This window comes from Mercenaria mercenaria, chromosome 3 (assembly GCF_021730395.1).
Source record: "Mercenaria mercenaria strain notata chromosome 3, MADL_Memer_1, whole genome shotgun sequence".
NCBI lineage: Eukaryota > Metazoa > Mollusca > Bivalvia > Venerida > Veneridae > Mercenaria > Mercenaria mercenaria.
Genome location: NC_069363.1, coordinates 41144919 through 41217007, shown reverse-complemented (window position 1 = coordinate 41217007; position 72089 = coordinate 41144919). Strand labels below are relative to the sequence as shown.

At 34.3% G+C, this 72089-nt stretch overlaps 5 protein-coding genes across 7 annotated transcripts; 2 read left to right on the top strand and 3 right to left on the bottom strand.

Annotated features, from left to right (window-relative positions):
* Positions 1-4521: 4521 nt before the first annotated feature.
* On the bottom strand, positions 4522-12599 carry LOC128555572 (PAT complex subunit Asterix-like). The gene is made up of 4 exons (XM_053538282.1): positions 12453-12599; positions 9039-9138; positions 8614-8711; positions 4522-5673 (listed from the first exon to the last, which is right to left on the bottom strand). The coding sequence occupies exons 1-4, from the start codon at positions 12500-12502 to the stop codon at positions 5604-5606; spliced, it is 318 nt and encodes a 105-aa protein (XP_053394257.1). The 5' UTR covers positions 12503-12599; the 3' UTR covers positions 4522-5603.
* Positions 12600-28899: 16300 nt separating this feature from the next.
* On the top strand, positions 28900-35387 carry LOC123523547 (serum paraoxonase/arylesterase 2-like). The gene is made up of 9 exons (XM_045301210.2): positions 28900-29024; positions 29331-29401; positions 30749-30804; positions 31906-32053; positions 33012-33135; positions 33464-33670; positions 34146-34227; positions 34573-34707; positions 35099-35387. The coding sequence occupies exons 1-9, from the start codon at positions 28960-28962 to the stop codon at positions 35318-35320; spliced, it is 1110 nt and encodes a 369-aa protein (XP_045157145.2). The 5' UTR covers positions 28900-28959; the 3' UTR covers positions 35321-35387.
* Positions 35388-37131: 1744 nt separating this feature from the next.
* LOC123524989 (serum paraoxonase/arylesterase 1-like) lies at positions 37132-51218 on the bottom strand. 3 transcript variants are annotated; one of them, XM_045303651.2, is made up of 10 exons: positions 51097-51218; positions 42709-42849; positions 41799-41869; positions 40740-40795; positions 40244-40397; positions 39590-39710; positions 39102-39302; positions 38274-38355; positions 37796-37924; positions 37132-37505 (listed from the first exon to the last, which is right to left on the bottom strand). In XM_045303651.2, exons 2-10 carry the CDS (start codon positions 42771-42773, stop codon positions 37329-37331), a joined length of 1056 nt encoding a protein of 351 aa, XP_045159586.2. In that variant the 5' UTR covers positions 42774-42849; positions 51097-51218; the 3' UTR covers positions 37132-37328. The 3 variants fall into 3 exon arrangements, with proteins under 3 accessions (XP_045159586.2, XP_053394250.1, XP_045159587.2); XM_053538275.1 differs by having other exon boundaries at positions 51188-51218; XM_045303652.2 differs by lacking the exons at positions 42709-42849; positions 51097-51218 and having other exon boundaries at positions 41788-41869.
* On the top strand, positions 47283-50173 carry LOC128555571 (uncharacterized). Its single transcript, XM_053538281.1, has 2 exons — positions 47283-47586; positions 47915-50173. The coding sequence occupies exons 1-2, from the start codon at positions 47524-47526 to the stop codon at positions 48230-48232; spliced, it is 381 nt and encodes a 126-aa protein (XP_053394256.1). The 5' UTR covers positions 47283-47523; the 3' UTR covers positions 48233-50173.
* A 3111-nt stretch (positions 51219-54329) lies between the features above and the next one.
* LOC123524988 (serum paraoxonase/arylesterase 2-like) lies at positions 54330-62152 on the bottom strand. Its single transcript, XM_045303649.2, has 9 exons — positions 61831-62152; positions 61437-61507; positions 60777-60832; positions 60360-60513; positions 59705-59825; positions 58667-58867; positions 57100-57181; positions 55695-55823; positions 54330-55337 (listed from the first exon to the last, which is right to left on the bottom strand). Exons 1-9 carry the CDS (start codon positions 61896-61898, stop codon positions 55161-55163), a joined length of 1059 nt encoding a protein of 352 aa, XP_045159584.1. The 5' UTR covers positions 61899-62152; the 3' UTR covers positions 54330-55160.
* Positions 62153-72089: the final 9937 nt, after the last annotated feature.

Genomic DNA, 72089 nt, shown 5'->3' with positions numbered 1-72089 from the left:
ATGGGTCACCAGGCTTGTTTTTGTGACAAATTGTTTTGAACACACCCACTGTTGCTGAAACTGCCAGCGATTTTTCAACATTTTCATAATTTTCTGTTGTTTTTTTTTATAAATACCAACCAAAATATACATCAAGCCAGCACAATAAGGTTTTTTTCTTTTTACAGATTTTATTATATATTTATTTGATATCATAGTCATATTTGTAATACTTTATCCTTACAATAATGGGTACAAATGAAAAAAAAAATTGTTTCATATTCACTTTTGTGAACTTTTTTCAATGAAAAATACCCGTAGTGAAGAATATTTTTTTTAAATTTTGAAAAAACTCTTACATAGAATTTTTTTCCTGTTTTTCTTGTGTATAGATAATTGTATTGTGAGCATAAAAATGGCTAAAAATGTATGGGTCACCAGGCTAATTTTTATGTTAAGACCACTAGAAAACAACACCTGTTCGGACGGAAAATGGCACGAACCTGGCCAAATTGATTACATGTATGTCTGCTAGAAGTTAAAAAAAAAGTTTTAAAAATTCTTAATTCTTTCTGTAATTGAATACTAAATAATCTGAAAGGTGATACTGTCTTATCAGTACTTAGTCAATTATCTTACATTATATGAACAACACTGTCTTTGTACTAAAATGCGATGTGAAAACACAACCACAACAAGAGGACCATGATGGTCCTGAATCGCTCACCTCTTCCCACATGACCCAGTTTTGAGTATGACGTCATTTTTTCTATTATTTGACATAGTGACCTAGTTTTTGAGCTCATGTGACCCAGTTTTGAACTTGACCTAGATATTATCAAGATAAAAATTCTGACCAATTTTCATGAAGATCCATTGAAAAATATGGTCTCTTGAGAGGTCGTAAGGTTTTTCTATTATTTGACCTATTGACCTAGTTTTCGGAGGTATGTGACCCTGTTTTGATCTTTAACTAGATATCATCAAGGTGAACATTCTCACTAATTTTCATGAAGATCTCATGAAAAATATGGCCTCCAGAGGGGTCACAAGGTTTTTCTATTTTTATACCTACTGGCCTAGTTTTTGACTGCACGTGACCCAGTTTCGAACTTGACTTAGATATCATCCAGGTGAACATTCAGATCAATTTTCATGAAGATCCATTGAAAAATATGGCCTCTAGAGAGGTCAAAAGATTTTAATAATTTTAGACCTACTGACCTAGTTTTTGAACCCAGTTGACCCAGTTTCAAAATTGACCTAGATATCATCAAGATGAACATTCAGACCAACTTTCATACAGATCCCATGAAAAGTATGGCCTCTAGAGAGGTCACAAGGTTTTTTTATTATTTGGCCTTCTGACCTAGTTTTTGAAGGCACGTGACCCAGTTTCAAATTTGGCCTAGATATCATCAAGGGGAACATTCTGACCAATTTTTATGGAGATCCATTCACAAGTATGGCCTCTAGAGAGGTCACAAGGTTTTTCTATTTTTAGACCTACTGACCTAGTTTTTGATGGCACGTGACCCAGTTTCGAACTTGACCTAGATATCATCAAGGCGAACATTCTGACCAATTTTCATGAAGATCTTGTGAAATATATGGCCTCTAGAGGTTTTTCTACTTTTAGACCTACTGACCTAGTTTTTGATGGCACGTGATCCTGTTTCAAACTTGACCTAGATATCATCAAGATGAACATTCAGACCAATTTTCATACAGATCCCATGAAAAATATGGCCTTTAGAGAGGCTACAAGGTTTTTCTATTATTTGACCTACTGACCTAGTTTTAAAGGCACGTGACCCAGTTTCAAGCTTGACCTAGATATCATCAAGGTGAACGTTCTGACCAATTTTCATGAAGATCTTGTGAAATATATGGCCTCTAGAGAGGTCACAAGGTTTTTCTATTTTTAGACCTACTGACCTAGTTTTTGATGGCACGTGACCCAGTTTTGAACTTGACCTAGATATGATCAAGGCGAACATTCTGACCAATTTTCATGAAGATCTTGTGAAATATATGGCCTCTAGAGAGGTCACAAGGTTTTTCTATTTTTAGACCTACTGACCTTGTTTTTGATGGCACGTGACCCAGTTTCAAAATTGACCTAGATATCGTCAAGATGAACATTCTGACCAACTTTCATAAAGATCCCATGAAAAATGTGACCTCTAGAGTGGTCACAAGCAAAAGTTTACGGAAGCACGCATGGATGAACGAGGTACACCGCGCGATCACAAAAGCTCACCTTGTCACTTTGTGACACATGAGCTAAAAATAGCAAGATACCTGTCAGGCATGATACTTGTCTATACAACATAAACCAGTATCAACATTTGATTACTGATAAAACTTATCCAAAATGTAATTTCATTCAAGATTCCTTATATTTAAGATTGTCTGTCACATGTTTCAACAAATGTTGACTTCTATTCAGTTTTCCATAGAAAGTGTCGGCTGCACAGAGATGCGCATAAAAAACTACAGGAATTCCCTTTAAACTGCTCATCAAATGTTCATCATTTTTTTTCAAGAATTTTTCTTGAATTCTGTAGGTATATTGACATTTATGAAAAAATTTGATTCATTCTTAAACTAGTTCATGAATATTTCAAGGATTTTATGAATCTGTCAATAATGCTTGATATCTTCATGAAGTAGATCAAACGACACTTCATGCATAAAACTCCATGAAGTTAGATTAAGAAGTAATCCAGAACATTTCATGAATAATTCATAATGGTGATGAAAAATTCATGATTTCATGAATTCCATTTCACCGGGGTTTTTAAATTAAAAATAATAAACAGATCCTGCCTTCCTCCATGACATGTTTTTTTTGAAATTATTTCAAAATCTTAGAAAAAATTTGATCTAAATCTAAAAATCAGTGATTAAGCAGATCATGCCATTTCAAGATATTATTAGCTCTAGTGGCCATGTTTTTTGATGAAATGTGAAAAAATTGAATTACTTGCAGAGGGTCCTACAAGGTTCATTTCTGTGAAATTATTTAAAAACTGGACCAGATTAAAGAAGCTCTAATGGCCATACTTCTTGATGAATCAGATCAATATGAACAATGCTGGTAAACATATCCAAATAATTTGAACACTCTTTGCAGAGTGTTACCAAAAAAAAAACAATTATTTCAAAAGCATGCAATCCGTTTCTGAAGACAATCTTAAAGCTTCCACTTAATCCATAGCCACAAGGGTATGAGAGACGAGGCCCGTTTCCCTTTTAATGCCGAGCCCCAAGCAAGGGAGCTACTGGTACCATTTTTCACATCTTTGGTATGATGGGACCGGGGATCGAACCCACAACCTCCCGCACTCGCAGACACTCTACAAGTAGACTATCGAGGCGGTTATAAAATCAGATTACCAGTTCCTTTAAAGTAGAGGGTCTCCTGAGAGGCATTTCATAGAAATTTTAAGTTCAATACAGTGCTCCAGAATGTTTTCTGTATAAACATGGAAAGAAACTAACCTGCCCCCAAACCTGTCAATCATGTTTCTAGACAAATCAAAATAATTTCAAGGAATTTACGAGTCATTCACAGAACACTGCTGTGAAATTATATTAAAATCGGACAAGTGGTTTCCAAGGAAAGATTTTAAAGCTTTTCGTTTATGTTGCCACAACAACCAGAATTCTGTAGGATGATATAGAACTGAAGGAATCTGAAAGGGAATCACCCCAGGAACATTCAAGAGCAGTTTACAGTACATTTGCTTAGTAGTTTACAAAATATTCTTCAAAGAAACTGCAGATGACTGATGGACAGATATCCATTGATCCCAAAAGCTCATTTTGAGCATGTGCTCATGTGAGCTAAAAAATACAAGCTACCAGCAGACCAAAATTTCATTTCAATATATCAATCCAACAAGAGCACCGCAATGTGGAGCAATATACACCCGAAAGTATGACCTTTGACCCCTAAGTGTGACCTTGACCTTGAAGCAAGCCATCCAAAACATGCGCTCTGCACGTCATCTCGATGTGGTGAACATTTGTGCCAAGTTTCTTTAAAAGCCTTCAAGCAGTTCAAGAGTTACAGAACAGACATGAAACATAGTCGTATGACATTTGAACCCCAAGTGTGACCTTGACCTTGAAGCGAGCCATTCAGAACATGCGCTCTGCACATTGTCTCAATGTGGTGAACATTTGTGTCAAGTTTCTTCGAAATCCTTCAAGGGGTTCAGGAATGAGCTTTGACCCCTAAGTGTGACCTTGATCTTGAAGCCAGCCATCCTAAACATGTGCTCTGCATGTCGTCTTAAATCTCTTGATGTAGTGAACATTTGTGCCAAGTTACTTTAAAATCCTTCTAGCAGTTCAAGAGTTACAGAGTGGACACGAAATTGCTAATGGACAGACACCGGTGTAATAACATAATACGTCCCTTTGGGCATATAAAAACTAGGAAAAGATGAGTAAGTCCATCCATTACCAAGTGACATTCACGTTTGAAATTCCGATTAAAGCATGTTTTTGATTCAGATATACTGACAACACTTCAACTGTGTAGATCTTTATTTTCACAATTTCATTTTTTTACATTTTTCTGACATTGCACTGGAAATATTCAATACAACAGCTTACAAATTAGTATATATTATTTATCTGGTTGCATTTCATAAAATTAACTACAAAAAAAACATGGATGAACACTGAGTTATGTGAATTTGTATAAAAGTATACAAAAAGAAAAATGTTTTGCAAACACAAAATTAAAACCATGTTAAGATTTAAAAGCTAATTAAAGTAATGTACCTATTAATGAATATTTGCAATTTCAATGCAATAACTTTTTCTCTGTATGTGATTTTAGCATTTTCCAGCTCGTTGTTCGTATAAACTACATTAGCAGCAGCAAGAGAATGCCAAAACAGCATGATGAGACTCTCATGTACATTGCAGATTACCATTACAGGTCCATTACCTTAATAAATATATAATACATAATTATTCTAAAAGTAACAAACAAATATACTAAATACTCAATTTTTTAAGGGCTATGTTATAATACCTGCCTAACTTGAAATAATCAATTTCAATAAAATGCCAAAATTTTGAAAATACATCTTCTACTTTAATCTAAGGGAAGTAACTATCTTCATTTAGAAAACACCTCTCTAATTCAGTTGAGCGTGAATCCGTCTCCTGTCATTTTCTCAAACTGATTGGCTATACCAATAAAAAATTGCATTTCTAAAATGAAAACCAGTCTTGTCTTGAACAATTATACATTTCTTCACTTCAGACTGACAAATTGAATGAACACTAAAACATACAAACACTAGCAACATCTTCATCTTCCATCTATTCAAGTTCACCTTCAACGCAGAACAGTCAAAATCACAAAGAAATATCAATCTGAATGTTAAGTAATTTTTACAGGCATGTAAAACAGGAAACAATATTGATCGGTTTGTAAAACTGATATATTAAAAAATTTTCAAGCTTGTTGGGAAACAAACATTTTCTCATTAAGTCTCTGTCTTTTAGAACTTTTTCCTACATCTCCATTTGCTTTAATCCTGGTTATAATACTGGTTACAATGAGTTACAATGGAATGGTAAAACTAAGGTGAAGGTCATTGCCATGGCGGGGTCATTGGCTGTGGATTCTGTAGATATGACATCACTACTGCTGATATTGACAACCTGAAACAGAAAAATATAGTGAACATTTATTATGGTACAAGAAATTTTATAGATGCTCAATTTTCAACAAAAATAACACTTAACTTTATACAGAAGTATGCTTAAAAACGTCATAGTTAGCTAAAAAGCCCATTCAGAACTTAAGTTAAGACATACATTTCTTATGTTGTCTGTATATGTCTGCTTTTATTTTTACAGTCTGACAACACTGTTCTAAGCAGCCAATCAAGGGAAGGCGCAAAAGTGGCACTTTAAGACAGAGTTTTGCTTAATAGAGGTAAGTTTGATATGAATAAAGGAAATGTGGCTGCTTTAGGAAAGTGGTTAATAGTGCTGACTGCTTCTACAGGTTTGACTGTATCACAGAGAAATATACAAGTTTAATAAATTTTCATTGACTGTTATCTTTTAAGATTCACAACAACAATATCAAATAAACTGTGCATAATAGCTACAAAGGCCATTTATCATACTGTACGATATATTTCACATTTAGAATTTGCTACAAGTGCCCAGAGAGGGAAAATGTGCTGGTCAATGGAACTAGATATGTGTCCATGGGACACTGGTGATCCCATTTCCTGTCAGTATATGGTTATATGTTACTTGTAAACAGTGAAAGACTAAAACTTTCTTATTTCTTTGTGTTAGGGATTTGAGTCCCAGGTGGTGAAGTGGTGAAGGGGGCTGTATGCTGGAGGTATCGGAACTACAAAATAAAATTAAAAAAAAACACAATATTAAGAAACTATGAGTATTTTTCCAAGGGGTGGTCATTGAAACCCCAGATGCACAACTTCACATGCTGAGCAACATTCTGATAAAGTTATATTACTCCATAACTCTGGTCTTGCAGAGTGAAATTCCAATCAAAACCCCAAGTACACAACTTCAAACGCTAATGATATTCCTATATAATTTCATGACACTAGGTCATACAACTTTTGCATTACATGAAATACAAACTTAAAAATTATTTTTGCATATTTTTAACCAAGTCAAGGGCCTTAACTCTGGTTTGTTTGGCTGAGTAAAATCTCAACATTACACCATGTGCACAACTTCACATATAGAACCAACATCCTTTAATGTTCCATGATTATAGGTCAAAACCTATTTGAGATACATATGATACACACTGTAAGGCCCTTACAGAATAGTTCTGACAAAATCAAGGGCCATAACTCTGGTTTGTTTGGCTGAGTAAAATCTCAACATTACACCATGTGCACAACTTCACATGTAGAACCAACATCCTTTAATGTTCCATGATTATAGGTCAAAACCTATTTGAGATACATATGATACACACTTTAAGGCCCTTAGAGAATAGTTCTGACAAAATCAAGGGCCTTAACTCTGGTTTGTTTGGCTGAGTAAAATCTCAACATTACACCATGTGCACAACTTCACATATAGAACCAACATCCTTTAATGTTCCATTATTATAGGTCAAAGCCTATTTGAGATACATATGATACACACTTTAAGGCCCTTAGAGAATAGTTCTGACAAAATCAAGGGCCTTAACTCTGGTTTGTTTGGCTGAGTAAAATCTCAACATTACACCATGTGCACAACTTCACATATAGAACCAACATCCTTTAATGTTCCATGATTATAGGTCAAAACCTATTTGAGATACATATGATACACACTTTAAGGCCCTTAGAGAATAGTTCTGACAAAATCAAGGGCCTTAACTCTGGTTTGTTTGGCTGAGTAAAATCTCAACATTACACCATGTGCACAACTTCACATATAGAACCAACATTCTTTAATGTTCCATTATTATAGGTCAAAGCCTATTTGAGATACATATGATACACACTTTAAGGCCCTTAGAGAATAGTTCTGACAAAATCAAGGGCCTTAACTCTGGTTTGTTTGGCTGAGTAAAATCTCAACATTACACCATGTGCACAACTTCACATATAGAACCAACATCCTTTAATGTTCCATGATTATAGGTCAAAACCTATTTGAGATACATATGATACACACTGTAAGGCCCTTACAGAATAGTTCTGACAAAATCAAGGGCCATAACTCTGGTCTGGCAGCAAAATCCCAGGTGTACAACTTCACATGATGAACAACAACCCTAAAACCTTTAATGACTCTATGTCAAATACTATCTGAGATATGTGCCACACACACTTTTAGGCCCTTTATGCATATTTTAATGTCAATGGCCAGAACTTTATTTTCTTACTGTTTGAAATCCCAAACGAAACACCACAACTGTGCACAACTTCACAAGCTATTAAAATAACAATCCTATGAAGTTTCATGACTTTAGTCAAATACTTGTTTAAGATATACCATAACACAGTATTCTCTCAAATAAAATCAGACAGGTCTGAGCTATACAGAAATTTAAATGTAAAATTAAAGATCATCTTAAATTATTATTGCATAATTTTTCACTTGATACTACTGGCCAAGTCTGGTGCAATTCTGACAAGCAGTTTTAAAAGAAGAGATGTTAACGACAATTGGGAAAATACCTCTGTAATCTGACTTAATTGGGAATAATGGAAACTTAATGAAATGTAAGTAATTTCTTTTTGAATAACATTTTTTAAAATGTGATGGCATATTGATAACTGTTTACTAAATTTAAAGAGTTTACAGAAGAGCAAAAATATTTTTGAAAAGCAAAAAATCCTAGGCAGTAACAATAGTTTGGGAATTTTAAGTTCAGCATTGGGGGAAAAAACCATACTTTTTGCATTGGGATTGCCTCCTTTTACATGTGGTAGCTTTTTAGGGAGAAAAAAACTCTGACCTATGATATAATAATAGCTTACCCAAAACAAAGCTCAAGTGAGCTAAGAAGAGCATACAAGTATACTCTTGTAAAGAAGAAACAATATAAATAATAATATTGAAGGAACTACCAATACAAAGAGTACATTCTGCAATTATGTGACTTACATAAAACTGCTCAATGTTTGTTTGGTATCTTCTGAAGCTCTTGAGTTTGCAAAGCTGATGAAAGAACAATACACTGCACACCAGGCACACCACTTCAGCTGAAATAGATGAAGATTTGTTTAAGTTTTCCTAGGTTCAAACTTCATGTTATACTAACAGTTAAGGAAAGCCCAAATATTTTAACAAATTTTTGAAAACTTGTAATAACTGTTTCAAATATTTTGACCTGTATTAGGTATATTGCTTTAAGGTGAGCTGTTACCCTGCTGTAACATAACAAATGTTATCACTTTATTGCCAGACAGTGCTGAAATGACAACTGCCAATGGCAATGGCTGACAAACCAGTCACTCAATGTCCATTTTTCTTCTTCTAAGGAATTACTACTTTTCAAACATATATGAAATACAGAACACTGTGCATACCTTCATCATGAGACCACACATACTAAATATCATGCCAAGAAGATTCATGTAGTCTGGTGTAGGATCATCTCCGGGTCCACTGCTACTTGGAGGCTTGTATCTAAATGGAAGACATATACATAAGTTAAAACTACACAGCTCACATTGACCCAAAAAGCTATAAAAATAAACAGATCAGCTACTTGAAAGGCATATAGAGCAAATCTCACCAACATCGCATGGGAATTGAATGAGATTTCATTGTACCAGTGTATGAAACATACAGCAGAAGGATAAAAATTTATTGCCACTGTATTACTTTAATAAGCGTCTGTTGATTTGATCACAAGTGATCAAGTCAGCAAACGCTTCAATAAGATAACGCGCCGACACGAACTCAGCGAGATTATCTCCTGTTGCCATTCTGTGTATTTTATACATCTCAAAAGTGTATCCTCTAACTCCATAAAAAGAAGCAGCCAGTGACTGAATTTAAAATGCTGATTTTTTGGGTGCATTTTTTAGACATATGAAATTGAATATTTGCTGTTGCATAAATGTGATGATTTCCTATCATTTCTAGATGTGCCTGATAAGTTTCATAATCCCAGGTAATGTTCACTGTTGTATAGTCCAGGATTACAGTAATCAGCATTTTTTTCCCCTTATGCTGTAAATCACTTTAATATATTCCTGTGATCTTGAATTCACGAATTCCTGCACCCTGAATTATTTCACGGATTTATGAATTTGCGACGGGACAGTCAGAAATTTAACTTCGCGAAGGTTCTTATATTATATTAGCGGAATTCCAATTCTGGAAGTCATGATTACATAAATGCCAATTCTTCCGTACTGTACCAAATTTATGCTCGCCAAAGAATCGTTAAATACATGGTCCATAAATTATGGTTATTTTGTATTGGTAATCGGTTACTTTATTCACACAAATTGCTTTTGTTCAACTGAACTTGATTGAAAAGAGCATTTTAATCCTTTAATCAATTTACGGGCGATTATTCTTCTTACATTTAATAGCTGATAAAATGTTCAAAGTTTGTTACAGTCATTTCATAAAAAATTGTAACGTACAAGAATACAATACAATGGTGTGATAAATTGTCCGCTAATTCCTATTAATATCCAAATAAAATGTGTAAAAAAAATTCAGGTTTATTGAGAAGATAAATGATGATATGGATCATCCCCTCAGGCAACACGAGCTCTGTATGTTTGACACATACAATTTACAAAAGTGCATCAAGGAGATGCTCTCATAACCTGTTAAACAAGAGCTGTCGGAGGACAGCAACGCTCGACTATTCAACAGCCTTGTCAACTGAATGAATACAAAAGTCGAAAATGGGCATAATTTTGTAAAAAAGGGTTATGGAACCTTCACAGTGCTTATCAGCTCATAAAGTGAACAAGTGCGTGAAGTTTCAATCCTTTCCCATAAGTGGATAATGAAATACCAGCTTACATACAAAAACTTAACCAAAAACTGCTAAGTCTAAAAAGGGGCATAATTTTGAAAAAATTGCAAAGTAGAGTTATGGACCTATACAGTGCATGTCAGATCATGACAGTGAACCAGTGTGTGAAGTTTCAATCCATTCCCATTAGTGTGTACTGAGATACCAGCTTACATACAAAACCTTAACCAACAATTTCTAAGTCGAAAAGGGGGCATAATTTCATTAAAAAGCAAAACAGAGTTATGGAACCTGTGTAATGTAGGTCAGTTTATCACAGTGAATAAGTGTGTGAAGTTTCAATCCATTCCCACAAGTCGTTACTGAGATACCAGCTTACATACAAAACCTTAACCAAGAATTTCTAAGTCGAAAAGGGGACATAATTTTGTAAAAAAGCAAAATAGAGTTATGGAACCTGTGCAATGTAGGTCAGTTTATCACAGTGAATAAGTGTGTGATGTTTCAATCCATTCCTACAAGTGGTTACTGAGATACCAGCTTACATACAAAACCTTAACCAAGAATTTCTAAGTCGAAAAAGGGGCATAATTTTGTAAAAAAGCAACATAGAGTTATGGAACCTTTGCAATGTAGGTCAGTTTATCACAGTGAATAAGTGTGTGAAGTTTCAATCCATTCCCACAAGTGGTTACTGAGATACCAGCTTACATACAAAACCTTAACCAAAAATTTGTAAGTCAAACAAGGGGCATAATTTTGTAAAAAAGCAAAATAGAGTTATGGGACCTGTGCAGTGTAAGTCAGTTTATCACAGTGAATAAGTGTGTGAAGTTTCAATCCATTCCCACATGTGGTTGCTGAGATACCAGCTTACATACAAAACTTAACCAAATCGGGACGCGGACGCGGACGCCGACGCATGGGCGAGTCCAATAGCTCTACTATTCTATGAATAGTCGAGCTAAAAACCAACATTATTATGTTATATACATCCCTGCCAGCTGCCTGTAAATCCAAGTTTTATTACACTTATTCATGATATATTGAAATAAATTGAAGTTCATTCAACAAACATCATGTACAGGCGGCATCGCCAAACTTGACCGTGTTTCAGAATTTTTTCGGTTGTCTGTATGTTATGGAAGGAAATTTACACAGATTTATGAATTCGCAATGCACACGATTCGTGGAATTTGAAAATAGCAAAAACTAAAACACTGTGAATAATACAGGATTTACAGTATATGTGGTACGGACTATCGGACCCGTTTGCAAAAATTTTGCAAACAGTCTTTCACAATTTTCAAATTGGGTCCGCTGGACCTATTCACAATTGGTGTGAAAATCTATAAAAATAGTAGGAAAACGTAAAAAAAAGCATCAAGTTTTTTATCAAATTTTGGGAGGAAATGCGTCTGATTGATTTGTTAACTTCGTCCTATATTATCGACCCTTGAAAGTGAATTCATAGTGCAATTAGGTACGAATCTGGTACAAATCATTTAAATAGTTTCATTCCACAGACTCAATTCACTTCCATTGGTTGAAAAAATGGCGTCAAGTCTATCTTGTCTTTTTTTTATATCATCTGCAAATTATGAATATTTTAAAGAAGCATTTAATTCGAAAATTGTGGGGTATTTGCTAAGGAAGTGGCTATTCCTACGGTCCCGTAAGAATAGCCTCACAGGCTATTCCTACGGCTCTCCCGTAAGAAATTATAGTGAAACAGCCTACAGGGACATTTTTCCATTCATATGATTCAAGTAGGCACATTGTAGTATTACAAAAAGTGTTTCTGGTATGATTAGACTTTGTTCCCGCAGAACTCGATAGACTGAAAACACGTCTTACTCTAAACAACAAAGCTGACAATGTTTATCGCCATCCGAATTTATATTTCGCCCGAATATGTACCAGTTACTTCGAGGCTAAAACTGCCAAAAATCACATATATATGGATTGAAGTCTAAATACAGTTAACAAACAATATTACCTTGTTATTTTATTGGGTCTTCTGGGGTCATTTACACTGTTGGTAGACATATTTCTGGGAAAAAATGTGGTTCAAACTAAGCTGTGAACAGCCGGAAGTCAGTGTCACTCTGGGCACAAACTAAACTGCTGACGACTTAGCTGACGATATAGAATATATAGGAAACTGCTGACCACAAAGGTAAAGAAGGGTATCGGAAACTGCTGACCATATAGACAAAGAAGGATAATAAAATCGATATTGTCGCCTAGTCTAATTATACAGGTGTTTAAACTGATGTTATTGTGAGCGCAGAATAGTTATTTTGTATAAATATTTTAAATAAAATAGATCTTAACCATGATTTTTTACCGAGCTGTAATTCATATTCTTATATAATGCGAAAAAAAAATCATTTATATTATTAACGTATTGTAGTGTGTGATCCAATTGTATATGATTAAAGAAAATTAAGTTTGGTCAATGCGTGTAAATAATTAATTATTCTTAACTAATTTTGAAGTGAAAATAAATGCAATCACTTTATTATTTGAAGTAAGCGGCAAATTGGCCAAACTGCAAACAATGTCACACATGTTTTATTTGTGCTTATTTAATGTTTTTAGTCTTTGAACTATTTAATTATATGCAAACTGCAAACATTGAAAATACGTATGTATCTAAGATATTTTGTCGGCGGAATATTTAAGTTACACTTTTAATCTATTTCTAATTGTTATTAAATTGGCCTTTGATCGTATACTTTTTGTTTCACCACCTCGGACAAGCTGATACTTTTGAGTAGAAATGGTAAGTATATAAGTCATAGAAAATTAATGTTTGTATATTATATGTTCAATTCATATGAATATTTGACTGGAATACTATTACTGATTTGTGATATTATTTTCTAATTGTGTGAATTTGTGCTTTGTTGAAAAATCCATAATGGCTATGATAGTTGGACATTCTCAGACAAAATACTTGGACAATTTGCTCGTTGTCCAGTTTTTTCTTACTCAGAATTTACTGTGCGTGATTTCATGGAAGATACACTTGAATTCTATGAAATGGTACCATCGAAATCGGTAAGTCAGATTACATAATATATGTATCATGCATGTCACGTCAGCTATATTTATTTTGCCAACATGAATACGACAGTTGCCGCTTTGATGTATGCCAGCCGTCTAGAAATTATAAGTATTTTTATAAGAGATATCTAAGTATATAACATATGCCTTCATACTGCTCGCATTTTGAAAAGTATAAAATTTGAATAAGATTGAATTGTAATATTGACTCTCATAAATTAGAAATTGAAGTAGGAAGATATACTGGTGTAGATAGAAATGAAAGAGTATGCAAATTATGTACCCAAAATGTAACCGAATCGGAGTATCATTTTCTATTGTGTTGTGACAAATATAGAGATATTAGACATAAATATCTGGGCAATGTTTCTTGGCCCTCTTTAAATAAATTTGTTTCTGTTATGTCAGTTATGAGAAAGAAACATCTCTTAAACCTGTGTAAATTTATAAAAGAAGCTATGCTTCAACGCAACAATACCCTGTCAAATATTACTGTTTCGTAGTAAATTTTTTTGTTATTTATGTGTACATGTATATATTGTTATGATTTTGTAAAATTGTGTCTTTGCCATATTTCTATTACAATGTAAATGGCCAAAGGCAAGTACTTTGCTGATTTGCCAATAAAATTTGATTTGAACTATTGACTAGCATATTTTCTTATTGCCTATGAATGGCTAAAAATGAATAATTGCTTCATACAAAGGACTGCTAGTTTTGTGACACAAATCATTAATAAACTACTTTGTCGACTAAATTAAGTATACTATCACATTTAAATGGGGTTCATCTAAAATGATAATTATCAACAAGTTTTTCCTTAATTGGATGAACACGAAGGTGCTAATCTTCAGTACTTACTGATGTACGTATGCTATAGCAGAACTATTTCATTTCTTGATAACATATTTAACTTGACTAAAGAACGAAGACACTGAATTGCATCAAAGTCTTGGCTTGCATTAATTTGGTTGACATAATTATATTGAATGATTCGCATACTTTTAAAAATCATTTTGATATTGTATGGTCTGGGAGACAATCAAAATCCCCTTGATCAAAATCCCCTCCACTGAAAAATGACAGGGTGTTACAAAATCCCCTTCATACTTTTGCAGGGGGTATCATAATCCCCTCTGTGATTTTTACTTATTTTATCAAGTTCAAATACAATTATACACAACTTGAAAGTCTATTACATAAAGCACGTAAAGACAATGCCTTTAGCAAACATAATTTAATTTGGGGCACTGATATCTACAGGGAAACACCGCTCGCTCGAGCATTGATGACTCGAGCACCCGGGCTCGCTCGAGCAATCCATGTGGTCCCGGCCGATTTCCTTCTATTTTCTATATGAAATTACCATGGCTTGGTCGAGCATCGATAACTCGATCGTTCGAGCATGACACCTGGTCCCTGTGTATTAATTAACCCTTTGTTGCTTATGGCAAACTCGAGCAGAGGTGTCAAAATTTTTCACACCTTCGGCGGTCAGAATGTATCGGTTACTTTAAAATTTTCGCACGTCAACCCAATATATAAAAATAAGGGCGACATAACAAAACCTGAAAATTATAGGCCTATAACATTGTTAAGCTGTCTAGGAAAAGTTTTTACCAGTATTTTAAATAAAAGAATAACTGACTATGTTGAATCTAATAACATTTTAAACAATATACAAGCGGGTTTTAGAAAAGGTTTCTCAACAGCAGACAATTTATTCGTCTTACACCACATTATTCAATATCTAAATAATAACAAGAGAAAATTATTCTGCTCATTTGTTGACTTAAAACAAGCTTTCGACACGGTCTGGAGAAATGGTTTATGGGAAAAATTAATGAATACCAAAATCAACGGAAAGTGTCTCCAAGTCATCAGAAATATGTATAATGACATAAAATCCTGTGTTAGAGTAAATTCAAAATTTTCTAACTTTTTCTCCTGTAATATTGGAGTTCGTCAAGGGGAAAATTTATCACCTTTGCTTTTTTCACTATTTTTAAACGATCTAAAGGACTTTTTTCAAAATAATAGTAATGTACGAGGAATAACAATTCAAAATGAACAAAATACAAATGAACTCTTTAATCTCTTAAAAATCTTTATTTTACTTTACGCTGATGACACAGTAATATTGGCAGAAACAGCGAATGACTTACAGGAAGCTTTAAATACTTACGAACAATACTGTGATACTTGGAAACTTAAGGTAAACATCTCAAAAACGAAAATTGTTGTTTTTGCTAAAGGTGGACAACCTATATATAATTTTACTTTTAAAAATGAAGCCCTAGAGGTCGTGAATGAATATAAATATCTTGGTCTGTATTTTAATAGAAGTGGCTCTTTTCTTAGTTGTAAAAAACATATTTCAAACCAAGCAACTAGGGCAATGTATAGTCTTATTATTTGTTACTATTAACCACGTGACAATATGGCGGACGCGCTTTTTTCAAATCGATGAAAATATCAGAAAAAATGGATAAACTATCACATAAACCTTGAAAATATAACTGTTGTGGTCTTTATATATTCTAACTAGTATACAGGATTGTTTTATCTGACTTTTACTCGGATGTTTCCATGAATGGCTTTGACTTTGGACGTGACTTTGGTGCTTTGTTTGCACTGAGGTTACGATCAGTGATCAGTATTTATTCACATGAACGTGCTTGTTACCAGTGATTATATGTGACTATTTGTGTTTATTTGTGGATATTTTGTGGATTGGTGGATTTTGTATCTGGACTAATTCAAATTTCAAAATTTAGCAAGGTATTGAATTGACTAACTTTATTTTGTATAAATCGTCATGACTTTATAATACCGAATATCGAATGGGAAAAAGTAATAAGAAGCGGACAAAATCACAGGCCTCCCCAGAGTCAGTGAGTAGTATTCCTGACAAACGCCCGGTACGCACGGATAAAACGACTGAAATGTCACAGATGTCTCAAATGTCTCAAATGTCCTCGGTTATGTCATCGCCTCAGGCATCAGCGGCCGGCATGTTTCCTCAGCCTCCAACATATCCAGGAAACATTGGTCAGTTTTATGCGACACCTCAACCATATATCAATCCGGCTATGACACCTCAATCTCCCCAGAATACAAATTTAACTTTCCAACAAACAGTACTGGAAAAGTTGGAGCAAATGAATAAAAAGGTCGAAAAAGTGGATGCTCGTTTACAAAAGCTCGATTCTATTGAGAAGCAAATTTCTAGTATGTCACAGAAAATGACCGCTATTGACAGTCGTGTATTGTCCCTTGAATCAAAAATGAACGAAAATTCACGAATTATAACGGAGTTAGAAACGAGTCGAACAATGGATTCACATATTTGCGATGAGCTCCAGGCACGTCAAAACCAGATCAATAAAGAGATTAAAACCGAGCGAGACCGAGTGACCCAGTGTTCGAAGGATTACGGTGAACTTAAAACAGCGAACGAGGCCCTCAAGAGGGCAAACGATTCAATGGCAGAGCAGCTGCTTGACCTGCAATCTCGTTCAATGCGCGAAAATCTGTTATTCTATGGCTTTGACGAGTGCGCAAATTCTGCAGACAGAAAATCTGAGGACTGTGCCGAAAAAATCATGACTTTTTGTGTTGATACACTGAATATTATGGATGCGCGCAGTCAGATTAAAATTGAACGCGCCCACAGGGTTGGGCAATATAGAAGTGACAGAAAGCGTCCTATTGTCGCGAAATTCCACTCTTATTCTGATAAAGTTTCTGTTAAGCAACGCGCCATGGAGAAATCGCGTGGCAGCAACGATGAATCACTTGTACGTGTTAGCGACCAGTTTCCAAAGGAAATTCAGGCCAGGAGGAAACAACTGATTCCAGCCCTAGCAAAAGCCAAAGAGGCTGGAAAACCGGCTTATTTATCCTATGACAAGCTTTTCATTGATAACCGCAGATACACTGTTGAAACCGTGTCACAATCTGGTTTTTCTGATGCATAGGGGGCGGACGAGAAACAGTTAACATTTCTGTTATGGAATGTAAGGGGTATTGTGAATAAATTAAATGACTGCGACTTTTTGAATTTTATTTCAGATTTTGATGTACTGTTATTTGTTGAAACTTGGAACTCAAAAAATTCTAATGTTCAGATAGAAGGGTATGACTATTTCGCGTGTCCACGACCAAAATTTAATAGACGAGCGAAACGGGACAGCGGCGGTGTTATTGTCTATTATAAACATTATTTACGCAATCAGCTGGAGCTGATAAGTGTAAACCAAAATGGTGTGAGTTGGTTCAAGATTAAAAAACAGTTTAGCTTTGCTAATGAAGATATTTATTTTTGTGCGTGCTATATCCCTCCAGAAGACTCTCAGGTGTACCGTAATGAATATTCCACATTATACCAGTTTGACTTTTTTGAACATTTAAGCACTGAAATAAGACGTTACAGTGACCTCGGAAGCGTGTATTTAGCGGGCGACCTGAATTCTCGCACTGGTGAACACACCGATTATATAACGGACATTAACCTTAATAGATTTGTTGATTTGCCCGAAGATAGAGATCGTTTGCCTATCACGGTAAAGCGCAAAAATCACGATAAGTTCGTGAATCATTTTGGAACAAAATTGTTGACACTTTGTAAAGAAAACAGTCTTATTATTGTTAACGGTCGCCTCGAGGACGGAAATTATACGTATCACTCAGTGCATAGAAATAAAACTACCGCTAGCACAGTAGACTATTTAATTACATCAAACACCAATTTGTCATCTGTATTTGGTATGGGTGTGCTTGATATGTCGGAATTTTCCGATCATTGCCCTATTACTTTTTCTTTAAATTGTAAGGTACAGGCCTCGGTGCCTGAAGGAGTCAATTCATATGAAAAAATTGTATGGGATTCTTCAAACACAGAAGTCTTTTTAAATATACTTGACAGCAACAAGCATTTGTTTGATGACATAACAAATAAGCTGGTATCTGGTGAAACTGATATAAATCAATGTATTAACACATTCTCTGATATGGTGCATGATATCTCTTTTAAATGTTTCGGTCGATCTTGTAATCACCATAGCAAGGGTACAAAAAGAAAGAAAACAGAATGGTTTGACGACAGATGCCGGAAAGCAAAAGCAGATTTTTTAAAGGCAAAACGAATATTTATGAACAATAAAACTGAGCAAAATAAGCTTAATTTTTTGACGAGCAGGTCCATTTTTGTTAAAGTTAAGAGATTAGCTAAAAGCAAGTATTTTTGTAATGAAAGAATAAAACTGTCAGAATTAAGTCAAAAGTCTCCCAGGAAATTCTGGAAATATTTAAACAAATTTAAGCGTAAAGGGAATTTTTCAAATAATGATGTCAGTTTAAATGATTTTACGCAACATTTTGCAAATTTATCCACTGTGCCTGAGGATCGAATGAACAGCGGTCTTTTCAATACACAATCACGTGATAGTGAGGTGAATATTGATCAATTAGATAAGCCATTTTCTGTATTAGAATTGGAAAAAACCATATCTTCTTTGAATCGCCATAAAAGTAGTGACTACGAAAATAATGTAGCTGATTTTTTCATAGATGCTAAGCAATTTATTTCTCCTTATCTTTGTACCATTTTTAATTATATTTTTGACACAGGAGTTTATCCGGAGGCATGGTCAATAGGTGTTATTGTGCCAATTTTTAAGAAGGGCGATCCTTGTGATCCGTCGAATTATAGAGGTATCACCTTAGTAAATATTATAGGTAAAATATTTTCTCTGCTTTTGAGAAATAGAATTAACAAATGGTGTGAAGATGGTAATTTATTCAATGATTCACAATTTGGGTTTCGTGATAATCGTTCAACAGCTGATGCAATTTTCCTGTTGCACACTATTATTCAAAAGGTCTTGTCAAAAAATTCAAAACTATGGTGTATTTTTATTGATTACGAGAAGGCTTTCGATACGGTAAACAGAGATGCCCTATGGGTAAAACTTATTAATACTGGTATCAGCTGTAAAATGATTACCATGATAAAATCTATTTATAACACTGTTAAATCTTGTGTAAGATTATCAGCGTCAATGCCCTTGTCTGATTTTTTCGATGTTACGCTTGGATTGAAACAGGGCGAACCATTATCTCCCTTATTGTTCATTTTATTTATAAATGATATCAACGAATCTATTGACTTTAATACACTGACTAACAATGACCTAGATCTGCTATCTATGTATTTAATTCTGTTTGCAGATGACATTGTTATGTTCACTACAAACCCAAATAGTTTACAAGCACAAATTGATAATATTTATCTATATTCTAGGAAGTGGGGTCTTAATATTAACGTAAAAAAGACAAAAATTTGTGTATTTGAAAAACGCAAACAAACACATGAACTGGATTTTTATATCAATAATGAGAAAATCGAAATAGTGGACTATTTTATTTATTTGGGTGTTAAATTCACACACACTGGTAAATTGTTAGAAGCTGTGAAAGCGTTATCTGACCAAGCCTTAAGGGCATATCACAATTTATTATATTTTTTGACAGAGTAAAAACGGATGTTAAAACAAAGTTAAAACTATTTGATACTATGGTTGTACCAATATTATTATATGGCTCTGAAGTCTGGGGTGTATACAATTTCAAGGAAATTGAAAAACTTGATATCAGATTTTGTAAATATGTGTTAGGAGTCAGGGCTCAAACTCCAAATAATGCCGTATATGGCGAACTGGGTAGATACCCATTAGCAGTTATTGCCAAAGAGAGATCACTAAAGTTTTGGTTGAAGATCATGAAACGCCCTGACTCACTTATGTATACTATGTATTTAGATCAATATAACAATGTTCATAATAGCTGTTGGTCAAATAAGTTGAAAAGTATTCTTGACCATCTTGGTTTTAGTGATATATATGATAACTTCAATTGTAATGTTAACTATTGGCCAATGTTACAAAGAAGAATCCGAGATCAGTTTATCCAACAATGGAATGAGTCTTTGAATAATATGTCTAAACTAGAATATTATAGAAATTTCAAGCGTTCATTTTGTTATGAGAAATATATTGATATAATTACTAACGATGTATTACGTAAACATTTTACAACATTAAGAGTTTCTTCTCACCCATTAGAAATAGAATTTGGTAGATATCGTGATATTCCTAGAGAAAATCGATTATGTAAACTTTGTAATCAACAGGTTGTTGAAAGCGAATACCACTTCTTGATGTGTTGTAGTAGGTACACAGAAATTCGTACTAAATATTTAGGTCATATGTCATGGCCTTCACTGCAAAAATTTAATAGGTTCTTGTCAACTGAAAACAGAAAATTGGTGATTAATGTTGCAAAATTTATCAAAGAAGCATTGTTTATTAGAAAAAATACCCTCGATAACTTAACTGTTTCGTAGAAACTTATGCCATAGTCAGGCTGATTATGCATTGTGTATGTGACTTATATTTGTTTGTATAATATTTGTTTATATGTCATTTGTTTATGCCACGTCTTTGCCATATTGTTTGCTATATTGTAAATGGCCAAAGGCAATTATTTGTCGATTTTGCCAATAAACTTGAAACTTGAAACTTGATTAAAAACTCCAATCGTCTTAACCTTCCAACAGATTTACAAATAGATCTCTTTAACAGAACTATCAGACCTATTTTACTTTATGGAGCTGAAATATGGGGTTTTGGTAAACTAGATTTAATAGAGCGTGTACAATTAAAATTTTTAAAATATGTATTAAAATTAAAAAGGTCTACTCCTAATTATTTTGTTTATGGTGAAACGGGATGTATGCCATTGCCAATAGATATAGAAGAAAAAATAATTTCGTTTTGGTCAAGGCTCTGTGTAACTGAAGGTGGAGACACCCCAAACAAATTATCAACTGCAGTTCACAAAAATATTTTACAATCAACAGAAACCATACCTATTGAAATGTTTAAAATAAAGTACCCATGGTTATACAATGTTCGATCCATTTTGATTAAATGCGGCCTTGTTAATATATGGACAGATCAAAATTTTCCGAATGCAAAATGGTTAAAGATGACCGTTAAACAAAAACTACAGGATTTATTCTTAAATAATTGGTATTTTTTAGTTGAAAATTCAAGCAATAGCACATTCTACAGAGTATTTAAGAACTCTTTTGGTATTGAACCTTATTTATCCAAACTACAACCCTCTCTATTATATAGTTTCATTAAATTTAGAACAAGGAATCACCGCTTACCTATTGAAACGGGAAACTGGTCAAGAATACCAATAAATGAAAGAACTTGTTATTCATGTAGAAACAAAATTGGGGATGAATTTCATTATTTATTCGAATGCGATCAGTTCTCCGATGCCAGAAGACAATTTATCAAACCATATTTTTATCGACGTCCGAATATGTTTAAATTAGAAAAATTAATGTGTACTAGCAACAAATCAGAATTTTTGAAGCTTTGTAAGTTTGTAAAGGTTATCCTACGAATTGCTTGAAATTAGAATGTAATCTTTCCTCCATATTTACAGATTACTATTTCTATTAATATGAATTGTGCATATATCATGTGTTTAATATTAATTGTTTATAACTGATATACTGTACTTTGATGTGTTTATATATGGTAGCCTCGTAATAGATCATATTGTCTATTGTAAATTCCTCATATTTGCATGTATGTACATGTATTGAGAGAATAAACGAGATGTTCTGTTCTGTTCTGTTCTGAGAATTGCATTGTCTATTCCCCGACTATCTTAAATGTTTGTTTGTTGGTATATTTGATCTGATAATGAGATTAATTGTTGATGAAAGGTGGAAGAAAAATTTTATTGATCAAAATTGTTATTAATTATTACTTTTTTCTGCGGGATCGAGAAGATAATTATGTTATTAATTATTTTTTTCTGCGGAATCGAGAAGATAATTATGAGAGCTTAATATTTTAATCAACAGTTGTTTGCATGCAAATAAAGGAAATAAGATAGCCTTTTCATAAAATTGAGACAATAATTATGAGATCTTAGTTTGGAGAAGAAAATTGCGAATTCGATTACAGTATTCAAATAAAAAAATGTCAGCTGTTTCTTCACATGTGCCATTTACGATCTATCATAAATAACGTTTGTAATATGTTTTTTTGAAAATGTCACGAGTGTGTTATTATTACGCATCACCGTTTCCTCTGCATTTTAATATTCTTCGTAGAAAATATTTATCAGTGCATTTTAGAAGACCAAACATGTATAATTTTGAACAACTGTTTGCAAATAGAGATAGGACAATTTTACTTAAATTAGCTATTCTTGTGCAAAAGATTATGTCTGCATTTGATTAATGGTATACCACCTTCCGGGTCAACAAACTTCACATACTTAAATGCTCAATTTTTATACCATCCCATATTAATTCAAAGAATTTTTGTATCTGAGTAAGAAAGTTTTTGTATGGGCTCTGTTACTTTTGGGCCGTCTCAGGGATTCGTTGTTTGGTTGGGTCTTGGCCGGTCTGTGTATCTGTGGGATTTTGGTGGAGCTTAATCTGTCAGTTAAGACGTCTTTAAATTTCTGCAGTGAGTGCGGGTGTTTTCTGGGCTCTACTGGATCTGCGCGGATGCATGGCCTGGTTTTGATTCGCCGTGTTTGTGGGGTCGTTGGGTCGGTTTTCTTGTGACAGGGCTCATGCATGCTACTTTGAGTTTATGTTGATCACATTCCTGTTGTTAGTAAATGTTACTAATGTTTAGATGGTTCGTGATATTTGTTTGCTGAACTGTTTTGGCTGTTAATTTGTATATGTATATGCATTTATATGTAATGCTGATGCCCTTAAAGGGCCAAGATTTGAAATAAAACTTGAAAAACTTGAAACTTGCAAATGGTCTCGATGACAATTGGTAAAACAAACTTCAACTTTCTTCGTATGTTGGTCAATGTTTGGGTCGCTCGAAACCATGGATGACTCGAGCATTTTGCTCATCCCCTTGCGACCTCGAGCGAGCGGTGTTTCACTGTATATATCTTTAAAGAAAATCACAGAGGGGATTATGATACCCTCTGCAAAAGTATGAAGGGGATTTTGTAACTCCCAGTCATTTTTCTTTTTCAGTGGAGGGGATTTTGATCAAGGGGATTTTGATATACACTCGTATGGTCTTTTTTATGAAACGCATTTAATCATTACAGAACTGAACGTAGTGACACCCTGTGTATTTTGTTGTTCACACTTATCGATAACACCAATAAACTTGTTAATTAAGAAGTACACTAGCTTAGGGTTATCGCATGCTTGTGTATAATCCACAGATGTTTAATTGCATTAATTCGCACACGTAGTATCGGATTAATGCACTTTTAGAATAAATAAATGAATGCTATGAAGAATGTCTCTTAACTGTCGTGTATTTATTTTTTTTTTTGTATTTGATCACAAAATAAATAGATAAAAAGAGTAAGTCATTCGAACAGTATAGCTATGTAAATTAACATTGCTAATAAACTGATACAGAAATGACGGATTAAATAAAGTGTAAATCATATTAAGTAGCCCTATTTAATATTGACAAACTGCTGACCGCAAAAACGGTTGGATTGTTGTCTGCATGTTTTCATTACATTTGATATTGACAAAACGTGTAAACAAGTTAAGTAAGAATTGTCTCATTAAATGCATGAAAAGAACACATATAACAATTTTCGTGAAGTTATGTGGTATTATTTTTAAGTGTATTGACTCTATATATATTGCGTGGCTTTTTGGTGCTCTGTGCTTCCGAGAAATCTACCTTTACCTATCATCATTTCTTTTAAGAAACTCTACTATCTTACCAAGCACCTTCGCATTTTCCAAAGACATTAAAATTTTACAGAGAAATATTCTGGCCGCTTCTGTATAACTGTGAAACAAAAATACTGCTGACAATTTCCAGATGGTCAGCAATTTCACGTAAATGCGATACCGCTAAAAGTGCTGACCAGTTATATATTGTGTGAAATTTTTAAACTGCTGACCGATTCTGTATAAGTTTGAAACTGTAAATTCTGCTAACCATTTTCCTCTGTTTATAAGTGGTCAGCTATTTCACGCAAATGCGATATACATATATAGAAAGTGCTGACCTATTAAATATTGGAACTGTTGACTGATTCTGTACAAGTTTGAAACTGTAAATTCTGCTGACCATTTCTCTATATTTCTATGTGGTCAGCAATTTCACGTAAATGAGATATCGCTAGAAAGTCCTGACCAGTTGAATATAGAGTAAAACTGCTGACCGGCCATGTACCTGTATATTTTTTATTCTCTATATTTCTATGTGGTCAGCAATTTCTGCTGACCGGCCGTGTACCTGTATATATTTAATGTGTGCAAAGTGCTGACCAGTTAAACATAAACATTATGCATTATAATTCATCTTGGCGGGTTTATATGGTTACAGTCTCGAAACACATCTCTTAAAGACTATTCATTTTTTCTTAAGGATAATCAATTACGTTTGAACAAAATTTTAAGACGTTTCGCTGTTTCTTTCTTCTGAATTTACGCTTGTTGACTATCCCGGTCACGACATGCTACTTGCCACTTGCTAGTTGCTATTTGCTAATTGCCACTTGTCATTTGCCACTTACGGCAGGCAAAATTTTACATGCACACCGTTCAGAGTCAACCATAACGCGTGATTATTTCAAATTGCTAGTTGCCAGTTGCTAGTTGCTACATACCATTTGCTACTTGCTAATTGCCAGGCAATGTACTTTCATATAACAGTAGCTTTATTGCACTTAGTTAAAATATATGTACAATGATAATGAGAGATGAGAACGTATTCGTTGTTAGGGGTGGGGGGAGTATAATGGTTTCAGGTTGTCTGTCTGTCCGTCCGTCAGTCTGTCTGTCCGTAGACACAATCTTGTGCGCACCAACTTTCCTCATTCACACAAGTGATCAGTTACAACAGTCGTTGTGCATGGTGCATGTTAGGTTCTTTCAGAAAAAAATCATTTACGGGACTTTGTTTTTTGTTACTATACTTTATACATAGAGTCTGCATATGCAATCTTGTACGCGCCTAATCTCCTGAACCCATCCACACAATTTAATGAAACTTAACACAAGACATCGTTAGTAATCCTATTTGTGCATGGTGCATGTTAGGTTCTTTCAGAAAAAAAAATCCGCACAGTTATGGAACTTTGTTTCTTTATGGAATGCGGGTAGGGACATGCCAGTTGCTAGTTGCTACTTGCCAGTTGCCAGTTGCCAGTTGCCACTTGCTAGTTGCTGCTTGCTACTTGCTTATTGCTACTTGCTAATTACCACGCATCGTGCCAAATGCAATCATACGGTGTACATATAAATTTTACCCAACTTGGAAGTAGCAACTGTGAAGTAGCAACTAGCAACTGGCATGTCGTGACCGGCATTCCATAAGCTAGAGGCAGCAACCCACTAGATGTTTTTCTGACAAACCGACCGGAACTGATCAATTCAAGTACCACCTTACCTGGCATTAGTGCTCACCATGCAATCTTCGTAGATACAAAATGGTGCGCCCCTCATCGCAAACCAGTAATTTTTATCATAGTTTAGCGCTCAGTACTTATGCGGGGAAAAGTCAGCATAGCTGGGATATGCCAACTTATAGTGGACAATGAGGTGCCCTCACTCCAATTAAAGTGCCCAGAATTTCAACCAGCTCTGGATAAAAAAAGCCATTCATCGCATAATTAGATTATTTCTCTGATGGTTCCGGACAGCCAAGAATTCAAACTCTCCTCCAGATTGGGAAAAGTAATCAGCCATTAAACGTAAAGCAAAGAAACTGCAGAACAGTTATGAGACACATGTAGCGTCCATGTGTGCTGAGGGCCAGATGAACCCAAAAGTCTTCTGAAACTATATAAAATCCAAGAAGAATTTAAATTCTAGCGAAAGATGGTATCACCTAAAACACAGCCAAGAAGAAAGCTGATGGTACTAAACCATCAATTTTCACCTGTGCTCTCCGAGGAAGATGCTATCTCTCATCTAAATTTGCCATCTAGTAAAATACCCCCCGCCCCCTCACCCCCATCCCCCCAGCTGGAACAACAACACAGAGAAGGGTGTATTCAAATTTCTAAAGGGGCTAGAACCACACAAGATCTTTTCTAAACTTCGGACGCTTGCCATTGATGAGCTGACACCAGGGCCAACAAGTTTCTACCAACTGTCTATCGATCAGGGTCAAATACCATGTGATTGAAAACTGCACTAGTTCCCCATGCCTTCAAATCAACTCCTTCCAACTACCGTGCGATCTTCTTGACCTCTTTAACCTGTTGGCTCTTGGAACACATCATCTTCATATCAGCTACATCATGTTTCACTTTTTGATTCGAACGATATACTCTCTGGTTTCCTTCATGGCATTAAAATCATTTCTGTAATACCCAACTTATTCACACCAAAATAACTCAGCAAAAGGCATCGACAAAATCAGCAAAAAGACGCTATTCTTCTTAATTTTAGTAAGGCATTTGATTAGGTTAGTCAGCTATATCAATACGGAGTCAGGAGCAGTATTAATTCTTGGATCGCCAATTTTCCGCATTGTCTCACACAACAAGTAGTTCTTGATGGTTCCAGTACAGAAGTCTCTTCTATCTCATCTGGTGTCGCACATGGCATTGTTCTTGGTCCTCTTCTCTTCCTTACGTACATCAAAGACCTGCCTTCGAGAGACAGATCAACAGACCACCTTTTCAGAAATGATTGTCCAATGTACAGATGAATAGGAAGCCAAGAAGAAATAGCTCCAACGCGTGTAAAGGTATCCACATAACCAACAAACTAAATCCATTTGACGTCACATACACCATCCATGACAGCCGGCTGAAACCTACAGGAGGCGCTAAATATCTTTGATTCAGCATCAAACGCGACTTCTCTTGGAAAACTCATATTGATAACATCACCAAAAAGACAACTCCACCATGGCATTCATCCGCACATACGTTCATGTCCAACCATGGCCAAAGCATCAACCTACAAGACATATGTCCGTCCCACGGTAGAGTATGTTTCCACTTGTGGTCCCCCATGCTGGATATGATTCAGTGAAGAGCCGCAAGGTTAGTCAAAAAGGACTAAAAACGAACAAGGTCAGTTTCAAATATGCCCCATGAACTTCAGCAGCACAGACGCAACCATGATGTACAAAATTAAGCACAATCTTATTGATATTATTCAAGATCCTCCTCTACGGCAATCAGAATCTGTCAGAATCGGTCAGAATCCATAACCATCAGTACAACCAAATCTGTTGCCCTTGGAATCGCCTGCCTCAATATACTGTAAGAGGGCTTTAAGGCTGTTCTAGGAAACATCAACGCATTCTGAACGCAAAACTTTTATCAGTTTTTAAACAGTGTACAATGAGAGACTTTCAGTCTAATTTACATGTAAATATAGTTGTCCCTACGGCTGCGCATGTCCAGTATTTTAATCAAATCGCGAGTATACTCTTCTAGAGTGAGGTGATTACTGAAACGGTAAAGATTATGACGTGTATCAACAAGTCCTCACGTTGGATAAGGCATTTCTAGTCAACGTTCTAAATCATGGTGTATGTCAACTAGTCCTCAAATTGGCTGATGGATTTCTAGATACTCGACAGAAGTCAGTCTGTAGTCTTGGAGAGTGAAATCTGGACTCCCACCTGTTCGGAATATTGAGCAATGCTTTAGTTAGTTTTATCGATAGAACCAAAGTAATATGCAAGATGCCGATAAGTTGAAACTTGAGTTTTCAGATCATTTGTGCCAAAACCGGTTACGGCAGGACAGCTGTATCTTTGTATAATAATGTAGTTTCCTGCTTAACTACTAAAAGTAGATGCTAATCTGTTCGACAACGATCTGATCGTACTGATATCTTCCTCTATAATATAGCCTATATTTTATCGTTGCGTAATAGTGCATGTTCTAGATCAGTGTTTTAAACGCTCTGTCAAAAATGTGGATTATATTTACTTGCATAAAATTATTGCCTCTTATGCCTTACACCATTGTACGGGGGTCAAAACGTGCCCAAGCCAAAACAACGTGGAAATATACCACATGTTCGTCTCGTGACTATATGTCGAACCTGTGATGGATGGGAACGGAAGACGAAAAGAAAAAGCCATATTTTCATAAATCTACCAGAACCAAAATTTCGAAATAAATCAGCCGTAAAAAAGTCATAATATAGGTAAATATGATATGAAGATAAAAATATAGTACTTAATGCATTATTCCATGCGTTGATAACCTACTTCAAAAACGTACTTGCTACCCAGCGAAAATATGCTGACTTGCCGCACTGAAATGCCTGCATACATAGGCAATATATCTTTTGAAATAGGCGAAGGTGGAAAAAAATAGATATTTGCTGGTATTGTAACATTTATTCATTAAACATGTTCGGTTCCGCAGCTCGATTAATTTTCATTGGTTTTGTACTAAAGCAAATTTTGGATTACAGGTTAGAAATTAAATAGCATTTAAAAAGAAATAAACTGTTGTGTCAGTCTCTTTAACTAATTTTGATGAGTAACCACGTAATATCGTTTTCAAAAGTTCAACATTTTAGAAACTGACAAGAAGTGAAACATGTTAGGGAACTAATGATAACCCTTTTTTCATTTCACGAACCAGTTGTGTGTGTGTGTGTGTGTAAGGAAAAACGGAATGCATTACTACAATTTCTTATCTTCTTTGGGTATTTCATTTCATTTTCAAAAAACTTGATTACAGTAAAAATTTACATAGAAAACTTGTTTTATTTCAGGGACTGGTTGGACTTTAACCGAGATGTCATATTTACAGTGACACCTGGAAAATGTCACGTTGTTCTTCATGGTAGGAGTCTCTTTTTCACTCGTATTAATATTTTTCTATTCATGATCTTTTTCTGTCCTACTCAAGAAGGTTCAAATGAAATATATACATTAAATTTAGCCGGTGGCTTCCTGAAAGGGTTTGTTTGCCGACACCAGCCAGCCGTGAGGCACGATGTTCCTAATTACATAAAATTCTCGGTATATGCAGGGAAAATGGTGTGCTAGCGTGCAGAGACAGACGTTCATGGCCCGTAACCACCAATGATCTTTGTCCGAAATTTAGATGATAAAAGTTCATTTCGTTTTTATCTGTTGTTAAACAAGCACACATTGTGATGAACTGTGTCTAATTAATAAACATCCACGGCGAAATTTCCACTTCCGCCATCTTAACCTATATTTAAGATCACTATGGCGTATGTGATGGAGTAAAAGTCATCTGACGAACATTTTTGAAGTTTTTTCTTTGAGTGAGGCTAACAATAGCAATCAAGATCTACTATTTTATAAGTGCAGTTTTTGGGCTGCTTCTTTAGTGTTAATCGACATCTAAGGAACAATGTGTATAAGAAGAAAAATCTGCTTGGACCTTGATACACGGTTCCACTTTATGGAAAAGCCACCAGTATTCACAGGCATTCCGGGAGTTATGGCATCACCCCTCCCAATCTCTCTGTCAAAAACATACGTAGCCCACTGTAGCAGCATTTAAAATGAAACTGAGTCCAGGTCCCGATCATAAAGTATGTTTCGTGAAAATTAAAACACGAATTCAATTCCTTTTTAATTGCTAAAATTGACTGGCAAGAGGTTGGGAAATGGTGGAAGGTTGGGGCTGGGTGCAATACTGGCTTTGGAATTGAAAGAGTATCAAATTAGCTTGCTGCCATCACACTCCCCTTAAAACATAACAAGTGTACATCTCACTCAAATAGTTCATTTTTCGGCACTGCCGTTTTAAACTTGTCTTCATGACCTACAACGACCTATGCCACGTCAGATTGCTAGCTAACACGTAAGTTTAGTCTATACGAAAGATTTATGCAAAAGTCTTGCTAATTGGATTAGTGTTCAATGTTTTCACTTTGTATCTTTTGCAACACTGAGTGAAATGACAAATTTTAAAGCTGTGTCGGTCAGTATATTTAGCAAGTATGTTGTCTAAATAAATACAAAAAGTATGTATAATACATACAATAAAATCCCGTTCAAATTCTATATGTTTGTATAAATTTACAGAAAAGGATGTATACAGTCGAATAACTATTCATGTTACATTAACATTGTTCATATTTTCAAATATGAAGTTGGGTCTAATATAATCTTTAGTATTAAAACCGATTTTTATACAACTTTTGTATTTCAGACGGTGGATCGGAGGATTTGACCCATGTCGGCAATGGTGTTGTCCTGTTTTCGACGGTAACAAATGACATTTATTTTCTGTTGTTTTTCTCTCCCAGCTATGTATTTCTATGTACTTTGTTTGACCATAGTCAAATACATGTATATTGCAGATGGATAAGAAAGTAGAATTAATTGGGTTAATAACCTATTATAGTACAATTGTAAATATAAAGTATCTACCTACTTGTTGACACAGTAAACAGGACGATTACCACATTTGAGTTTACGATACCTTCACCTTGCGACATATTTGCCAAGTCATATGGTGGTGTCTTTACCAGCAAAAGTTCAAGATATAGAGGTTCATACCGGCATTATTTCGTCTCTAGACAGTTGACAGATTAATCAAAGGCAAAGGCTGAGCACAATCAGTATGACTAGCAAAAAGTAGAAATCGTGATTGTTATGCGGGAAGAAGTATTTAGTATTTATCAGCCATATATTTAGATTTTTTCTAAGATACATAGCAAGGGCATGCCTCTTCACCGGAACGAGAGAGACTTTTTGATACTGCATAAGTTAGAATAACCCTACGAGTACCACATAAAGTATGCCAGGCAATTATAATGGCGTTTATTTATTCTGACATAATTGTCTGTAAAAACCTGTCTCCAGATCAAATAAAAGTCTTCTCTCAACCCCCTTCCCTCACAAAGGGTAACGGTGCCTTGAAGTTTCAGAACTCGAATGGTATTGACCGAATGAAAGGATGACGAAATATCATATGCGAATAAGTTATCACAGGATTTTGCCAGCTGACATTACGGATTCACCGATGGTTAACAACATTATCATAGTCTTGTTATACCCAAAATGGCTAAGCTGAACTTTACCAATACAAGGGCGCTGAGCTTTGTTCATTTTCTGTCGTCAGAGGTTCGTCTTAGACTAAGGGAAGCGTTGTAGACATTCGGTATGCAAAAATGAGAAGGAATGAGCGGCGAAAGACCACCTCAAGGAGACCAGTTCTGAATTTTGCTCAGTTCTCAGACATATTGTGACATGAACCGTTAATTTATTTCATAGAGTACTAAAGTTTTATTAACATTTACGATAGTTCAAAATTTCAATTAAATTCAGTACACCATTTGCCTAACAATTCTTGTAATATTTCAGGGTTTAGCGACTTCAAAGGGTCATATTAAAGCAGTAGACTTAAATCAGAGTTTGAATGCTTTTACTCTTAACATAACCAACTCACCGGAGAGAGACGACTTCATGACTAAACTACACGGCTTGTCGTCTTGGCGAGATCCCCACACTGGTATGCTTACATGAAATTTACTTTTTAAAAGGAATATGCGTCTGTTTGCATGACAATGCTATAAACAAACTTTTCTAACATCGGTTCGTTCCCTAGATTTACAATTTTGTTTTCTCTTTCATTGACATTGACATTTTAATATTTCAACATGTGTTGATATCTTTTCGACATCGGATTATCATTTAGTTTAGTTTAGTTCGGACGTTCTATCATTTTTTCAAGGTGCATGATGTTCAATACTATGCAATTGTGGACTTTTCAGCTGAGCAATGAGACGTGATCTGCATCAGAAATGAATTGACGAAGTCGATAGTCCACAACTGCTTTATCAAGATGAAATATCAATATATGAATTTCGAAGTAATTTTCAGTAATTTTGTACTATCGTAGTTTTATGCACAGTTTTTCCGTACCGTTCAGTGGCATACATATATTATGAGTGCAGCTTAAACATGAATTTGACGGGCTATTTATAGTAACTTCGCGGTCCTCGACTAAAATCAGTCAACATCATGTGATTTTATGTTTTACCCAGGGGCATACTATTCCGTTTATTATATTATAATTTTGATTAAGAAATAACAAGTTCCCAAACGTGGTTTATCGTAAAATAACCCGAGTTTTGAGTTCTTATGCGTAAGAATATATCACTCAGCCTTCGTGATATATTGTTTCGTATAAGAACTCAAAACGCGGGTTATTCGACGATAAATCACACTTGGGAACTTATTATTTCGATTCTAACACGACATATTAATATAAACAGCGTTAGAAAAAATGGTAACTACTTTTTACGACCGTGGTACGCGCCTGGATCGGATGACGTCATTGCACGCGAGTGGTTTATTGCAGAATAACCCGAGATAGATTTTGCTCTTCATCATTTATGTATGTAGGTTATTTGCTGGTCGTGTTAGAATAACTCATAATATGATCAAGATCAACATGTATATTTCAGGTAAGCTATATCTTTATGTGATATCACATGCTTCGGAGGAAAGTATTGAAGTATTCGAAGTTGAAGACGGCATGAACCTTAAATACATAAAGACAATCACAGATTCAAGTTTTGCTTCCAAATTGTAAGTAATCTGCAACTACACCAAGTCCGTAAGGTTATAATTTCATCGATCTGATTGGGCGAAAACGGACATTGTACGTTGTGTATTTATTTTACTTCACAGTTTAGAGTCTTTTTATGTTAATTCAGTTGAAGTTATTTGTCTGCAGTATGGGACATGCTCGACATCTTATCAGTCGATATTGCATTCATTTTAGAGAAAATAGTTTCGTCTGGAACCTTTCGCATGAATGGTACACCAATAACTGTTATTCTGGAAAACACTATGCTTTAGGCAACAATATGTTTTACCGGCAGTATACTACATGTATATATTTCTGCTTCCACAGTATGAACGATCTTGTAGTGGTTGGAAAAGATAAGTTTTACATCTCACAGTTTGCACATTTTCCAATCCGTGACATGACCAAGGTCAACTTGGAATGGCTGTCCCGCTGGAAAACTGGGAATATATATTACTATGATGGTCACAGGGCAAGAGTAGTAGCGTCAAACCTTGAACAGCCGAATGGAATCAACATTTCTCCAGATGCAAAGTATGATAATGTTTCCTTATCTGAAAACAGTCATATTATATATTTATTCTAGAGTATGAAATGCGACCTTTTCGCAAGTATGACAATAGTAGTATCATAATGCTACCTGTTCTGAAAACAATTGTATTGAATATTCTCGAGTACATGTATTTTAATGCTATCTTTTTCTGAAAACAATGGTATTGTACATTCTTGAATATGGTTATGCTAGCTTTTCTGAGTACAAGAGTATTTTATATCACCGAGCATGATAATGATTCCTTTTCTGAAAACAATAGTATTGTGTATTTTTGGCACAAAGTTTGTGCATAGGTGTGCTTTCGCTGCGTTGGAAATGTCAGTTGAAAAGAAGAAATTTATATATATGTTTTTCATAACAGAAATGTAATGAGTGATTGAAAGTCTTTCAGTTGAAATATTGGCAATATACTCTGCTCCTGTTTGAAAATCGTTTAAATGCTTTTACGTTTTTAAGGGTGATATATCTATCGGAATGGGGATCAAAGACATTAAAGGCATATAGGAGGGAATCAACAAACAATCTTGTTGAACTATGGGTAAATTGTTTTTAGGTTTTATACCTTATTGCAGCCAAAACAAAGGGCAATATATACCAGATAACACACATTTCTTAAAACTGTATAAACTATAATTACCGTCTCCCAAAGCAGAGCGTATAGACTAGTCACAGATAGTTACTTTTAAAATGTCTCATTTTATCTACATTTGTTGCACATATCTTAGTTGAAAATAATTAAAGTTATAGCACACAGAATATTTCAATTCACTTGGGTAAATTGATTGGAATCAAAATGTGTAGAATCTTCACACGAGAACATGTTCACTGTTTGTGTCGGAGAATGAAATGAAGACACAATCATGATTCGGTTGCAACATTTCAGAGTACGTATCTTGGTACTGGTATCGATAACATTGAAGTGGACCCAGATACCGGGGATCTCTGGATAGGAGCTCATCCGGTGATGTGGAAAGTTATTGATCTTTTAAATATATTTGGTGCTAAACATCCTGGTCAGGTTAGCTTGCTCTCACATTCCCGAGTTCCTAGACTTCTTGTATAAAATCCCTTTTAACTATTAGAGAATATTGCATGTTAAAATTACTTTATTTAGATAAAAATAACATTGTCACGAATGTGCTTACATGACTTTTTTTCAAATGCAGAGATCTTCGTAAATGATGGTAACGGAAGATCTACGAAGATGGCATATAGTAACTGCTGTAATTTCTAAAAAGATATTTTTAGTTTTATTTTACCTTAGATTTCTAATTTTCTACCTCTTAACATTACATTATACATACTCAAAAATGTTACGAGTTTACTTACATTTAACGTTAAGGTTGTTTTAGTTTGTGTTTTAAATAAGAGAATAGTTGTAGAAACTCAGCTTAATATTTGTTATTTAGGTGCTGCGAATAAAAATGACTGACAACGCTATCTCTGAAATAGAAGAGGTCTTCTCTGACGATGGTAATTTTTTATATGGGACTTCGTCAGCAACAAATGTAAATGGCAAGTTAGTAATCGGTACCGTTTCACAGAAAGCTGCCGTTTGCGAACTCAACTATTTGTCAAAGAATGAAGCTACGGACAGCGGACTGCTTCCAGATTCATATGTAGCGAATTGAAAAGGATTGAAAACTGTATGAGGTTTTTGATGTATTTTCGTAAGACAAATAAACTTCACTGAAAGCATATTTGCTTCTTTTTCTTCTCGCCAAGTTTTAGGAGGGGGTTGGTATAGTTACCGTCTTGTCCTTCCGTCCGTCTTATCCTCTAACCATTCCGAAATCTTTGTTCGGATAACTTTTCTTACTGTTTTCTATGGATTTGGTCCAATGTACAGAAATGTATCTTGAACATATTGTCAGGACATGAATGTACCATGCCAATATTAAAAGTTATTTTTCAGAATTCGGCACATTGTTATATTGTACAATACTTATATAACTCTTCCCACAGTTTTCAAGCGATCTAGCCCAGCCTAACAGAAATGTACTATTATGGAGCAAACTTGCGCCTATCACCAGAATGTGAATGTGTCATGCCCGGTATAAGAGGTATGGCCCTTTTGAATTTTAGAGTGCTGTATATTGCCCAAGACTGATATTGTCCGAATAACTCCCCTTACAGTGTCCCAAACCTACAGAAAAATATCACTATGAATTGAACTTATGCATATTGTCAGGTCATGTGTATTGTCAGGTCATGTGTGTGTCATACATAGTTAAGGAGTTATGGCCCTTTGAAATTAACAAAAAATCTTCCTAGATACAAAAACTCCCGAAACCGCTTCCAACCTGATGTAAACAGCAGAACTGCATCCTTTTAAATGATGCTACAGACCAAGTTTAATCAACATCCATCAAGCAGTTCACGAGAATAAGTTGTTTAATTGTATTTTAATGTTTAGCCCTTAAAGGGGCCATGTGCCCCCATTTGAACAAAATTGGGAGAGGACCTTCTTATGATGCTGCAGACAAAGTTTGATGAAAATCCATCAATCCGTTCATGAAAAGAAATCGCTTAAAGAACTTTCTATTTTTAGATCTAGCGGCCCCTAAAAGGGACCAAGTGCCTCCATTTGAACAAACTTTGGAGAGGACTTTAAAATGATGCTATAAGCCAAGTTTGATGAAAATCCATCGAGCAGTTCAAGAGAAGTTGTTTAAAGGTATTTTCATGTGAAGCCCTTTTGGCCCCTAAAAGGGGGCCCCATTTGAACAAAGTTAAGACAGGACCTTATAACAATACTACAGACCAAGTCTGATGAAGATCCATCAAGCTTTTCTTCAGATGAAGTCGTTTAAAGGTTTTTCTATTTTTAGCTCTAGCGGCCCATAAAGGGCCCAAGTACTCTCGATTGCACAAATTTTGGAGAGGACCTTAAAAGATGCTTCAGACCAAGTTTGATGAAGACCCATCAAGCGGTACACCAGAAGAAGTCGTTTAAAGGTATTTTCATGTTTAGTCCTTGCATCCCTAAAGGGGGCTAAGTATTCCCATTTGAAGAAAATATGGAAAGGACCATATAACAATGCTACAGACTAAGTTTTATGACACTCCAACAAACAGTTCATGCAAAGAAGTCATTTAAAGTTTTTTTTCTATTTCTAGCTCTGATAGTCCCTAAAAGGGGCCAAGGTGAACCATTTGAACAAACTTCATGAACTTCGGACCATCCATCAGCACAAATAGCTATCCCGGAACAAAGTTCCAAGTATATGTCTTTGAATGTTTAAATTTCCATTACATTTTATACAATGAATATCTTCATGTTTTATAGATATTATGTCCTTACGTCTATTTACAATGTAGAGACATTTTTGAAAAGATTTACGATTAGAAATTTGAAATTCTTACAAAAAAGAAACTCTCACTTTTCGAAACAGTGAAGTACGTTGATTTGATACGAATGGAAATAATCAACTAAAATGACTTAATAAAGTAATAAGATTTAATACATAAACAACACGCACATTTTACATTAAAGTAGTCCGAATGACAAAACACACAGTATTTCTTTTCACCTGTTTCAAATACATTAAATTTAGAACAAATAGTAAGAGGTTTCTATAATTGTCAGCTTCCAAAAGATCTCTATTCAGATTTTAAATTTCAACTTCAGGCAGAGATCTAGTTCGGTGTTAAGTAATTAACATCACAAACAACTGCTTGTTTTAAGACAGTTCCAATGACTAATTTCCCGGCGGCGTAAGTGGCTACTGATGATCCAGCGCAGTTTGTTCCGTCATCTTGATAAATAACTTCCATCTCTGAAATAGCGTTATCTTGAATCTTGACTCGGACCACCTGGATACATACAGATTAAAATGAATGTTTTCCTAACAGTAGATAAATACATGTATTTTTAACACACAGGGTTTGAATAGAAAGTATCGTACAGTTCAAACGTTCATGCATATAGTCGCATACTCGGATTTAATTCCTTTTTGTTGCCACAACATAAATATCCAAGTGAACCACACACAGGTTTCAGAGCATTTGCCTCAATGGTACTAATTATGGTTTTGTCAAATTTTACGACGATCGAAATAAAAGTAATGATTGCGTAAGCTTAGAGCTAAAATCTGGACACTTACCTGACTGGGGTGTAAAGAACCGTAGAACATGTCAACGAGTCTCCATGTGATTGGATGACACCCAATCCAGAGATCACCAGTATCCGGGTCAACTTCGATGTTGTCAATGCCAGTCCCCGTGTTCATGCTCTGTAATGAAAATGGATGCAATGACTATGGATTAATAAATCTGGTTAGATTTTGAAGTGGACTGTTGTCCATGAATGCTGTATCATCACGTTTTATTAGAATACCGTCATGCTTAGCGTATAGTAAAACTACGCTATTACATGTACACATTTCTTCTATTTTCAGAAGCATTTACATCGTTCAAATGCCTTTGGCAAATATGAATATAATTTATATAATATTTTATTTACAATATGATTCTGAATCAAATTGGTCTGTCATTATTACAGTAGGACTTCGAAATCTTACAAGAACTTGTCTTTACATTGCCACTGCATGTTAACTATAACAATATTAAATGTTACTTTACCCATATTTCAATAAGGCTGTTTGATGAATCTCTTTTGAAACCTCTTATTGTCTTTGTTCCCCATTCTGCGACATATACCACCCTTGAAAGAAACAGGCGTAGTTAAACAAGAAAAATAGAATTCGAAGATTCGTACATACTGTATCAACAATAAAGAAGTTATTTTCAAACCAACTTCAGCTTGCCGACAATAGCGGTCGTGAAGTTTGATTCAGTTTTCAGTCTCAATTATTTTCTGAACCTTTATTGGCTTTGACGTCTACCTCTAGTATTTGTAACGGCATTTAAACAACAGACTGGCTTTTTTTTTATTTGTCTAGATTTTTACATAGCTATAGATGGATGAGACTTTTGTGTGACTGGCTGACAGGCGGATGGACGCGGGTTAAACCACAAGTTCCCTCGTTAGGGACTCATAAACAGTACAACATAATTCATTCAGCTGCAACAAAACGTTCTTCAATCTTAATATATGCACGAGATGACTACGACATCCCAGTGTGTTTTCCTTCTAAAACACACGTATGACTAACCTGTTCAATATAGGACTGTCTAGTCATAGGTCACTAGAATTTATGGATAATCGTACGGTACCGTATAAATAGCTATTACTTTAGATTAATTTCTGAGAGAATTTCGTATTAGTCAGAAGACAGACCCCTCTTTAATTTTATTTGTTTTAAGTACGTTATGTGAAATAATGATCATACTAATAACCCATGATAAAATCTTGGAATCTGAAACACAAGTTCATAAGTATTATTTCTCTTTCTTTATGCCAAGACTCACTGAGGGTTTGTCATTCCTTACCCCAAGATATCAACTTACTTTTTATCTCGCGAGATGTTAATTCCATTAGGTATGTAGTATCCCGAGGCAACTTCTCGTGCTTTATGACCGTCGTAGTAAAAAACTCCACCTAATTTCAAACCACTTAGCATCTCCCAATTGTACCACATGAAATTGCGGAAATGAATGGACTTTGTGATGTAGAACTTATCCTTTCCGACGGCAACCAAGTCATTCATACTGTCGGTAAAATAACTACATTATTTATAATGAAATGTGACCGATAATTTCTATTTGAATATAGAAGGTATTTTGATCTTACATACAAACCGAAAATGTATTTAATGTCTTTTACATAATCTTTCAACAATCTTCCCCTTATCAAAATCCAGATACCTTTCATTGATGAATTTCAACAATCACATATAACGTTAAGCTATTATATTTTATTTAAAAATTTAGAAGACTGTGAAAAATGCATTGCTATTCATTGTATTTACTAATTATTATAAAGGAGAAAGTCCTACAGTTCAAACTTCGGGTCTGTTATTGTCCGTATGTATTTCAAAGTCAAAGATTTGAGAACCTCGAACACTTCTATTCGATCTTCTGGCTTTGGGTGACATATCACATACAGAAACAGCTGGTCTGTAATATTGTCAATTAATCAATATTAACTATAAAATAATATGAATAGTTTTCACACATTTTAAGCTATAATACATTACATTTAACAGAAAGTAATAAATGAAATATATATACTAATATAATAAAGTTTTTATTGGGTTTAACGTCGCACTGACGCAAGCAAAGGTCATATGTCGACTTTCCAGCTTTGAGGGTGGAGGAAGACCCCAGGTGGCCCTCCGTGCATTATATCATCACGGGTGGGCACATTGGTAGAACCACCGACCTCCCCTTAGCCAGCTGGGTGGCTTCCTCGCATGAAGAATTCAATGCCCTGAGTGAGGCTCGAACCCATATAGGTGAGGGGCAAGTGGTTGGAAGTCAGCGACCTCATTAAAACTAGTAATACAGTCAAAAAGAATAGATCACACAAGTATCACAATTAAATTCTACGTCCGAACGTACACATGATCGCCATGGTCACGGACAGCTTTTTTTAAATCTACTTCAGGCTGAAAAGGATTATGCTATATCTACCAAGAGAAAAACTAAACCTGTATCTGGATCCCGCCATGTTGTTATTCCATGAGGCCCCGAAAGAAAATCTGATCTTGTAGGAACATTTGTCATATTTAATGTTATCAACTTGTTATCATTGTTCAGGTCCAACGCCTTGATTTGTCCTGGTGGTCCGAAAAACGTCAAACCCTGTATATTCATTCGGAATATTAAAGGTGAACAAAAAGTTTAAACTCATGCTATGGGTTCAAATCATCTCAGTGATCAAGTTAGTTCATGAGAGAAAACTAATAAGCACATACTTAAAAGATCAGTGCCTGTCGCTGTTCGAAAGGAGAGCCTACGTAGTCACTTCTTACAGATCTGGGAAGTCCCCATTCTACTTTAGTCATTAATACAAGCTACCCCATAACTAGTAATATAAATTTATTGGTAACGAAAGATATTCAACAATTAACTGAAACTATGAATAAACTTTTCTGTCAGGCAGTTCTGTACCAACTCCGTGAAACATGCGCAAAATATAATTACCGTCGACATCAAAACAATGCCATTTCCAATATGTGTAGCATCCTCAGCCCCGCCCTCTGAAAATGCAAAACGTAGAAAGGTAGTGTTGAAAATCATTGATGTAATTCAAATAATATTTCCAGACTTTTTAAAATGTCTTTTTATTGCTACTTTTATATATAATTCTGTACAGCTGATGGTTTCCAAGTTTATTATTAAATTAAATTCTCAGTATGTACAAAGCATAAACATGAGATTCACATTCTAATAAATAACAATAATAATAAAGACACATGATCAATAGAGGACAACTCTTATTCAAAAAAGTGAAGGAATCATAATTGAGGTTGTATTCAAAATCAATACAGTAATTTATTACGTCTTATCAAATTAAGTAATTAAGATCCAACATTTGGTTCTAATTCTAGTGCCTCGTTACCTTTTCTATAATTAGAAGTTTTAATTACCTCATCATACATCATTAGCTAGGATTTTGATGGTACAACAACACTCACATTTGAGCGTCACTATGTTGCTCCTATGGACTACATGTATTATCATAAATTATTTAACTACTGTTACTTGGTTTTGAAACATCATCACACCCTCGTATGGCACATGTCTAGACATGAAACTTTAGCTACACACAGCGAAGTGAAGTAAGCATCGCAGTTTGTGTACTGTGTGCGTTAGAAGGAACGAAGGATCAGCTATTTGTAGCATAACTCTCCTTTGTGTTTATAGGACGAAGGATGGAATTATTTCTAAATAAGCAGCCAGTGCATATATATAAAGGTTTGTGTGATTTACTTTTAAAGGTATACTAGACACAATTTTCATATTTGAAAATATGAACAATTACTAAACATAAAAATGTGTATTACTTCATACTTTAATAATAAAGCTGAATATACATTTGTTAATGAATTTCTATATTCGAAGTAAACATCTACAGATACAATATTTAGGGAAAGATGGGCACGGAATTCTTTAAGATATAAAAAAGTCTTTTTTAAGATTTATTATTAGATATCCGAAATACTTCATTAATTATTTCGGTTCCACACACGTTTTTCTTACTCTGTATAACAGTTTTACAGGCGCCTGGTTTGATGTTAAACACCTGGTCCTTGTTCCAGTCCAGCCAATCTCTGAAATATATTGAGAATGCTACACAAGTAACTTGTTAGTGTGTCTGTGTGACAGAAGCAACGCACTACCATAAATATGACACGTAATTCCATTACATAGGTGTAGGAGCAGGGGGAGTAGGAGATGGCCTGCCTCTACCAACTTTGAGTTTTGGAGCTAATATATGTTTTGGCTACCTCAACCTTTGGACAAAGAACAATTGTTTTGCACAGAATTAAAGGGAAATGGCCAAAATTTGAGAGCATTTAGATGCAAGGAGTTCATGCAGTGCCTATCTTTTCTGGTTGTCAAAAAAATCTTTTGGGACAGTATATGGTACGTTGACCCCTCTGCCTATCCCCCCGCCCCCCTCCAGCCTACCTTTCTAGCCACTCCAACTTTGAAACTCGCTTCTAAGCATGTTAGTGTAATATAATACAAACAGTTACGGGATTTCCAGTCAAATGTATACATATCCATTTTTATCTCTAATGATAAATGTTGAATATTGCATTCTTTTCAAAATTCTGACGGTTTGAATTTTTTGATAATGTCTACATTCTCGGACGAAATTTTGTAGAAACATCGATAAAAGGAGTACCTAATATATATCCTTCCGGGGTATTTGAAAAAAGTGATACGATCAATTAATGTGTATGATAGTCAGTTCACCGATATAGAGTAATAATATTTCTAAGACCCTAAGGTCAACCTGGTGCATCTGCTAACTTCAAATACATTACAAACAATTTAAACTTGACCAAACGATCGATACCTGTACATAATTACTTTCAAATATATATGAAATTACTAACTGTTTCTTATTCTTACAAAATTAAGAGTAGTAAAATATACTTACCTGTAATTAAGAAAATATTTTAAGCCAAATCCAAACAGAGCGATTGTCACAACCTGACAGAACATGCTGAGGAAAGTTTTCTGATACTTTTTTCACACATTAACGTCTCCTTTCTCATAGCTTTTCAGATTTACACTGAAACTGAATACATACTTCTGTTGAGCATACCACAGCTGTCTATATATATACACTGTATGTATCTTAGATTTTATGTTGTTTGATCATGAACACTATCTTTAAGGACAAATGATACAGAGGATATGTTTGTTTCAAAGACCTTGAATAGAGTGAAAATCAGACGAGTGACGCAGCCACGAGTGAAAAAAAAAAGTTTAGTGTTCACAAATGGAAGATATTTCGATCTTACATGCAAAACATACAAAATTAGTTCAATTTCATGAATTTCGCATGGTTTTATTGAATCATATCAGTTTACCTGCACAACGTCAAGGGTATTTGGCAACGTCATACACAAAATCATGACGTCATAATTTTAATGCTGGAAAAACGTAAAATAACGTAATTCTTTGAGATTTTTGAATTTCATTAACCATATTGTACATTGGAACGCATAACTTTATACTGAAGAACAAATATCTACCGTACACCGGACTTAATTAAAATTTCCACTACTGTCCCGACAAAGTTTAAGTAAAATAATGAAAAGATCAGGACATTCTTAAAACATCTACAGGATATACTGCCATACGTATGTTGAACCGTAAATTTTACAGAAACGAATTCTTCACACGTGAGAAAAATTCATGCGAATTCTTCATGTGTGAATAATTCGTTTCTGTGAAATTTACGGTTCAACATACGTACATTTAGGCACTTTAAAATCTCTATTACTATCTTATTGGTAGATCGCCGGATTTTAAGGAGAATTTAAATTTCCATCGTCATTTGTTGAATATATAAATAAATAAAAGTACCTTGGTAATTCATGCTTTCTCAGAATGTTTTAGACATTGGTTATGTTTGGCGAGTAGCAAATAAGCACAATACGTAGCTTTGTCATTGTATTAATTAAGTAACATTCTGATGGGACTTTATCATATTTTGCATTTCATCGTTAAATAAGTTCATTTGATAAAAAATAGCCAAAACAAATTCTAAACAAGATCTACATTTCCGTTATCAAAATTATAACGTTTAGTTATGGTGGCAAGTCCACATGTTGCTTAGTAATATTACATATTTTTATTATACATTCTAATATGCCTTTGTCTGTTAAAACACTCTTACGCTAGAATGACGTCACGTTAACGTGCGGCGACGTCAATGTTTTTGTTGCGATCAAGAAAGAGCGCTTATATATTTTATCTACTATTTTAGAATAAGGGCATATTAGAATCGAAATAATTTATAGCAAGACCGTGTTTTAACACTATTTGTAGACTCGGGCGGTAATACGTCATACAAATAATTGACTTGAAGTCAGCGGCCTTAAGCACTAGGCCAAGTAGGCCCCTAATTATTGAAGACTATTTACTTATTTGTTTTATTATAAATGTAACGGACTGAATATTTATGTAGAAATCGTAACAGCTGGATTCGAATCCCGGCCCACGCCGGATGTCCTTAAAAAGCATGAGGGTAGAACCTACAAAAAGACCCGATGATTATAATTTATTATGATTTAGCCTAATGTCAATATTAAAGCTACAGTTACACATACGGATATGTCCGTGCGTTGAGGTACGGTGCAGATGGGGATTGGTCTGTGTGTGTTTGGGTGGGGGGGGGGGGGGGGGGGGGGGGGGTAGGGCACGGATACGTACGGAGCAGTACGTCTTAGTACGGGAAAAATGGTGAGAAACGGGGAACAAAAAGATACAGACGCGAATAAGTACGGATAGGTACGGCGTACTACGTTGAACTACGTTTTACTGCGCCTGGCAACTTGCACAGCGCGTGGACGGGTCTGCGGTGAACTACGTTGTACTACGCTTAAATACGGGCAGCCTCGGATAACTACGTTCAGCTACGGATCAATACGCATGACTACGTTCGTATTAAAGTTTAGTAACGGGTCGGTAAGTTTCATATAAATAGGCCATGTGTAGCCAGTGTTTTCATTACGATTATCTTTGACATCATGTCAAACTACGGCAAGGTACGTTTCAGTACGGATAACTATGTTTAGTACGTTTAACTATGGATGAATAAGTTTCAACCATTTGGACTAAAGTCACGCTCAAATGGCTACGGATCGCTCAAACTTTTGTGCATGTTCAAAAGTTGGAGAAACTTGCAAGTTTGGGATAAGTCTTGAGTACGTTTTGACCAAGTGTTGGTACGGATTGATACGGATTACTACTTTGAGGTACGGCTCAGGTACGGGTCGATACGGATTACTACGTTTCCATCCGTGGCTAGACGTAGCTATCCGCGCCGTATGTGTGATTAGGGTATCAAGGAAAAGAAAAATATTTAAACAGTCGAGTTAATTAAAAAATACAATGAAATCCTGATGCATCGCCCGAGCTCCCAGCCCCCGAGATACGCGTACAAGACCATGTGTAAGACCTTTTCCCGCTTAATCACTGTGACAGTAGTACAGATGTCATTGGTCGTAACACTTCAGAACCGAACCTAACAAGTGTTCTGAAATGACCGTAATTGAAGATACCAATAAATTCTATTGTCACAAAAAAGATAAAATTGGACTTTGCCCGTGCGCGATTAAATAAAATTAAGTAACTGGATGTGAATGGACTTGACAAACTAGATTCCTCGAGATAAAAATCGATCTATGACGCATCTATATAGACGTTCAAAATCATTTACACAAACTTGTTTTACTCCAAGTATATATTTACAATCAACAAAATATCATGTTTCAGAGCTCCAGATAAGCTGCGTATTTGCGTATTTACGCAATTAAAGTTGCAGAAAACCCAATTGAACTTATATAGTGTGCGTACCGAAACGCAATTAAAATTCCGAATACCCAATTCATAAAAAGTCGCTTGCGTATCGTATTTTCCGTATTACAGAACGGGTACGAGATTTTAACGCTGGAGAACAGACTGGTTATAGGAATAAGGTCAGTAATTCGGTCGAAAATGTGCTTCCGTGGTGTAGTCGAAAGAAGTCCATAATAAATAGATCCTAATTTTCCCATTTTCTGCGCAAATTCGTGTAGAACGAGTGCTTTTACCACACTTTTTCGCTACTAGAATACATTCTGCATGAAATGGGACGGTTTTCATGTTCATACAACCCACATGGCAAGTTTTGCAGATCGAAACCGGAAGTAGGTGTTTATTGCGCGGAGGAGAGCAAATATGCGCCATTTTCAGGGTAGCAGACCACAACTGACTGGCATTTCACTAGGAACTATTCAACCCCCTATTTTCTTTTCATTTTTTCGTTAGTTTGTGATAGAACTTTCATGAAAAATTGGTGTAGGAAAAAGTGATGTTCTCTAAAGGTACGTAAAGACGACATGAAGTTGTGGTTTTTTATATGGAACAAAGAAGGATTTGAATTACTGACCTTTAACCTATAAGAGCTGAAATAAGACTATTCTCGAGACACATCGCAATTAGTCTTTATAGCCATAAATCGGTTGTATATGATATAAAATAGTGTTTCCAGTGCAAAATAATAATGAAATTTGAAACTTTTTGAATTTTGACCTTATTTTATGTATATGCGCCTATTTAAGCAGCGATTTCTGGGATTAAAAAGCCAATACTTTGTCTCCAGAATGTCAGAAAATGCACAAAATGCATCCTTCTGGGTCTTATTCATGACGGAATGAATGATATTTCAGAATCCCAGTGAAAAATGATGCAAAAGAGTGAAACTTTTAACAAAATATACAATAAAAGGTCCATAAGGCCAAAATTTAGCCCTGTAAATGGGTAGGGGGTGGCTTCTATAAAATGTCTATATTTCTCTAAAATCTCGAAATTTCACAATGAAACTTGGCAATATGTTTGGTATTACATCTTTCTTGGAAATAGAGATGAAAATTGTGTGAAATTTGATAAGAAACATTTCTTATAGGAATAAGGTCAGTAATTCGGTCGAAAATGTGCTTCCGTGGTGTAGTCGAAAGAAGTCCATAATAAATAGATCCTAATTTTCCCATTTTCTGCGCAAATTCGTGTAGAACGAGTGCTTTTATCACACTTTTTCGCTACTAGAATACATTCTGCATGAAATGGGACGGTTTTCATGTTCATACAACCCACATGGCAAGTTTTGCAGATCGAAACCGGAAGTAGGTGTTTATTGCGCGGAGGAGAGCAAATATGCGCCATTTTCAGGGTAGCAGACCACAACTGACTGGCATTTCACTAGGAACTATTCAACCCCCTATTTTCTTTTCATTTTTTCGTTAGTTTGTGATAGAACTTTCATGAAAAATTGGTGTAGGAAAAAGTGATGTTCTCTAAAGGTACGTAAAGACGACATGAAGTTGTGGTTTTTTATATGGAACAAAGAAGGATTTGAATTACTGACCTTTAACCTATACGTTACCGCGGCACAGGTCGCTGTTTATCGGAAAAATTACAGGACCATTCAATCGGCTAATTGGTGTTACTCGGACACTTTGAAATTGTGTAAAAATGGCAACTTCTAGCAAAAGAGGTCGCAGAAAAACCGTTGTGGCTGAACAAAAAAACAAAATCGAGGGATATTTTACTGCTAAACACAGAAAGCTATCTGTATTAGACGATATAATTTCACCTATGCTTGAGGAGATCTTACATGAGAGTGAATGTTTCGGCGAACATATAGTTCGGGACATTGTCGACGAGTTGGTTACTGACTGCATAAAAATTGAAAAAAAGCACGATGGGACGAAAGTCACACAAAAAAACACTGAATGACTGGTGCAGAAAATATCCTTGGTTAAAGGTACACATAATCAGAACTATATATTAAAATAAACAATGTTTACATTGCTTACAGTACAGGCATGAAGAAAAACAATTTTGAGATGTGTAGTCTGTGGAAAATGCAAAATATTATCCAGAAATGAGTGGGTAACATGTCATGTCATACTCGGCCAGTCTGCCAGTTATGTATTATTTATTATTATTTATATATTATTGCAAAGATTTATAAAATTAGCAATACAGAACAAAGAACATGGGCTAAGGAAATTGTGCATGCATTTTTCTGTATGTTAGTGCATTAACATTGTCAATTAAATTAAAAAGTTTTATTTTTTTTATTTCAATAGGTTTTGGAAGGTGATGATGGTACACCAATGAAACTGAAGTGTGAATCATGTTGCTCAATGAAGACCAAATTGAAGCTGACGAGTGTCTGGGCTTTTGATGGCACACCTAGTATACAGATGTCAAGTATAACTAGACATAATGACAGTGCTGAACATAAAAATGTTTGTCTTAACCTGGAAAAGGAGAACATAACTGAAATGGTATCTAATGATGAAAGTGAAGATGAAGTTGTTATTAACCAAGAAGACAGAATTGTGTTTAATACAGTATATTTTGCTGCCAAGTCTGAACTTTCATACTTTCATCTGAAACTGTAAATGGTTTGTTAGAGTTAGAGAAAATTAATGGCATTGATGTTAAATACACACATCTAAGCTGGGATACTGTAACTGACATGCAGGAAAGCATATCCCGTACCTTAACCAGTAAGTTAGTGAATGAAATAAAAGAATCTAATGTATTTGCATTGATGTTGGATGAGAGTACAGATGTGACTGTTGAAAAGCGACTTAGTGTTTGTGTTAGGTATATAAAAGCAGGACTGCCTCAGACTCACATGTTATGTAATGTACCACTTGATGATGGTTGTGCTCATACTGTAGTCAATGCTGTTGTGTATGAATGTGATAAACTTGGTCTTGACTTATCAAAGTGTACTTCCTTGGCAGCAGATGGTGCAGCTGTAATGGTTGGCAAAAAAATGGGAGTTGGTGTACAGATGCAAAGTAAATATAGCCCATATATCATTCAGACACACTGTCTAGCACACAGGCTGAATTTGGCATGCACAGATTCGATGAAAAAAAATGAGTATCTTAAAAAATTTAGAGATAAGTTTAATGCTTTATATCACTTTATAAGTGCCTCAAGTGTTAGAACACTCACACTTAAAAAAATTCAGAATTTATTGGAGGAGCCAGATATTTCAATTAAAGAGCCTTAATCAATCAGATGGCTTGGGTTAAGAAATGCTGTTTCTGCTGTATATGAATCTTATGGGTCTGTCCTTGCTACATTGTCAAAATTTGCTGCAGACAAAAATCCAGTAGCAAAGGGTTTATACAAGCATTTTTGTTCATATAAAGTTGCATTACTCATTGCTTTTGTGCTTGATGTTCACAATGAATTAGCTGTTCTAAGTAGTACACTGCAAAAGAAAAACCTGTTGTTTAGTGAGGTTGTACCATTAATTGAAGGAACATTAGCTAAACTTGGGACATTAGAAACAGAAGATGGAACATGTTTAACAGAAATGAAGGCAGAAATACAAGAGAAGGATGATGGTGTTTTCTTCGGTGAAGAAAAGCTAACTTCCCATGCTAACATGAAAAGTGAGTTTGAAAACATCAGAAAAGATTATGTAAAAAACATCAGGAAAAAAATGAAGGAAAGGCTGAAAATGAGAGACGGTGAGATATTAGATGATTTTAGCAAAGTGTTTGAGCCAGCCATTGTCAATATGAGTAGTCAAGATGAATGCAATCAGGCAGTTGAACATTTAGCTTCTTTTTATGGCTATGAGAAAAATGTAAAGCTTGTCAGTGGAAATTTACTAGAAGGTCCTGAAGAAGAAGTTAAAGTTGTTCAGCCCTTACTGGATCCTGATAAGATAAAAGATGAATGGATAAGGTTGCAGGGTATGATGAGAGGAACATATGCAAACCAGAACACTATGAAAATATGTAAAAGAGTAATGCTTGTCCACCATGATATCATGCCTAATTGTGCAAAACTGGCAGAAATAGCTATGTGTTTTCAATTAACAAGTGTTGAATGTGAGCGCAGTTTCAGCACACAGAACAGGTTAAAAAATAAACTAAGAGCATCTCTTAAATCTGAGAAGCTGAATTCTTTAATGCTAATCTGTATGTTGGGACCTCCAATATCTATATTTGATGCAAAGCCAGCTATTACTCACTGGATGAAAAGGAAAAAAAGAAGGAAGGGCAGACTATTCACTGAATACAAACCAAGAGTGAAAAAACAAAAACTGTCTTAAAAATCATTGAACATTACTGTGTGTAGCAGCAGTCCAAATTTATGGCTGCAGTATGACTTAGTAAAAAACCATTGTGTCTAAATTTTACTCTCTTAAATTTGCTGGAACATTACAAAATTTAGAACAGTACAGTGTTATGATTGCAAGATGCTGATTATCACTTTTATTTTTTTAAAGGTAGTAGTCAATGATACTGTTTTACATATAATCACATTTCATGCCAATTTTAAATACATTTTTGTATTAAACATTAAAGTTCTTCTATGTAGTTAGTTAAACCTGATTAATGATATATACTGTATGAAGCATGTTTCATCCAGTGTACAGTGTAAGTCACAAGAAAAAAATAACTGATTGTGCGAGATTTGCGAAATACCCAATTAGTTTTAGCAAATACCCAATTACTTCTGAAAAGGCTGGGTAATGATAATTTTTTTACCCAATTCAGATTTCCAATACCCAATTCAGACAAAAAGTGATGGGTAAATACCCAATTGCACCAAAAGCTTATCTGGAGCTCTGTGTTTGTAGGCCTACAGTAAAATTGAAAATCACAAATTTTCTGTTACCTGTTAAAATGGTTTCTTAAAATTTGTAAATTTTGTTTATTCAAGTAAATCGAGCACAAATACATTGAATATGGTAATGTTAATGCACTTTTCAATGCATCCTATATAATTGGCAAGTGCTAATAGTAACTATCTAACTTTGTGCTGTAAATTTTAGTATGTTTTAACTTTCAACGATTTATAGTCAATAGTCAGGAACTATGTATTTTCTATTATTTTCTCTGGCTATACACACCATTCCCCCCCCCCCCCCACCAAACGGCTCCAAAGTCTCTCTGTGAAAATAAGTAAAACTCAAAGAAATAGCCGGAAACTGCAACAAAAAATGCCACGAGTTATGTGTCAAAATCTAGGACATGAATTTAATACCCGTCAGATTCACGTTCATACGTTCTATGACAATAAGTATGCATTTATTCGATCTCCTATTAAATGCTAACCGATAAGGTAGTGGTTGCTGCTGTTTGACCAGAAGAACACGATTTGCCTATCCCAACCTATATCAAAATTACCATCCTATATTTTGACCTATTTGAAGGCTAAGGGATATAACGTTACTATTATGATAATCAAAAGCATAAATATGATTGCCTAATGACTTAAAATACATTACCTAATACTGTTATAATGTAGAGAAATGTTATCAAATTATTTTGTCAGTCTATTCATCCATCAATCATGCATGTAAATCCTATATTCATCACCATCAGTCCCCCGTTAAATGGCGAATTCTACATAAAGGGAAACAACTATGAAACAAAAATATTGTATCATAACCATCCCGAGCAATATAACACAGGTTTTTATTAAGTCTGAATAAAAATCGCTGTTCAATAAAATAAGTGGTTAGAGAATACGTAATATTGATCATCTTCCTTTTTCATAGACATTTAAACAAGCACCTGCACGATGAACCGTGGTACATTACATAATTAACCACATGAAGAGCTTGATTGTTTTCATTCTTACATGTTCGCCGAATTCGTTTGATAAAAATAATGCTGGACTTCCTTTATCCAAGTTGTAATGAACCGGACATTATGCGGCAATTTTGACGTCATAATTAAAGTCAAAATGCTCTCTTACTGGTCAGCACGCCAACCAATGTTTAGCGCAGAATATTCATACCTTGGCTATTGGCAATCAAATCAAGCAATTCTAGAAAAAGTATTATTCATCAAGCTGATAATGTGATTACAGAAAAACAGAAGTTTGATACGTCTCAACAGTATTTAATTTAATTCGAATTAAATGATCCATCTTTTGTCAATAGAACCAGAAACCACTAAAATTAGATAATGCTGATAAAATAGGCATTGGTGGACAGGAGTAGCCGTTAACATTACCTATTTTGCCTGCACTGACTTTAAAATGAAAAAAAAAAACAAACAAAAAAAAAAACCTGCTGCGGAAAAACTGAAAATGTCCTCTGAAAAGGATAAAATATGCACTTCGTTAATTTCGAGATTCTTACTCAAAATTTCGACGTACTAACCTAAAATTTCGTGATTTATAAATAGAAATTTCCGCTTAAGTAACCCAAACTTTCGTGTTTTGCAAATTATGTTTCGTGTAGTTTTAATCCTTTGTTTTGTTCGACTGCCTGTGTGTTCGTATCAGCTCCTACTGCACCAATTGACAACTTTGGTCCAATGGCCAGACTCTATAACATATCTGACTTGATACTTCTCTCCCATGGATTACATAACGTCATGGAGACTGGCCATTGGACTTTAATATAAACATAAGGGACAGAGTTTTACCAAGAAACTTACATTTCGCATTTAAGCATTACATTTCGCATTTAAGCATTACTTGCTTATTAAATGTAATTTTCGCAGTTTTACTTAATACATTTCTAAATCAAGTCAACATATTGTATCGCAAATTGTGTTGTATATGGATGTATGTGAATTTAGCCAGAGCAATCAGAACAGCCAGAGTAGCCAGAAACCAACCCTAACCTTAACCCTAACCATGGCTACTTCGGCTACTCTGGCTAAGTTCATGCAAATTGTACAAGGAGATGTTTAATTTGTATTGAATTTTCATTTGTTATTGTTCTTCTTGTATGTAATATACCAACTCACGAGATTTGTTAAGCAATGAACAGTGCAACTTTGATTTATCAATTCAACTTGTATTCTCGTCTATTATGGTCAAATTAATTCTTATACTGTCTGGTGATGTAGAAGAAAATCCCGGACCAGGTAGTACAGAATGCCTCACAATTTTCCATTTAAATATACGCAGTATTCAAAATAAAATGAAATACGTTAAGGACACATTTTCAGACTTTAGCAACAGTATTGTATGTTTCACAGAAACTCATTTATCTTTTGATGTAGATGACGATACTTTGATGGTTTTGATACGGTTTTTCGTAAAGACAAAAGTGCGCACTCCGGCGGGCTTTTAATGTATACCTTATCTTCACTTCGGCCAAAGCAATTTGCACGCTATACAGACTACCAAATTCACTTGCTGATTTCTGGGATAGAATTAATACTTGTCTAGAAAAAGCGGCCGAAATAAATAGTAACATTATAACGGTAGAAGATGTAAATGGAACTATAAAAGGCGAATTTTTAGTTATTTAATACTCTTATAAGAAATGACTGGTCTTTTTAAATCAAGGTAGCTTAGAGAGCGCGGCTGATTCGTTTGTTGAAATATACATAGTAACAGTCCATCCCAATGACAAACAATGAAATTCTTCTGAAATTCGAAAAACTTCACAACAACGTCAACGTGATCAACAGAAACGTATAGCAATAAAACCAGAGGAATAACACCGTACACTGCTGTCTGGCATGACTCCTGACTAGAATATATGAGTGGCTGTCCACCTCCTACCTGCAATTTTAGTCGATTCCAATTCAAAATTATATATGCATTAATTTGTGGGTTTCCTCTCAGTAGGAAAAGGTCCATGTCTTAAGTAAGATTGTGTAGACTTAACTGGACCATTACAGGTTTTGCATTTTAACATTTATTTTCAGCGAGGGGAACACTTTACTTTTAATCTGAAGACACCTGCTACGTCTAAACGCTTCATGCCTGTTAGTGAAGCTGTCATTTATATATTGTTTTTTCTTCAATTGCCGCAAAAGTCTGAATTTTGACTTCATAAACTACATTAACGATTTTATAATTTACAATATCTTTGAACAAAATCAATTCAATGTCAAGTAATAATAATAATAATTATGATGACATTTGATATCCGGTGTAAGACAGGGATACGAAACAGCACAAACGTTCGGCACCACATTCCAAGGTATCCCGTGGTTTTGGAAAAACCTGTCATACAAAGACAGGCATGTAAGACCTGTACTCGAGTTTTCGGTGTTTCCACCGATGCTGGACAAACCGTTTTACCCGGATGTAAGAGTACTCTAGAAAATATATACTGTAAACAAAGGCATTTATTCTGTCACTCATGACGTAATTTTTCAAATAATGTTTTTAGGAATAAACGTTTATATTCATTCATTGATATTTGCAGTAAGTTTGTACAGAATCTTTCTTTCGAGTTGTAGGTGCGGACGGGGTCATCTTGCGTGTGGGTGACTATTTATGCGGTACCTCAACATAGCCTCATTACCTCCTACACAGTGGTCCTTCAGCCGGAAAGTCCGGTTTGCACATTCATCCGTACAATTGTTACAATATCATCTGTAAGATATTTTTACAGAAATTCTTCTTTAAACTTCTTATTATCAGGACTTTCATACTGCGATATCCGACGAAACAAAACGTAAATATTAGTTTTACTTTGATTTCAGAAGAAATCATGAGATAAAAATATCGTTCTCTAAGTCATCAGATTTTGCAGATAAAATAATACATTGATATATTAACAATGTATTTATTTTTTCTTGATAATATATTACTTACAAAACGAGATGTTGAACTTCCGCTAAATAAAGTAATACTTTCAATCAGCCTCTCCACAGTAACAACATCTGCAGGTTAGCCTCTCTCAATACAAAGTACACAGGCCGTCGTTATAAAATAAAACTATATCTGGCTCATCACAACGCCCATTTCGGCAAACTGTTTAACTTTGTCACGAAAACCTATCCTAAATCAGAGGCTTTTTCTGATCAAAAGTATTACTTTGACCATAGTTCATACCGTAGTTGCGAGACAAAGGCGTCCACCCTAACTTTGTAGAGAGCTAGTCTGAATTCCAGGATAGATTTAATCTAATGTTTCTTAGGCCATATCTGAAGGCAGCTTTTCTGTTGATTGTTTTATTTTATGCATGAACTTTCAAAACAGTCTACTAAACATTTTCGGTCAAAGTTTAGACATGTTAATAATATTCCATATAGCATCATCAGTCAGTCACATTTCAACGAGATCGAACTGCTTTAGGTTAACATGAACAACATGTACAGTTCATTCATCCCGTCAATGTTGTTACACAGAGGTTGCATAGTGTTTTATTCGTAAATTAGAATACCTGATAAATCTGATCATAGCAAAATAATTCATACATCTTCAACATAATTGTATAACGTACTCGACTTAGTCCGTAACTATGAACTAGATCTAAATCTGAGATTCAGGTTTACAAATTCATACTTAAAATTGCTTATGTAAATCTATAATCTAATGAGTTGCGCATGCGTGCAGGAAGTCTCTGCAAATACAACAGACACAAGCACTTTAGTTTGGTGTTAAATATTTAACATCGCAAACAACGGTTTGTTCTCTAACTGTTCCAACAACCATTTTCCCGGCGGCATAGGTAGCTGCAGTTGATCCGGCACAATTTGTCCCGTCGTCTTGGTAAATGATTTCGATTTCCGACACTGCATTATCTTGCATCTTCACTCGAACCACCTAAATACATACAAACATAGAAATGTTTAATTTTTGTCTACAAACAATAGATGCGAACAGAAATCTTGCTTTATTTTGAAAAGAAAATAAGGAGTATTGTGATAGTTTTAAACATTGTTAGAATGGATTTCATTAAAGGTGCATTAGTCTGCACAAAGTCAAATAAACTTTAAAAAAGCCAAATATAACCCAGTATGACAGTAAAGATATTTACATCATGACAATTAAATGAGCTAGAAAATGTGTTTCTTTGATGAAATTTACCTGGCCCACACCACCTTCCCTCCCCTCCCCCCAAACACAATGTAATGAGATGTTTTAAAGTAATTCTAAATTCTTCATATCCTTTAAAATTACCTGTCCCGGAGGAAGACTACCAAAGAATGGGTCAATGATTTTCCATGTTATGGGATGGCTACCAATCCAGAGATCACCAGTATCGGGGTCAACCTCAATGTTGTCAATACCAGTTCCTGTGTACGTGCTCTGTAACGAAAAAATACGATTCGTATTAATTTATTACCTACCTGCAACTTTTGTCTTTCTGAAGTCATATCTTAGTACTGAATGGTTAGCTTGTGTTGATATTTAGTGTGGATTTATGTAATTACTCATGTCTACTTCCTGAGGTGAAGTAGGTAAGCCAAGATTTATTGCCCTTTTAGTCGAGGTATTTACCCGTTTGATTAACCGGAAATGACGGCGTAACGGGATTAATCTGGAAATCCTTTCCCTGATAGCCATTTTACGGGTAAAATAAATGTTGCGGGTATATGTTATATCCCGTGTATCAAGTGTCAAACAGTTAGTGGTTAAACAGTAAGTGTTATTGTCCTTGCGGTTAGTTTTGACCAGATGTAGGTTTTGATGGAACATTTCAGAATAATAACATGAAATAAAGCAGCAATTTAATCTAATTGATTATTTTCAAACTGCGAAATATTAGGCACACGAACCTACACATTTTATTTGGCCACATGAAAATAGGCAAATCTACAACCATGAAGAATGTCATTGAAATCTGCATTATGGAATTTCTTCACTAAAATGTAACCAAAAGAGCTCACTGTGGAAATTGTCCGGAGTACCAATATTTTCATATCGGTCTGACAAAAGAAAACAAAACAACAACAAAAAAAAAAACAACAAGTAAACGAGGCTATTTTTCATTTGCCGAACTTTCGTATAATATATTCTGAAGTTTCGAAAAATCGTGGTTTAATCAGATTCTACGAGGTAGTAAAAATTTATCCGAATGTGCACAAGTACCTTAACTAAAAAAAACTTACATCCTCCTGCAGCTATATTTTGGTAATGGTTAGTCACATCGAGTTGATATTGGGTATGAGTAGTATTAATATTTGTAATAAATTAGAGGATGATTTCCAGCAAATCTGATGAGACTATATACACCTACACCGGAGTTATTTCTCTTTAATTAATCTAAAAATTTAATTTCCGCATGTCTCTTCAGTGCTAAATCTAGCTTATTTCATTGGATAGTTTTATTTACCAGCAAATTCACCCAAGCAGATTTATTCGCACTTCTCCTGTTTATCTAACTGTTATAAAAGGACATGCTGTATACACCATTCCGGTATTTATGGTCAATCAACAGTGGCATTAGCTTTTTAAACTGATTAGGACCGGGCATTGCAAGAATACCAATATGTAAGGATTTTCATATAAGATGATATAATATTTGCATTGATGCGTATCTAAACTGCAAAAAGATAAAAAAAAAATAAAATAAATACCGTACCCAAATTTCGGCAAGGTTGTTTGACGAGTCTCTCCGGAAACCTCTTAATGTCTTTGTTCCCCATTCTGCTACATACACAACCCTAAAATAAAAATATATAATTAAATACAAAGATAAGGAAAACAAGAGCCACGGCCGACATGGGCACCCCACCGCCAAAGGAAAGTTTTCGTGTAAAAGATGGCCAAGAAGAGGAAGTATTTAGAAATAGTGCATTGGATGCATATTAGAGAAGAAGGGAACTACTGTGTTCAATATGTTTACATTAGTAATCAATTGAAAAAGTAACAGAATAGTAATTGAAGCAAAGATGAGTTATAGTCTATGTACAGTGCGCTTTCTCTCAATGGCCTCTATCATTTTGTGAAGTTTTCAAGAAATCAGTTAGATAGTTTTGGAGCTATTCACCCTTTAACAGTTTTATGCGTAAATCAAATAAAGGGAAATTATCTAAAAAAGTACTAAATTAGTTATAGAGTAATTGGTTTATTCACTGCAATCTCTTTCAATGGCCTACGTTCTTTACGAGTTATGTTCCAAATAAATAAAATGTATCAAGACCATATAAAAAGGGATAATTCCAAAGGTACGGAAGACAGTACACTGCACTTTCATATTTTGCCTGTTTCTGTCAAAGTGTAAAGTTTAAAACTTACCCTTTAATAGGTTTGGAGTTATGCCCTAAACAAAAGGGGTAGTAATGAATAATTTATAATAATAAATAAATACTAGAAACGGAAATCAATCAAAAGAGAGCACAGTAAAGCTATGATTCTTTAAACTTGCACAATCTCTTATTGGCCTCCGTCATTAGATGACGTTTTAACACAATCACTCCAATAGTGTTATGCTCCTGGCCAACAAAAGTTATGGATGTACGGACAGACCCCGGACACTATTACCATATCCGCCTCACATGTCGGTGGGTCTATGAATGAAAGGTCTTGTATTATTTTTGATATTTTATATGACTTTATTGCCTACAGATAATATTTTATCAAGGAGTTTGACGACGTTCAATCTCTAAAAATATTTTGCCCTCCGTCTACTGCAAGTTAAGATAAGTCTGGAGCTTCGATTAGCTTGTTAAATCATTATTTTTAAACTTTAGGATACACCAACAGAATTCGATGGATGAAATTGGAAAGAACATATGTTTGTTTGTTTCGTTAAATGTTTTGAAAATATAGACATTTAGTAAGTTTTCATACATGGTGTCTATTGGAAACTCACCATTTTGATGACATTTTCGCGAATTAAAAATGTTCTACTCTATAGACTTTCATGAACTTTCTCAAGGTCGTAAATAAACAGATTGTCTATATATTAATTCGTCCATATTCTGGATAAATAACTTGATAACTTACGGTTTATCAGACGTGTAGAACTACCTTAAATGAAATTAATATATTTTTGGTATATGTTACGAACATTAACGTACAAGAAACTGATATTTAGATCAAACTGTTACAGTGTTACATTCTTTCGTATGTATTACATTTTAGTGCTATATATTACCATCACAACATCACAAATAAGTTTAGTACATTAGGAAGGATGAACTTACTTTTTGTCTGGTGAGATGTTGATTCCATTGGGCATATAGTAACCTGAAGCAACCTCTCGAGCCTTGTGACCATCATAATAAAATATCCCGCCAAACTTCATGCCACTGAACATCTCTAAGTTGTACCGATTGTACTCACGAAAACGGGCGAATTTTGTGATGTAGAACTTGTCTCTTCCCACGGCAACCATATCATTCATACTGTTGTTAAGAAATAAGTTTACATGCATTATATTGTCTGCATAACAAAGATACTCTGTGGCATTCCAGAATTGCCATTGTATATGCTCATTACGAAAATAATGTATTACATAACAAAATAAAAAAGGAAAATTCGAGATTGAAGCATTTTATAGGTTCACTTATATGTGCACTTTTTGCTAATTTGAAAAGACTGTTTTGTACTATAACAGGACGATGTGTAATTGTGTTTCTACAAAAAGTATAACAAAAATATTTAGCAAAATGAATGGCAGCATTAGTGTAGGGTGAATGTTATTTATCATTTCGAAATTTCGAGATACTGTCTGCAGCAGTAAATGTAGGCTGAGATGGGTACATTTTGTATTTCTCTAGTAGCCCTAGAGACGTGGAGGCGTTCGGTGTTACAAAAAAAATCACTACCCCTATTTTTACCATGTTTAATTTGGAAGGCCCTCGATTCAGTTTGAGCCCTCATGGCAAGGATATAACATAACCTACACGAACGTGTAGTTATGAGTCCGTTTCAGATCGGATACCTGGGAAGCTCTAGATTTTGACAAGACACCATAGAAGTTCGAACTTAGAATATGTTACTATTTTCACCGTATCTGGAAGGGTTTCCACCTAGTTCCTGCCTCTACCACCGGACCATGTTATATATGTATATGATATCCTGGCAAGATACTAAGTCGAAATTTCGACTGACGTTATTTATTTAGTATCTCGAAATTTCTACTTAGTTTCTCGAAATTTTGAGTAAATAAACAAATATCACCTGGCACCCCTAGCCTCTAAAACATTTTAAGAATGTATAGATAACTTGAATCAACGTACAAGTCAAACTTCGGGTCTGTTATTGTCCGTATGTATTTCAAGGTGAGAGGCTTGAGGACTTCAAACACTTCTATTCGATCTTCTGGCTTTGGGTGACATATCACATACAGAAACAGTTGGTCTGAAAAATCGAAGGACTAATTATCACCCCATGTCCAAATTCGAAACAAATGTTACTAAGGTAATGAGGGCCGGTGCATCATGCTAATTGCAAAATGCTTGATGACAAAAAGTTAATGAAAATGCTATTTGCCAAATGCTGAATGTCAAAAAAATGACACTCAAACGGTAATTGTCAAACGATAAAATTAATGCTAATCGTTATTTGAGAAATGCTAAACAATAAATCCCAAAATGTTAATTGCTAAGTGCTTATAAAAACAGCTGAAAATATCAGTGTATGAATCCATCCTTTAAATAGTCATTGGCCTTTGTTACATAACTTTCTATAAAATACTTTTTCTAAACATTATAACAGTTTCGGTCTAATGTTCTTATGGCCGGTAGAATACGTAATTGTTTCAAGTCAGACTCGGCTTTTGCCTCGGGTGACATTCTGCCCTCGGTTTGACAATATCAATGTCACACACGCTGCCATATGATATTTATATAATATCATATGTATAATATCACGAGATAGAGATGAATACTGGACCTGTATCTGGATCCCGCCAAGTGGTGATTCCATGAGGCGCCGACAGGAAGTCTGTCCTTGATGGTACATTTGACATATTTAATGTCATCACCTTGTTTCCATTATTCAAGTCAACGGCTTTGATTTGTCCAGGCGGTCCAAAAAATTCAAAACCCTAAAGATAAAGTTGATTACTAATAAATAATCAAAAATAAGATGGAATTGTATATATTTTCAATATCATAATCACTTTACAGTAATAAATTGACATCAATTAACATGTGTAGCAATTGTTTATGTCTATGAACAGAAGGGAAAAAAAACAAAGCAATTTTAGTGAAAAAAATCTTTTCTTATAAGATTCCAGCTACTTGTATTAGAAAGTTTCTTTATTGTGAATGTTCCAATATTTTTATACACAATAACAATTATTTTTACCGTTGACATCAAAACAATACCGTTTCCAATATGAGTAACATCTTCTGACCCACCGTCTGAAATAACAGTGATAGAACATAAGTATCAATCACCACATGTTTCCATTGATTCAATAATTCAATATAAGATTTGAAACGTTATTATTTTACCATAAATGCAAGTCGCAGAATTAAGCATAATGATTTTGGTGGAGTTATCTATCCATAGAAAAAGGGTATGCTTTGTTTTCTGTTCATTGATTTTCGCAGAATTTTTCTGGTTTTCTATCAACATTCTTGCTTGTGTACTGAATAAATAGTTTCAACAAATCCATTTTAGTTAAAGAAATTTGTTATGAATTTTATCTAGAATTGCAAACGGACTTTTATATTGTAAAACTGGGAAGCCTCTTTATCAAACATTTTCAAATGTTATTATTCGTGTGATGACAACAGATAAATGTGGTAAGGTATAAAATATAAAAAAGGGAAATCGAAGCCATTGCATTCAAATTAATCTGAAATATTTTACAATAACAAAGGTAAAATAGCCTGCAAGAAAGAAGTTGCTCATAACAGTAAATAAAAAACGACAGGAAGTTATACGACTGGATTCAGAACATGGTACAGAAAAAAAACTTTATCAATATATCTAATGGTTAAATACGTTTGCCTACTATACCTTTTATGATAGTTTTGCAGGATCCAGGATTTATACTAAGCACTAGGTCTTTTTCCCAATCCAGCCAGTCTCTGTAATGGACATTTGTCCCTGTTTGCATTTAGTATTAAACCTTTTAATGTACATGTTTTTGTTTAGCTAAAACATCGCTGTCATGAAAAGATTACGAATCGTTGTCATTACTATTTGGTAATATTGATAAGCATAACACAATCTTAATGCAGAGACTTGAATAGAACTGAATACAGAACGACATTAGATGAAAAATGGCATTTATTCCACTACATTTTGTATGTTGAATCTATATGTGTATTTACATATTTTTCTCTTTTATTAAAAGAAATCTATATACAATGTCAGACTTTTCACATTTGATCAAATACTGAAGACTTACCTGTAATTAAGAAAATAATTAAAACCAAATCCAAAAAGTGTAATAGTCACAATTGTAGACCACATCATTCAAAAATTGCTAGTGAAAAATACACCCCTGTCAGTGACTAAACTTCACGGATTGAGCAATTAATCTCGTTTGTACACTACTGTCAGTGTTGTAGATTTTGCACCGTTGCTTATCAATAATCTTAAGACCGTTAAACAGCCAATGTTCGTCGATCTGACAGAATTATGTTTTATGAAATCTGAGTCTGATGTAATCACCATCATTATTTTCTCATTTGGCATTACATTTTTCATTTATTCAGGACAAATAAAACCAATTCGCCTCGGGCTAGACCATCAGCAACTATGCTGTACAGTCATACCCTCATGGAAGGCATTTATGAACCCGCTGCAATGTCCACGAATCCGTATGTATTTATATCTTAAGACAATTCGAGAAAGTTATTGTTCTGAAAATGAAAACCATACAGTATGTAAGAAAGCTTTTTTTCTGTTTAAAGGTACTGCTTCCAATATTTGTCTTTCTCGTAGATCTCTAGTAACCTTCCTTTTAGTAATTTTATATACACATACAATATTTGAAATATGTGTTGCACATTTGGACTAACATGTTGTTTACAAAGTAGAATTTGATCCTGATTTTTAAAAATAAATTCTGAATATATCTTGAAAATTCGCAAATAACAAAGTCCAGGGGTCGTGCGCTTGAGATTTTACTAGACTGATTTAAAGTTTGGACATATGGACCTAACAGAAGTTTTCATAATAGTCAATATTGATGATAGTTTTTGCGAAGTAGAATTATTGTACAATATAGATTTTAATGAAATGTTTCGCATTTGTACAATATCATTATATTGTCAGCACATTGTCTGTTAATAAAATTTAAAATTTCTAGTGCTAATTTCTTAAAACATAGGCCAATGATTTAAAGTTTGGACATATGGACCTAACAGAAGTTTTCATAATAGTCAATATTGATGATATTTTTTGCGAAGTAGAATTATTGTACAATATAGATTTTAATGAAATGTTTCGCATTTGTACAATATCATCATATTGTCAGCACATTGTCTGTTAATAAAATTTAAAATTTCTAGTGCTAATTTCTTAAAACATAGGCCAATGATTTAAAAGATTTTCTAAGAACACTACATTTTGTATCAGTCAAGAATAAATGACATACATTTGTATGATTATAAAATGATGGTAGTTGTATTTTTTGTTTAATTTTGAAGATTATTTTTATATCTCTTTTCCACAAGATCTTCAGTGTAGATGTCTCTCATTTATACAATATCATCATATTTTAATATTGTTATTAAAACATCCTTATAATTTTTAAGGCAAGAGTCGTCACAATTGTAATATGAAAATATCTCCCAAAATAAGGAGCATACTATTACAATATGGAAAATATTGGGATTTTCATGATGAATTCTCAGCTGCTAAACATTTTTTACAATATAAATAGAAAGTTTTTAGTGCGATTCTTCGAGAATCATTAACTGTACTTGAATGTAATGTTTTTCATTTTATCAAAAAAGGAAACTGATTATTCAAACATGATACTACACATAGTTAGCTAGCGTACGACTGATAGATCGGTCAATTCTCTGGGATAAATTAGTTAAGTTGGGTATTAATTGTAAAATGTTACAAGCAGTAAAGTCACTTTACGCCAATGTTAGCTCTTGTATCAGGTTAAACGGATTTTCATCAGACTGGTTTGACGTAAATATAGGTTTAAGACAAGGCTGTATTTTATCGCCTGTTCTGTTTAATTGTTTTATTAATGAACTAGGAATTAAAATCAAGGCATTAGGCCTTGGTTTAGAACTTGACAATGGTGAAATGCTTTCAATTTTATTGTATGCAGATGACATTGTGCTTCTTGCTAATAATGAAAAAGATCTTCAAACAATGCTTAATACCTTGAGTGAATGGTGTATTATTAATAATATGAAAATTAATGCCAAGAAAAGTAATATTATACACTTTAGACGTAATTCAGTCCCTAGGTCTCAGTTTGTTTTTAAATGTGGTCAAGAATGTATTGATGTAACAGATAAATATGTTTATCTAGGTCTAGTGTTAGAAGAACACTTAGATTTTAATGTTACAGCTAAATTTGTGTCACAGGCAGCGGGCAGAGCTTTAGGGTTGTTGATAGCAAAATTTAAAGCTTTAGGTGGAATGCCTTTTGAAGTTTTTACTAAATTGTATGACAGCCTTGTGTGGCCAGTTATTGCTTATGGGGCAGCTATTTGGGGAACAAGAAATTTTTCTTGCATTGAAGCTATTCAGAACCGTGCTATGCGTTTTTTCATGGGGACTGGAAGGTATACTCCTAATAAGGCAGTAGCAGGTGACATGGGTTGGACACCAGCTTTTATAAGACAACTAAGATGTATTGCTATTACATGGTGTAGATTTTCAGAGATGCATACGTCTTGTTTAAGGTACTTCCGCCATCTTGAATTTAGAGTGACCTTCATTTGAGGTGTGAAAATACTGTGAACAAAAGCTTTCAAATGCAGCTGTTCCAGAGTACAAAAACAGCTCAGTTTGCAAGATCTGAAGTAAAAGTAGCTGTATAAAAAGTAATAATAAAATTTGGAAATAAACAAAGAAGATATTTTACCTGTATTTTTCCAAATTTTTGGTTAGATTTATAAATCCTTTCAAAATACTTTATTAAAAATTCATGAATGGCAAAAGTTAGTTCAAAGTATCAGTTAGTGCATAGGAGAATTGTCTTACCGAATAGAACTAAACTTAGTACAAAATCTGTTTTCAAATCTGACCACCTCATGTATTAAAACAAAAATAAATCTGTACATATTGCTATTTTCAGCATACATAAAAGTAGTGCAATGTGCGGACAATGATTTTTCTATGTATGGTGTACCAAACTGCCTAAAATTGTAAGAAGTCTCAGACTTAATGTGAACAAGATTTGCAGCGATCCAAAATTCTTTTCAAGGATTGTGCAAGTATAAGAAAATTTTAATTTACTATTGTGGACTTTATGTACTAACGCGCTGCTTATCTCACGGAAAATTTGGTGGAAATGGAATTTTCGGCACTTCCTGCGCTAACTACCGAAATTACTTAACGTAACTTTCTCACACATACGTGATTGTATATTTATAAGTTATAAAAACAATCGAAATATTTGCGTTATCACGATATATGCAAATATTTTAGACAATCTTAAAACATTTGGCCACAGTATTTCCGCATACTGGTCGGGGACAAGTTCGATGTGTATAATGATTCCTTGGAGGTTTCATGCGTCGTAAACTTGCCAATTTTGATCTTTCGACTTTTTATACAATATGAGAATTTATGCAGCATGTAATAAATCGCAGAAAAAATGTGCAACAAAATATGTTAGGAGGTATTATAATTTGTATACAATTGTAGATAACCTGATGATTTGTCACACTTTCATTGATTTAAACAGATATTCTTGCATAAAAACTACTTTTTTCACTGGATCCGCCCATGTATTAACGGGAGAAAAATCGTGTGCAAACAAGGCAATTCACGTGCTGTTAATACCCGATTTTTATTTTTAAAAATGCTTTCCCAGGGACGTATATGTAATTCTGCGCAGATTGACATCTAGTATCTACGTCTTTTTTCTTTCATAAAAACCTCTATTTGAAGCATTAAATATGCAATCTAAACCATAGAATGATTTACTGTATCAGTAAGTTGAGTAACTAACGAATACGCTAAACTCCCATTTTAACTCTGCGTCAATTCAGATTTTGTAGACAACCGTGAATTTTAAAGAATTGCGTGTTTACCTGTACGATTCTTTGTTTTTAGGTATTATATTTATGATTTTGATATGTATCAATCAGTATGTTTTTATCTATTTTCTGGAAGAAATTATATAAACAGCTTGGAAACATGACACTACGTTCGTACTCATCCGTACTCCAATATAACTCGAATGTAAAGTTATTATTCTTGAAGTTGTGATCGAGTCCACCAAATTGTGAACTGATATGAACAATTATCGGTAATTTTATATTGTAATAATGAGAGTTAAAAAAATGGCTTAAAAACCTTCAGGATGTGCTTTTGATAGTGATGTTTATTTCTGAGCCCTGGATACGGATATTTAAAACATGTTTACCGTTTCCGAGAACAACTGGAATGGTAAGTAAAAATGTACCGGAATCGTCAAGTCATCACATATGAAAACAATACATAAATCGTCGTAAAATATATTTTTATGCAAGAATAGCGACCTTCGGTCTCGGTCACAAACAATCCGCGGGCTTCTGCAGACGTTACTACACACACAAAAAAGCGTGTATTATCCCTACAATAAATGTGTATTGAAATTCCGGCATAGAAATGGACATGACTTTACATTAGTGGTCACTGCGGTGTTGACAGCGGAAGCAGCGGTCCAGTACTAAGACTGTCTACAAAACCAAGGATAACGAGTTCTTTATCTGAAAATTACGAACATTGGGATCAGTGTTCAGTATACACCTGAAAATAATAGACTTGCTATTTGCCGAGTGCACACTTGTTTTCTATCATCGTTAATATAAAGTAAACTAGTAATATTCGAACATATGCATAATCTCATAAACACTTCTTTATTGTATGTTCTCTGAAATTAACAAATAACTGGCTCAGCTGAGACACCATACTTTAAAGTAAATTCAGTTTATTCACCACGAGGTTCAAAATGCACGGGAGTCTCGTGATAGTACATGCCTTTATTTCACATGGTTGAAGTGTAAACAGATAGTTAAATTTGCTTCGTTTTATTTCTCACGGAAAAGATCGGACGGTTTTTTATATTGGAATAATCATAGAACATATATGCATTTAAAGTTGAAAGTTGATTGTTTTATACAGGACGTAAAACTGAAACAAGTAAGCACTTTTACTTTTCCAGCAATGTTCCTCAGGTGAACTTTGACATTGTTTACAAAGAGAAATCAGTTTTGTGTCATCTTGAAATGTGTTGTTCGGCTGAAACGTAAAGTTCCCGGAAAAGTTCTAAAATGGCTTATTTGGAGGATTTTTGTTTTATTTATAAATTCAACACAATGTGCAATATTTCCAGTTTTTGAAAATGATTGAAATCGAACTTGTTTTTAGAAAAAGTCCCGATCTTTCATCAATATTTTGTCAGCGGATGCTTACAAACTTTAAGTGAAACGGCTTTCTTGTCCAAAAGAGGTGTGTAAAGCGAAAAACTATCATTACACATTGCGTTTATTCTTTAAATGTAAAGGATCGGTAACAAATTAAGGAGATCGGACAGTGCAAAACTATACTAAATGGATATCTCTAACCATTGATAAGGAGGCATATATATTTCAGTAAGGAAATCCGAGGTAAAAGAACAATCATATATTTATTTCTTGAAATAAACATGGCGGCGAAATATTTTAGAAAAACTGTGCACGTGTTTGCGCATTAGAATGTTTAACGACATTTTCTTGAGAAAATAGCGCTCGTGTGCACTATTTGGCATTTCTTTGATTTGAAAATAAATATTTTATAGCAATTTAGGATGCATACGATACTAAAATTTTGCACCAAAAATGTTCACTCATTTTCTTCCAAAGCACTGTGGATATAGGGTTCAACGTAACTTTCATACTCGCAAGTTTACCTACAGATATATCTTTTCAAGTTTTATCATATATTTTTTGTGTCCTTGCATTTCGAAAGCTGTTTCGAGGATTCTGATTTTTCACATGAATTGCTAATTTCAATTTGCGGAAGTACCTTAAATAAAATTGTTTTTAATTATGGTTTACGACATGCAGGAGGTTGCTGTAAAAATTGGCATCACAGAGTAAAAGAACTGTTTATTCGGTATAACTGTGTAGATTTTTTGAACGGTGAACGTCATAGTAAAAGATATATGTGTAATAAGTTAACTGAAAAGGCAATGAATGAATATTTAGACCAATGGATCGAGTCTCTGCATGTCATAAACAGTAATAATAACGGTGGATGTAACAAATTAAGAACATCGTACTTTTAAATTCAGTTTTGAAACAGAGTTGTATGTTAAATTAAATATACCACACAAACATAGGTCTGCATTATCAAAATTTAGGTGTGGGGTTGCCCCGATCAGGCTTGAAACTGGCAGATATGAAAGGCTTGAAGTTAACCATAGAATATGTCCAGTGTGTAGGTTAGGAGTGGAAGATGAAAAGCATGTCTTGTTAATTTGCAATCATTATGAATCTATAAGAAAAGATTTATTTGAAAAAGCAGTATCTATTAATGGTCAGTTTCAGAACCTATCAGATGATAATAAGTTGAGTTTCATTCTGTCTAGCCCAGATATGATAAAATTGACAGCAAAATCCTGCTTTCTTATTCTTAAAAAACGTGCTGAATATGTATATACAGTATAATCAGTACCTTAAAACTATCGAATGAGCAAAAGTTAGTCGGGGCTGTCTCTTCTTTTAAAGGTTTTTTTTTGTTTTTTTTGTTTTTATGGGGCGTTTTCTGTTTATTGTAAGTACACAAGTATAGACTATATTAGCTTCTACTTGATATGAAACATTATTGTTTCAAAGCTAATTGTGTTTATAGAGACTGTTCCTCCTTTCTTTCTCTCTTCAAGCTTGAATGTATGAAACATTTTGGTATTTTTTAATTCAAGTGTTTCAAATATTCAAGTTGTGATGTCTCTGGACAGCCGGTGATATATTAAGATTGACTGTTCAAGTAAGTAGAGCTATTGTACTTGCCCCAATTACAGGGGCTTTAAAGGTTTTATTTTAGATATTCATGGAGCTGCAGTGTGGTTATCTGTTACTGAAAAGTTAACTTGATCACTTTTTTTTTTTTTTTTTTTTTTTTTTTGTTATTTTTTTTTTGTTATCAGGGGAAGTAAATCACCTGTAACTTCTTCATTTGAATTATGAAAGTTACTTCCCTTGCCTCAGTCATATTTCTACAGGTTCTCCTTTTTTCCTTTTGTTGGTAACCTCACTCTGTAATATATCTACAGCATTGCAGATAATGTAGTCATATTTGGTAATTTAAGTGTATAAAGTTTGAGAGGATGGTGCTAATCAGTTTATGCCTGATCTGATCAGGGGTAATAATTGATATTTTACATCCATTCTTTAAGCTGTGCATTTTTGTGCCAATTTTACTAATCACTTTTTATGTAAATTTCTTATGGCAGTTTTTAGGCTTGCTCGGGTTAGATAGTTAAGTCAGGATTAGCACCATCAGCTCAAGTTTTTAAACTTAATTACTAGAGCAATTGTATATCATAGTTTTACTAATTATGTGAATATTGATAGTCTCTTATAATTCTGCTGAAGAATGGTCTTGCAAATTTTTTTTAAAGTGTATAAACTATGGTTTTTTTTATGATTGTATAATGTATGCAAGAATGAGACTTTAATAAAGAATATATATATATATATACTTGTTAAGATAGCCAAAGATCACTCATCAGATTTTCACAGTTGGCTTCAGCAATTCTGGTAGCGGGACACCCTATGAAAATATGTTTTTTGAAATTGCGAAGGTAGTTTCTGAGTAATTTCCTCTGCATACATATAGGAACTACCACACATGTTCAGTGACTATGCTCTCTGATGGCAGTGTTTTAAAAAAAAAATAGAATAATTTGAATTAACATGTATATAGGGCAACCGACAGTACAATGAATTCAAAGTCAGACCAGTGATTTACAAAATAGTGATATCTGAAGATTTTTTCTAATTTTTTTAGACACATCAACATTAGGTAAATGAATCTGAATCCCCTCCTGTCAAATGAATACTCATACTTCATGAAGTATTCATGAAGTTTGCATGATTACTTCATGCAGGACTTCATGAAGTCTTCATGAGGACGAAGTGAACTGAAAATGAGACAAATTCATCAACAACTCATGAAATGTAACTTCATGAATAATTCATGAACAACAAAATGCATAAAAATGCATAAAATCAAGCATGTATTGTTTGCATGAAAAATTCTTGACCTATGCATTAATTAATGTTCATGAAGACTTCATGCAATTATTCTTCAAAAAACACTTCATGAATAATGCATGAAGTTTTTGTTCTTAATTTCATTGTCTCATTTTCAGTTCACATGTTTGCCATGAATACTTCATGAATTATTTTCAGTAAAATTGATGGATGCATAAAAATGCATGAAATCAACCATAGGTATTTTGCATGAAAAGTTCTTGAACTGTGCATTAATAATTCTTCATGAAGACTTCATGTAAATATTCTTAAAAAACACTTCATGAATAATGCATGAAGTGTTTGTTCTTTATTTCATTGTCTCATTTGCAGTTCACTTCTTTGGCATGAATACTTCATGAATTATTTTTAGTAAATTTCATGAAAGAACTTTTTGAGCTTTTCTTGAACTTTTCATGAAGATTTTTTTATATAAATTTCAATGTGAAGGTCAATTTGATTTTGACCTAGGTGACCCTATAATATTCTCATTTAGGAGCAACTTTGGTACTAGGGATTAATTGTGGCCAAGTTTCATTGAAATTTCACCCAGTTGTTTCAGAGAATTTTCAACGCATGAAGGAAGCACCGAACAAATGCGATTCGATAAGCCCACTTACTGTTCAGAAAATGGGCTTAAAAGCAAAATATTACTTACGATCCATACATTTCTATTTAATTGCTAGACAAGAAATCGATCTCGTTTCTTAATTTTTATTTTTTTGCCTGTACGTTTTCTGGAGGTTTTCCAGTTTTTTGTTAAATAGCTCTCGAGAAATTCTCATTTTTTTTATTACAAGTCTCTCAAGTTGTTAATACCTAACCTGTACTAATCAAGTAGTATCCACGCACTTGATATTAAGAGCTAAGATAATGTATTGAAATTCATGAAACATAAATTTTGATTTTCATGAATATTTATTCATGAACTATTTTTGTAAAAAAAAAAAAAGTTTCATGAACTAGTCAAGGTAACCAGTGGTAGCAGTGAAACCTGAGAGATCTGCATGTAATGGGATTCTTTGAACAATATCAGTATAGCTTGATACAAGAAAAAATCCTGTAGGTCAAAGTGTTGTTAGTTAGTGGCTAGAGATTGTTTTAGTCACTGCTGAGTCACTGTGACAATGACATTTTCCACCCTCAACATATGAAATGTTGAGTCAAGTGTAGTAAACAGGAGTGGGATTGGGAGCATAATAAGAAGTAAACAATTGCTGTATAAAATAGAAAACATTAAGTTAAACAATGTATAATTTACTTTAATCTCAAGATTGAAATTTAGATACTAGCTTTGCTTCAGGGTAGTGAAAACTTGTGACATTTTAGAAGGATTTTATATTTTTAAAATGAACGATTTATAACAACACCATAATTACTTATTTGATATTCAGTATACACATGTTCCTTTTAAACCATTCTTAACTGTAGTATGATAAACATTTCTTTCTCATTTGCTGCACAAACTTCTCAAAAATTGCTGAATCACATGTGCAAAAAATTTCCCAGCATGCAACAAAATAATGGAAACTGATCATGTGACATGAATTTAATGTTCATGAACATTCATGCACAGTTCATGAACTTACTCATTTATTGTAAAAGGTAAACCTAAGTTTTATGTTTAATGAATGAACAGTTCAGAAATACACAATTGCATGGGTTCAAGAACTGGCACTGAACTAGAAAAAGGTTTTGAATTTTAGTACTTTTAATGAATCATAGATATACTTATCAAATATTCATGACTTTTTCTTAAGAACACATAAAGAATGTTTTAAGAATTTAATATTCTTAAAGAGAATTCCTCTAATTTTTTCCTTTCATAAAATTATTTTAAATTCACATATATAGGAAAATTTGTGCTGAAAACAATGAACAAATAAAAACAATGGGTCACCAGGCTTGTTTTTGTGACAAATTGTTTTGAACACACCCACTGTTGCTGAAACTGCCAGCGATTTTTCAACATTTTCATAATTTTCTGTTTTTTTTTTTATAAATACCAACCAAAATATACATCAAGCCAGCACAATAAGGTTTTTTTCTTTTTACAGATTTTATTATATATTTATTTGATATCATAGTCATATTTGTAATACTTTATCCTTACAATAATGGGTACAAATGAAAAAAAAAATTGTTTCATATTCACTTTTGTGAACTTTTTTCAATGAAAAATACCCGTAGTGAAGAATATTTTTTTTTAAATTTTGAAAAAACTCTTACATAGAATTTTTTCCTG

Bases quoted from the DNA above. Each gene is read 5' to 3' on its own strand.
- LOC128555571 (XM_053538281.1), top strand. From the start codon at position 47,524: ATGGGACGAAAGTCACACAAAAAAACACTGAATGACTGGTGCAGAAAA. The intron at 47,587-47,914 runs GTACACATAATC...TTATTTCAATAG, and splicing joins GAAAATATCCTTGGTTAAAG to GTTTTGGAAGGTGATGATGG.
- LOC128555572 (XM_053538282.1), bottom strand. From the start codon at position 12,502: ATGTCTACCAACAGTGTAAATGACCCCAGAAGACCCAATAAAATAACA. The intron at 9,139-12,452 runs GTAATATTGTTT...TCTTCCATTTAG, and splicing joins AGACCCAATAAAATAACAAG to ATACAAGCCTCCAAGTAGCA. The intron at 5,674-8,613 runs GTAAGTCACATA...TTTCTGTTTCAG, and splicing joins CAAACATTGAGCAGTTTTAT to GTTGTCAATATCAGCAGTAG.
- LOC123523547 (XM_045301210.2), top strand. From the start codon at position 28,960: ATGTTCGGTTCCGCAGCTCGATTAATTTTCATTGGTTTTGTACTAAAG. The intron at 29,025-29,330 runs GTTAGAAATTAA...GTTTTATTTCAG, and splicing joins AAGCAAATTTTGGATTACAG to GGACTGGTTGGACTTTAACC. The intron at 30,805-31,905 runs GTAACAAATGAC...GTAATATTTCAG, and splicing joins GTGTTGTCCTGTTTTCGACG to GGTTTAGCGACTTCAAAGGG.
- LOC123524989 (XM_045303651.2), bottom strand. From the start codon at position 42,773: ATGTTCTGTCAGGTTGTGACAATCGCTCTGTTTGGATTTGGCTTAAAA. The intron at 40,398-40,739 runs GTAATTATATTT...ATGAATATACAG, and splicing joins GCATTGTTTTGATGTCGACG to GGTTTGACGTTTTTCGGACC. The intron at 37,506-37,795 runs GTAAGTGTCCAG...GTATGTATCCAG, and splicing joins GTTCTTTACACCCCAGTCAG to GTGGTCCGAGTCAAGATTCA.
- LOC123524988 (XM_045303649.2), bottom strand. From the start codon at position 61,898: ATGATGTGGTCTACAATTGTGACTATTACACTTTTTGGATTTGGTTTT. The intron at 58,868-59,704 runs GTACGTTGATTC...TCTTAACAACAG, and splicing joins ACAGACCCGAAGTTTGACTT to TATGAATGATATGGTTGCCG. The intron at 55,824-57,099 runs GTACGGTATTTA...TTTTCGTTACAG, and splicing joins ACAACCTTGCCGAAATTTGG to AGCACGTACACAGGAACTGG.